The sequence below is a fragment of the Zingiber officinale genome, chromosome 9A, assembly GCF_018446385.1.
Source record: "Zingiber officinale cultivar Zhangliang chromosome 9A, Zo_v1.1, whole genome shotgun sequence".
In the NCBI taxonomy this organism is placed as follows: domain Eukaryota; kingdom Viridiplantae; phylum Streptophyta; class Magnoliopsida; order Zingiberales; family Zingiberaceae; genus Zingiber; species Zingiber officinale.
This window is the reverse complement of record NC_056002.1, coordinates 34,279,589-34,351,677: the sequence shown is the minus strand read 5'-3', so window position 1 is coordinate 34,351,677 and position 72,089 is coordinate 34,279,589. Positions and strand designations below refer to the sequence as shown.

The 72,089-nt window shown below is 37.4% G+C and overlaps 1 protein-coding gene and 1 non-coding gene across 6 annotated transcripts; both read left to right on the top strand.

Moving 5' to 3' along the window:
- The first annotated feature begins 82 nt into the window (after positions 1 to 82).
- Positions 83 to 188, top strand: LOC122022046. Its single transcript, XR_006122795.1, has one exon. It is a non-coding gene; the product is annotated as a small nucleolar RNA R71 (small nucleolar RNA).
- A 27,927-nt stretch (positions 189 to 28,115) lies between these two features.
- LOC122019746 (protein DA1-related 1-like) lies at positions 28,116 to 66,076 on the top strand. Of its 5 annotated transcripts, none has more exons than XM_042577248.1 (13): positions 28,116 to 28,239; positions 28,525 to 28,615; positions 29,322 to 29,471; positions 31,693 to 31,780; positions 33,284 to 33,413; positions 62,423 to 62,543; positions 62,667 to 62,750; positions 63,314 to 63,433; positions 63,628 to 63,840; positions 63,948 to 64,010; positions 64,135 to 64,253; positions 64,517 to 64,575; positions 65,386 to 66,076. In XM_042577248.1, exons 3-13 carry the CDS (start codon positions 29,358 to 29,360, stop codon positions 65,700 to 65,702), a joined length of 1,428 nt encoding a protein of 475 aa, XP_042433182.1. In that variant the 5' UTR covers positions 28,116 to 28,239; positions 28,525 to 28,615; positions 29,322 to 29,357; the 3' UTR covers positions 65,703 to 66,076. The 5 variants fall into 5 exon arrangements, with proteins under 5 accessions (XP_042433182.1, XP_042433183.1, XP_042433179.1 ...); XM_042577245.1 differs by lacking the exon at positions 28,116 to 28,239 and adding an exon at positions 28,268 to 28,402; XM_042577246.1 differs by lacking the exon at positions 28,116 to 28,239 and adding an exon at positions 28,291 to 28,445.
- Positions 66,077 to 72,089: the final 6,013 nt, after the last annotated feature.

The window sequence follows — 72,089 nt, the reverse complement described above, 5'->3', positions numbered from 1 at the left end:
ACCTCTAGCTGATGAATCTAACAAACACTTATCCGAGAAAAAAATTCCCCTATAGAATATGTGCAGGGTAAGCCATTTTTCCAAACCATGATGAGGGCACTGTCTTTGTAGACTCTTGAATTTGTCCCATGCTTCAAATAATGATTCTCCATATGCTCGAGCAAAATTTGTGATGCAATTTCTTATATAAATTATTCTGCTTAGAGGGAAAAAATGATTCAGAAATTGCTTCTCCAATTGTTCCTAACTTGTGATGCTTTGAGGACGGAGAGAATACAACCAAGTCCTTGCTTTATCCTTGATACTGAAAGGAAATGTCGTCAATCAAATTGCATCCACTGAGATACCCTCACAGTTCACCATATCACAAAAGCTCTAGAAATGTCTCAAGGTGCAGATAAGGACTTTCTGATACGTCTCCTCCAAATTTGTGATCTTGTATCATAAAAATTAACTCTGGATCTAGTTGAAAATTTTCTGCTTCAATATGAGGTTGCACAATGGGAGATAAAAATCTTACAGAAATGGGTGCACAGAAATCTCTTAAGGACCTGCTTGACATGTCAGTGCTCATGGATATCTAAAAAAAATTATGAGAAAAAAATAAAAATGAAGAATTAAAGATAAGAAATAAAATGCTATATGAAAAATAGGAAAGACAATGCAGAATTTAAATTGCAAGAAAGAAGGTGCATAAAGAAAACAAGGAAGAAAAAGCAAAAGGAAAAAGAAAAACTTCTAGAGTAACTCATATGTTAATCAACTAATGTTAATCGAAAATAGTCCCCGGCAACGGTGTCAAAAACTTGTTACGATTCCGTAAGTGCACGGATTCGTCGTCAGTAATATATAAGATTGTCGAACCACAGGGACTGTTGATTAAGCACTAGAGATGTCGCGAAGTAAGTTATCTAGACGGTCGAAAGTTGGCTTTGGCGTTTGCAAACTAACGAGAGTGATTGAAGAGAGAAAGAGAAAGATGAGAGAATCGATCTTGGAGGGATTTGAGCTTTGGGAAGTGGATTCTAGGATTTCAGTTTCATTGTGGTGGAACCTGATGCATCATGTTCTATCTTTTACTCATTGTCAATCAACATACCTTCGCTAGAAGTTAAAGCTACTATCCTTAAGTACTAATCAGAGAAGACCCCTATGAAATCCTGTTACGGTTAACCCCTATCACTAGGGTGCCTCGGTAGATCACAAGAATACAAATCTAATCAGTCTCCTTAGGGATAGAGATAGGAGTTTAGTTTGGTCTCTTACTTCCTTGTGGGGAAGTTGCCTCTCCTTTCAAGGGAATATCCTAGACGCCCGTGAATAGGTTACCCCTGTCACTAGGGTCCCTCGGGTGTACGATCTAAGATCCTCTCTTTACAAAATTAGCAATTCCTACACAATCAATTAACATGACAAGGCAACAAGTCTCATGCATATCAAATAGAAACGAAATAAGAGAAATCATCCAATGAGTAAAGGCACAAACATGAGTCTTACATCAAATCCTATCCAAAACTACTCCCTACATCCATAGAAAAGGAGATCTTCTCCATTGTGAGGGAAGAACAACCCCAAAACATAAAGTAAAGCATACTTACAACCTTGATGTGAGAAGAAGGGGAAGAAGAGATGCTTGCTGAGGTTTCTGATGTCTTGGGGATGCCTCCTTGCTCTGGAGATGGACGGAACATCAAGAGATGGCGGTGGATGAAGCTCTAGGGTTTCCCCTGAAGGGGAGAACCCTTTCCCGATGAGAGGGACGAAATCCTGAACCCAAGATCCCCCAATGAATAGGGTTCTTGACCCTTTTATAGGGTAAGGTACGGGCGCCGCACGGCCCGTGTCACGACCGTGTGAGATCCGCACGGCCATGCGAGTTGACACGACCATGCCTATCTTCTGCACTGGTTAAGTGGCACGGCCGTGCGAGTTGACACGGCCATGTCTATCTTCTGCACTGGTCAAGTGGCACGGTCGTGTGAGTTGACACGGCCATGCCTATCTTCTGCACTGGTCAAGTGGCACGGTCGTGTGAGTTGACACGACCATGCCTTTCCTCCCTTCTGGTTAAGTGGCACGACCATGCGAATCCGCACGGTCGTGTCTTCCTTCAGCTCTGAATACACGGCATGGCCGTGCGAATTGTCACGGTCGTGCATCAAGGGAGTGTGAACTTGTATACCATTTTATCACATGTTAACGTGGTATTCTTGTAACACCCACTAAGCTTTTAAGATAAATATGAGAATGATGAATTTACTTTAGAAAAATATTAGTAGAATGTTGAACCAAAAAGAAATAAAAAAAGAAATAAAATAGGGCGTTGTCAAGAATTGAACCTTGAACCTCTCATGATGTAAATGATAGGATTAATGGGTAATAACCAGTTGGGATAGGAATAATATATTGATAGCAAAGGAGGGAAACTCATGATAAGGGTGAGAGTAAAAGCTAGCCAAAAGAAAACAAGAAAAGAACAAGAGAAAGGCAACTTGCCTTCCTTCTTTTCTCTCCCTCTTCTTCATTCTTGCCGTGACTTAAAGAGAGGAATTAAGGGGATTCATTCCCCCTTGTTTCATCATGAATGATGAGAACAAATAAATAAATAAAAATAAAAAGGAAATGAAAAAAAAAGGCAAAGGGAGAAGGAAAGCAAAAACCGATTTTGCTACCTCTTCCCCCTTAACATAAAAGAGAGTATGTAAAGAGGAGATTTTATTTTTTCTCTCATTTCTCTCATCCTCCCTCTCCCTCACCGAACCCTCAGTCCCCTCTCCTCCATCTTCGGCCCAAGCCAAGGTTTTCTCCTAAGAAGGCCTAAGGTACAAGGAGGACTTAGCAAGGAATCAAGGGAAGGGAACTAGAAGAAGAGGCTACTTCTTCCATCACCACACCTTAGATCCACAAGCGAAAAGGAAGTAAGCTTCCCCTCAACTGTGGTACAAGGCGTTTTATGTGCTTTTCGGATTTTATGAGGATTAGAAAACCTAGAATAGAATTTAAGAAAAATTCGGCCAAAGAAGAGTTTTCAAATCTAGGAAGGTTTAAACAAGTCCTCATTTCATGATATATTTCTATGCTATGTAGGAAGGTTTTCCTTCATGTTTTTATACCTATTTGATGCTTGGTCAGAGGAGTACCTAACCCTAGAATTTCGACCAAAAATATTTTAAAGAGGTTAGGGAAATCATTGTTTAACCAAACTAGTACAAGATTCCCTCCATGAATTACTAAGGGTCTTTTGTTGGTTTTTCTTGCTTAAAAGTTACTTAGAACCAAAAGAAATCCACTCATATGTTTCGGCCAAGAAAAGAGCTTAGGGTTAGGAAGACCTTTAAATTTAAGTAACCATGTTTATATGATAGAATATAGATCTAGTTCTCTTAAAGAATTGCATGTTGAATATTGCTAGAAATTCATGAAGTCTTCATTAAGATTTTCGGCCATGATAAGATGGATAGCTTAGAAAAGCTTAAACAAAATTTTAACATGCTCAAGACCTCTGTGATATTAAGATATGAAAGTTGTTTAATGCTCTCATGTTTAATTAGGGTATAGAGAATTTAGTTACATGATATATGACATGTAAGATCACAAGGGTCCTAGCTTGTTTATGAACCAAATTTGTATATGATGTTCTTAGTAATTTTTGCCATGAAACTTACTTAGGTTTTCCATGCTTTAGTCCACTTAAAACCTAGTTTAGAGATTGGTAGGTTTCGGCCATGAGGAAAAATAAAAGAAAAAGGAAAGAAACCTAGGAAGCCTAAGACACAATTCACATGTATGTTTATTATGCTTGTCTTTATACATGCTATGAAACTTGTATGACTTCCTATGCTTTTAGGCTATTTGAAGCAAATTTAAACACTGATGAGTCTCGGCCAAGTAGGGTTTAAATGACCTAGAGGCCTTAGAATTGAAACCAATTGTGTTAAAAATGCTTCTTATGGAAATATGATAATATGTTGATTGAGTCACATGCTTGTATAATTTTTCCATGACCTAAATGGACCATTGTATGTTTCGGCAATGAAGGGATAGATGCCCTAGAAACCCTAGAATAAAAATTAAATATGCTCATGTCACTCTACATGAAATATGATAAGTAGAAAGCCAAAGTTCTCATGCTATATGTTGTTTAATGACCTAAAATGAGGCTAGGGTAAGTTTCGGCCATACCCATTGTATGATGCCTTATTATGAATTTATACATGATGTTAGTTCAAGTTCACATGCTTGTATGCTTGCTTTTAGCCCTAATGAATACTTGTTAAATTTCGGCCATGACATATGTTAAGGGCTTGAAGAACTTAGGAACTAGCTCAAATATGCTTACTATGTTACTTGGAAAAAAAATGCTATAAATATGGTTTAAGGTTTCCATGCTTTCATGACATTTGGGACCTTGTTTCACACCTGATAGGGTTTGGCCACACGAAGTTTAGGGACTTAAAGAACTTAGAAACCAAGTTAATCATGCTTATAATGCTTCCTATGAAATTGATGTGATGATAATTTAGGTTCCACATGCTTGGAGGTTGTTTTTTACCTAAATTGAGATCTAAGGGGGGGGTTCGGCCATGATAAGAACCCAAGGGATTAGGAAGCTTAGAACCCAAGCTAACTATGTTACCATGTTTCTTATGATAGTATAAACACATGATACACCCTTATGCTTAAACATGTATGCTTGTGATTTATACTTTCCACGATATGATATGTGCTTAGAAATATGCATGCTTTGATGATATGCTATGTGCTTAAAATATGCATGCTTTCATGATATGCTATGTGGATAGAAATATGCATGCTTTGATGATATGCTATGTGCTTAAAATATGCATGCTTTCATGATATGCTATGTGGATAGAAATATGCATGCTTTGATGATATGCTATGTGCTTAAAATATGCATGCTTTCATGATTTGCTAGGTGGATAGAAATATGCATGCTTGGATGATATGCTATGTGCTTAAAATATGCATGCTTTCATGATATGCTATGTGGATAGAAATATGCATGCTTTGATGATATGCTATGTGCCTAAAATATGCATGCTCTCATGATATGCTATGTGGTGAAAATATGCATGCTTTTATGACATGATGTATGCCTAAGTGATGCATACTTTTTATGACATGATGTATGCCTAAGTGATGCATACTTTTTATGACATGATGTATGCCTAAGTGATGCATACTATTTATGATATGATGTATGCCTAAGTGATGCATACTTTTATGACATAACGTATGCCTAAGTGATGCATACTTCTATGATATGATATGTGACTAAATGATGCATTTTTATACATGCTACTTTACTTTGTAAGGCTTGTACCAAGGGTGGGCTCCTAATCAGCCCCTAGGCCTTTGGCTGTGTGATCCAGGCTAGTAAAAACAAAGGGATGGGCTCCTTAGTACGCCCCTAGGTCTATGGCTGTGTGATCCGGACCTAGTTCCTAGTATGATTCAAGACTTGCTACCTTGGATATACTTAGGAAGCGCGCATATCTACGTGATTTATCTATGTGTGGTACAAGCCGGGGCCCTGATTATGTTGATATTATGTTCAAGTATATATGTAAGAAGAAATGGTTTTAAAGATCATGAGATATACACATGTTTTTCGGATACATGTTTTCAAAATCATATTGCATATACCTTATGATCATGTTGTGATGATGCTATGATTTATGATATGTCATGATTAGATACGATTATGTTATGTTTCATGCTATGCTTTAAGAGCTTGATATGCCATGCCACCTTATGATGATACTATGATATGTCATGATTAGATATGATTATGTTATGTTTCATGCTATGCTTTAAGAAATGATATGTCATGACTAGTTATGATTTTGTTATGTTGCATGATATGCTTAAAGAGTATGATATGTTATGCCATGATTAGTTGAGATCATGTTACGTTGAGACATTCTTTGATCACGTGATGATTTTCGGTTTTAGTGAGTAGGAAAGGAACTTACTGAGCCATGAGCGCTCATAGCTTACTTTCCTTGTACCACAAATAAAGGAAAAAGCTGGATGAGCTAAAGGAGCAGCAGGAGAGGCAAGGAGATGTGTGTGGCAGTGGCTAGGCAACCAAATAAGAACCTGCTTTAAAAACTTTTAAAGAACTATGCTTTGGTATCATGAACTGTAGTACCGTATGTGTGACTTGATGTTATGTTTCTACTAATTTTGATATCATGTTATTGATGCCATGATAGTGTACTTCAGATTTGATGAAAAGAAAAACAAAAGAAAAGTTTTTATTAAACTAAGAAAATTATTTTAAGTCTTCCGCTGTTTTAAAAAAAAAAAGAAAAATTTGTACATGGAGTATCGTAGCCCCGTCCCTTAGGGTTAGCAGGGAGGGCGGGTGTTACAGGTTGGTATCAGAGCCAAAGTTTTTGCCAGCTCACTACACACACATCAAGCCTCCGACCTGCGGCTCCAAGTAAGAATGTTTATGCTTAATTTTATATGCTCATGCTTATTTTCTTGTGTTATATTATTTGCTTGATTTATTCTTTGAATTTCTTATATTGCTTACGCTTAAATTTCTTGTTATATACTTATGCTTTATTTGCTTTATTGCTTGTGTCACATTATTTACTTGCTATTTATTTCTTTGCTTTATTATATTGCTTATGCTTTATTTATGATGCATGGTTGCTACCTTATTCTTTATTTTTAGTCATAGTCTTAGACTAGGATTGCATCTTGGTAGGTTAGGAATAATACCAGAACAATCTCACAAATGGATAGAAACAAACAAAACAGTACGTTAGATTGGTTAAAAAAAAATGATAACCACTTACACTAGTCTATTTGTCATTATTTAGATCAACATGGTTAGGACACGCAATGCCCAAACCGAGGGGACAGTGACTCCACCAAACCTGACACAGGTAGTCGCAGACCTCCAGCATCAGATCACAGAACAACAGCAGCTGATCACTACCTTAATGGGTCAGCAAGGCAACCCGGTTACCCCACCGGCAAATCAGAATACACTACCGGTTATACCTACAGCCGCACCAGTACCCCCGGCAGCCCCTATTCCGATGGTCCGACAAGAGGCCTATCTGATTCAGTGGCAAAGGCTTAAGCCGGAAGCATTCTCGGGAAACTGCGAACCATGGGATGCACAATCCTGGCTTAAGACCGTGGAGAGCATAATGGAACTACTGGACTGGCCTGAACACGAGAAGGTCAAATGCACGTCGTTCTGCCTTACCGGAGATGCCCGGATGTGGTGGGACCGAGTAAAGACGAAAAGACAAATAAACCAGATGCAGTGGACAGATTTTGAGACAGAGTTCTTAGAAGAATTCTTCCATATGCAAGTGACCAACAAGCACTATGATGAGTTCACTGAGTTCCGCCAAGGTGATCTGTCAGTTAACGAAGCCGTCAAAAAGTTCAACCGCCTAACACGTCTGTGCCCAGAACTGATCCGTACCGAAAAAGAAAGGGTCCGGTTAATGTTAAAGATGCTCCGACCCGAGATAGCTCTGAACGTAGCCGGCAGAGTTAATAGACCGCAGACTGCAGAAGAGCTAGTCAGTAGTGCCCTGATTACCGAGCACTACCAGAAAGCAATGAACGAGGGAAAGAACCAAACACTGACCGGAGGACAAAAATCGCACAATACCAGAACCGGCTGGAAAGGAAACTCAGGTGGAAAGAGGAAACAGTGGAACAACACAAAAGGTGGTCCGGCCAATAAGCAAACCAAGTACCCTCAGTGTGCCACATGTGGAAAGATGCATTCTGGAGTATGTCTCCTAAGCACCAGAAAGTGCTACAACTGCGGAAAGGAAGGACATTTGGTAAGAGATTGCCCTACTCAGTCTCAGGCACTACCTCCGCAGAACTTTCAGAACAGGAGTGCCCCTGCACAACTGCACCAGATGCATACTGCCATAGAAGGGACTTCAATCAGCCAAGGAAGATTGGAGGCCCCTCCCACTATGACGAACGCCAGAGTCTACTCTCTTACCAAGGAAGACGTGGCGAATGTCTCTACTGTTGTCACAGGTCAGCTACTTATTTACAATCAGTATGCTGTAGTATTATTTGATACCGGGGCAACACACTCGTTCGTCTCAATACCTTTTATGAAGAAGCTAGATATACCACTCTGAACTCTCGAGGACACATTCTTAACAACCTTACCATCCGGGGAGATTATGCCATCGGACCATATGCTGCAAGCAGTACTCATTCAGATCGCAAACAGAGAACTCTACTGCAATCTGATAGTACTTGATATGCAGGATTATGACATAATACTGGGCATGGATTTCCCGTACTTCAATCGAGTGCCGCAAAAGGAAAGTGATTTTCCGACCCGAAACTGAACCAGAGTTTGAGTTTTACAGGGAAACGAAAGGAACGGAGAAGTTATTGTCATCTATTAAAGCACAAAGGATGTTAGATAAAGGATGTATGGGGTTTCTAGCGCACGTGGTTAATACCAATCAAGTCAAAGACCCGAAGCTAGAAGATGTCAGGGTAGTATGCAACTATCCAAAAGTATTTCCTGATGAACTACCAGGATTGGCTCCTAACAGAGAGATAGAATTTGGGATCGAATTGATTCCTGGTACTCAGCCGATCTCAAAAGCACCTTATCGTATGGCTCCGGCTGAATTAAAGGAGCTTCAGGAACAGTTATCCGAATTACTCGACAAGGGACTTATTCGTCCTAGTCACTCTCCATGGGGAGCTCCAGTGCTGTTCGTAAAGAAGAAGGATGGGTCTATACGAATGTGTATAGACTACCGAGCGCTGAATAATGTGACGATCAAGAATCGGTACCCACTCCCACGGATCGATGACCTGTTCGATCAACTGAAGGGTGCAACCGTTTTCTCAAAGATAGACCTACGATCCGGTTATCATCAAGTGAAAGTGAAACCAGATGATATACCAAAAACAGCATTTCGAACCAGATATGGACACTATGAGTTCATAGTTATGTCTTTCGGAGTAACCAACGCTCCTGCAGTATTTATGGATCTGATGAATCGGATATTTACGGCATATCTTGATAAATTTGTAATCGTTTTTATTGACGATATACTTATCTACTCGAGAACCCCAGAAGAACATGCTGAACACCTGAATACTGTACTACAGATCCTTCAAGAGAAACAACTATATGCAAAATTCTCCAAATGCGAGTTTTGGCTTGACCGGGTAATATTCTTAGGTCATGTCATCTCCAAAGATGGAGTTATGGTGGATCCAAGCAAAATCGAAGCTGTAAACAACTGGAACAGACCAAGAAATGCCAGCGAAGTCAGGAGTTTTCTCGGGCTAGCAGGCTATTACAGGAAATTCGTAGAGAATTTCTCCAAAATCGCAGCCCCTATGACAACCCTCACCAAGAAAAATACAAAGTATGAATGGACAGAAGCTTGCGAGAAGAGTTTCGCGGAATTAAAAAGGAGACTAAACAGTGCTCCGATTCTTACTCTCCCGGAAACCAACAGAGGCTTCGATATGTACAGCGATGCTTCCATCACAGAACTTGGAGCTGTACTCATGCAAGATGGCAAAGTCATTGCCTACGTTTCTAGACAACTTAAAGAGCATGAGAAGAATTATCCCATTCATGACTTAGAACTAGCAGTCGTGGTCTTCGCTCTCAAAATATGGAGACACTATTTATATGGAGCTCAGTGTAAGATTTATACCGACCATCAGAGTCTGAAATATTTCTTCACGCAAAAAGACCTGAATATGAGGCAACGCCGATGGCTCGAACTAGTTAAAGATTACGACTGTGAGATTCTTTATCACCCAGGAAAGGCGAACAAAGTGGCCGATGCACTCAGCCGGAAGTTCAGTGCCTCCTGATGTAACTATTTTAAAGTTCGAGGACGAACGTTTTATGAGGTACGAGGTACTGTAACACCCACTAAGCTTTTAAGATAAATATGAGAATGATGAATTTACCTTAGAAAAATATTAGTAGAATGTTGAACCAAAAAGAAATAAAAAAAGAAATAAAATAGGGAGTTGTCAAGGATTGAACCTTGAACCTCTCATGATGTAAATGATAGGATTAATGGGTAATAACCAGTTGGGATAGGAATAATATATTGATAGCAAAGGAGGGAAACTCATGATAAGGGTGAGAGTAAAAGCTAGCCAAAAGAAAACAAGAAAAGAACAAGAGAAAGGCAACTTGCCTTCCTTCTTTTTTCTCCCTCTTCTTCATTCTTGCCGTGACTTAAAGAGAGGAATTAAGGGGATTCATTCCCCCTTGTTTCATCATGAATGATGAGAACAAATAAATAAATAAAAATAAAAAGGAAATGAAAAAAAAAGGGCTAAGGGAGAAGGTAAGCAAAAACCGATTTTGCTACCTCTTCCCCCTTAACATAAAAGAGAGTATGTAAAGAGGAGATTTTATTTTTTCTCTCATTTCTCTCATCCTCCCTCTCCCTCACCGAACCCTCAGTCCCCTCTCCTCCATCTTCGGCCCAAGCCAAGGTTTTCTCCTAAGAAAGCCTAAGGTACAAGGAGGACTTAGCAAGGAATCAAGGGAAGGGAACTAGAAGAAGAGGCTACTTCTTCCATCACCACACCTTAGATCCACAAGCGAAAAGGAAGTAAGCTTCCCCTCACCTGTGGTACAAGGCGTTTTATGTGCTTTTCGGATTTTATGAGGATTAGAAAACCTAGAATAGAATTTAAGAAAAATTCGGCCAAAGAAGAGTTTTCAAATCTAGGAAGGTTTAAACAAGTCCTCATTTCATGATATTTTTCTATGCTATGTAGGAAGGTTTTCCTTCATGTTTTTATACCTATATGATGCTTGGTCAAAGGAGTACCTAACCCTAGAATTTCGACCAAAAATATTTTAAAGAGGTTAGGGAAATCATTGTTTAAACAAACTAGTACAAGATTCCCTCCATGAATTACTAAGGGTCTTTTGTTGGTTTTTCTTGCTTAAAAGTTACTTGGAACCAAAAGAAATCCACTCATATGTTTCGGCCAAGAAAAGAGCTTAGGGTTAGGAAGACCTTTAAATTTAAGTAACCATGTTTATATGATAGAATATAGAGTTCTCTTAAAGAATTGCATGTTGAATATTGCTAGAAATTCATGAAGTCTTCATTAAGATTTTCGGCCATGATAAGATGGATAGCTTAGAAAAGCTTAAACAAAATTTTAACATGCTCAAGACCTCTGTGATATTAAGATATGAAAGTTGTTTAATGCTCTCATGCTTAATTAGGGTATAGAGAATTTAGTTACATGATATATGACATGTAAGATCACAAGGGTCCTAGCTTGTTTATGAACCAAATTTGTATATAATGTTCTTAGTAATTTTTGCCATGAAACTTACTTAGGTTTTCGATGCTTTAGGCCACTTAAAACCTAGTTTAGAGATTGGTAGGTTTCGGCCATGAGGAAAAATAAAAGAAAAAGGAAAGAAACCTAGGAAGCCTAAGACACAATTCACATGTATGTTTATTATGCTTGTCTTTATACATGCTATGAAACTTGTATGACTTCCTATGCTTTTAGGCTATTTGAAGCAAATTTAAACACTGATGAGTCTCGGCCAAGTAGGGTTTAAATGACCTAGAGGCCTTAGAATTGAAACCAATTGTGTTAAAAATGCTTCTTATGGAAATATGATAATATGTTGATTGAGTCACATGCTTGTATAATTTTTCCATGACCTAAATGGACCATTGTATGTTTTGGCCATGAAGGAATAGATGCCCTAGAAACCCTAGAACAAAAATTAAATATGCTCATGTCACTCTACATGAAATATGATAAGTAGAAAGCCAAAGTTCTCATGCTATATATTGTTTAATGACCTAAAATGAGGCTAGGGTAAGTTTCGGCCATACCCATTGTATGATGCCTTATTATGAATTTATACATGATGTTAGTTCAAGTTCACATGCTTGTATGCTTGCTTTTAGCCCTAATGAATACTTGTTAAATTTCGGCCATGACATATGTTAAGGGCTTGAAGAACTTAGGAACTAGCTCAAATATGCTTACTATGTTACTTGGAAAAAAAAATGCTATAAATATGGTTTAAGGTTTCCATGCTTTCATGACATTTGGGACCTTGTTTCACACCTGATAGGGTTCGGCCACATGAAGTTTAGGGACTTGGAGAACTTAGAAACCAAGTTAATCATGCTTATAATGCTTCCTATGAAATTGATGTGATGATAATTTAGGTTCCACATGCTTGGAGGTTGTTTTTTACCTAAATTGAGATCTAAGGGGTTCGCCATGATAAGAACCCAAGGGATTAGGAAGCTTAGAACCCAAGCTAACTATGTTACCATGTTTCTTATGATAGTATAATCACATGATACACCCTTATGCTTAAACATGTATGCTTGTGATTTATACTTTCCATGATATGATTTGTGCTTAGAAATATGCATGCTTTGATGATATGCTATGTGCTTAAAATATGCATGCTTTCATGATATGCTATGTGGATAGAAATATGCATGCTTTGATGATATGCTATGTGCTTAAAATATGCATGCTTTCATGATATCCTAGGTGGATAGAAATATGCATGCTTGGATGATATGCTATGTGCTTAAAATATGCATGCTTTCATGATATGCTATGTGGATAGAAATATGCATGCTTTGATGATATGCTATGTGCCTAAAATATGCATGCTCTCAAGATATGCTATGTGGTGAAAATATGCATGCTTTTATGACATGATGTATGTCTAAGTGATGCATACTTTTTATGACATGATGTATGCTTAAGTGATGCATACTTTTTATGACATGATGTATGCCTAAGTGATGCATACTATTTATGATATGATGTATGCCTAAGTGATGCATACTTTTATGACATAACGTATGCCTAAGTGATGCATACTTCTATGATATGCTATGTGACTAAATGATGCATTTTTATACATGCTACTTTACTTTGTAAGGCTTGTACCAAGGGTGGGCTCCTAATCAGCCCCTAGGCCTTTGGCTGTGTGATCCAGGCTAGTAAAAACAAAGGGATGGGCTCCTTAGTACGCCCCTAGGTCTATGGCTGTGTGATCCGGACATAGTTCCTAGTATGATTCAAGACTTGCTACCTTGGATATACTTAGGAAGCGCGCATATCTACGTGATTTATCTATGTGTGGTACAAGTCGGGGCCCTGATTATGTTGATATTATGTTCAAGTATATATGTAAGAAGAAATGGTTTTAAAGATCATGAGACATACACATGTTTTTCGGATACATGTTTTCAAAATCATATTGCATATACCTTATGATCATGTTGTGATGATGCTATGATTTATGATATGTCATGATTAGATACGATTATGTTATGTTTCATGCTATGCTTTAAGAGCTTGATATGCCATGCCACCTTATGATGATACTATGATATGCCATGATTAGATATGATTATGTTATGTTTCATACTATGCTTTAAGAAATGATATGCCATAACTAGTTATGATTTTGTTATGTTGCATGATATGCTTAAAGAGTATGATATGTTATGTCATGATTAGTTGAGATCATGTTATGTTGAGACATTCTTTGATCATGTGATGATTTTCGGTTTTAGTGAGTAGGAAAGGAACTTACTGAGCCATGAGTGCTCATAGCTTACTTTCCTTGTACCACAGATAAAGGAAAAAGCTGGATGAGCTAAAGGAGCAGCAGGAGAGGAAAGGAGATGTGTGTGGCAGTGGCTAGGCAACCAAATAAGAACCTGCTTTAAAAACTTTTAAAGAACTATGCTTTGGTTTCATGAATTGTAGTACCGTATGTGTGACTTGATGTTATGTTTCTACTAATTTTGATATCATGTTATTGATGCCATGATAGTGTAGTTCAGATTTGATGAAAAGAAAAACAAAAGAAAAGTTTTTATTAAACTAAGAAAATTATTTTAAGTCTTCCGCTGTTTTTAAAAAAAAATAAATATTTATACATGGAGTATCGTAGCCCCGTCCCTTAGGGTTAGCAGGGAGGGCGGGCGTTACAATTCTTGGGTTTGGGTCTTCATCAAAGTTGTAGGTATTGAAGTTAGCTACAATTTGGTATAACGAACAGCCTAAAACTCCAGCGGACCATAAAGTTATGCACGTTTTACTCTTCATGTGCAGTGCAGAATTTGACACGACCGTGTGCCAAGGCCGTGTCTCATAGAAACGAACTTTAGACCTTCAAGACTTGGTTTTATCTGGTTGAAGTCTTCATAAGAGTTATAGATCTTGGAGTTATCTACATTTTGATATCTTGAACGACTCATAACTCCAACTGAGCAAAGAGTTATGATCATTTTACTTTTGGTCTGCAATGCTGAAAATTCTACACAGCCTTCACACGGCCGTGTGACATTAACACGGCCTTCACACGGCCGTGTGACATTAACACGGCCTTCACACGGCCGTGCATGGTCTCCACACGGCTAGAACTTGGAAGAAACTTAGTTTTCGCATGCCCGTGACACTCTGGAAGCTCTGGACTTCATTTAAGCTCCGTTTTTGCTCCAAATCACGTCCTGTCAACAAGAAAACACATAAAGAACAGATCTCCGAACAAAAGAGTATTTATGCTGAATATATACTAAGAGAGGTGGACATACATAGAATATACGTGAATAAAGTAAGTGAATGTGCGTCAAAACATGTATAATTGATCATAAGATATACACACATCAGTTCATCAGCCTAAAACTAATTTTACCAATGTAATCCTCATCAGGTGAAGTGAATCTCTATTGTGCTCAAAAACTCAAGGGTAAGGCGGGGATATGTTGGTTGATGCGAATACATCATATCATTCTAGTCAAAGGCATTGATTAACTAGTCTACATCCTTCTTAATTCCTAACACTTCCATAGTAATAGGGTCCAAGTATCTAGTGCAAACCAATCTTTGGATAACAAGAGAATCAAATCTAGATTTTTGCTCATTGTTTCTAAAAACAATGTCATATTCATTGTTGTTACCTTCATCACATGAAATTCATTTGCCTTTACCTTTGGAAATAGCCTTCCCTTTTCCTTTGTCCTTCTTCAGATCATTTCCTCCACTAGATCTACCACTCCCACGTCAGATCCTTTTCAAAAGGTTAGACATAGTTAAAAAAACAAGTGAGGGAGAGTGATTATTGAAAAGAAAAGGGGGTGTTCTTAAAGAAAAGAAGATCTTGAGGTGGAGAGGAAAGGATCTTGGAGGAGAAGAAGCTTGAGAGAGAAGAAGGAGGAGAGAGCTCCTAGATCTAGATCTAGATCTAGGTCTTAAGGAAAAGAGATATGAAAATCTTAGAGGGAAAATTTTGAGATGGAGATGAAGGGGGAGAAGAGGATTGTTTAGGCTTGAGGAGAGAAGAAAGCAGTGGTGTGAAAAGGGAAGAAAGAATTGAGAAGAGGAAAGAAGAGAGGGGAAGTGGTGGTGGACACATCTATACCCACGACCGTGCCTTATAGACATCACTGAGTTAGCACGGCTGTGTCGAAATAACATAGTCGTGCCATGCTTTAGTTTTTTTTTCATGGTCATGGCTTGAATTCATACTGCCAAAGTCACACGGCTGTGTCAATGACACGACCTCACCTTGATTACCCTCGGCCAAATTGGTATGACTGTGTCAAATGACATGGCCATGGCTTGAATACCTTCGACTAGCTTCACATAGTCATGTCAAATGACACAGACATGCTCTTCTTCTCTTATGGAGGGTAGACACGACAGTGTCTAAGAGACACAGTTGGGGCTTAAGGTGTGTGAGTCATTAAATTCTTCCATGGTCATCCTCCTTTCTGTCTTCACAGGTGCCTCCACGCCCATGGGAGGATCATGACTAGCTTGTGGAGGGCACAATAGACCTGAAAATAAAATTAAAGATGAATTAGATAAATTGACAAAGAAAGTAAAATGTAAGCAAATGAAAAAAAAAATCTTAGCTTGCCTCTCAAGCAATGCTTGTTTTTGGTTTTTAGCTTGACCCCATCTCATATCAAGTTAGAATTACATCCATGGAGGGACGACTTTTCCCTCCTAAGGTTCGTGTTTCTTGTTCTTCCTTTATTTGTGCTTTTGCAGGGAAGATGTATCTTTCATTTTTAATTGAGGGTCTTCTCCCAATGCTTGTCAAATCATGTACATCATCTGACAGCCTCCCATGAGGATGGAACTTCCATTCCTCAATTTGATGTGAATCTGTCCTACTATAGTCACTTTAAAAAAGAGAGACATGGTTAAGAGATTTAGATAAATCAAATTTCAACCTTTCCTTACCTGGCTTATTACCAGAGATAGCTTATGATTTTTAACATCGATAATAGTTTCAACGGTGGAAAGGAAGGGTCTTCCCAAAATTATTAGGATCTTAGGATCCTCCTCAATGTCTAGCATAACAAAATCGATAGGTATGATACAACCATCTATCTCTACTGGCACATCCTTAATGATACCCATAGGATACCTACATGATGATCCGCTAGTTGTACTGTCATAGTAGTAAGTTTAAAGTTTTTGAGACATAATTTATTACAAATTGAATAGGAAGTAAGACTAACACTTGCCCCCAAATAACAAAAGTTTTTGTCGATAATTGCAGTTCCTATGGTGCAAGGAATCGAGAAGCTTCTTGGATATTGAAGCTTCAAGGGTATAGTGTTCAAAAATAAAATACTGCACTCCTCTGTTAATGTCACTATCTCGTAGCCTCCTTTTTTTTTCCTTCTATTGGACATAATCTCTCTCAAAAATTTGGCAAACTTTAGCATTTTATATAATGCATCAATTAGCAGAACTTTAATCCAAAGTTATTTGACCTTCTTTAAGAATTTGTTGAATTCTTCATCCTTTTTAGTGATGGCTAATCTTTGGGGGAAAGGAATTGTTTGACTTTGGATTTCTAGTGGAGGAATCTCTTCAACCTTTTCGGTATTCTCCTCCTTTTCTTGTGTGCCACTTAGATGTGATGAAGAAGGAGAGGGTTCTCCAAGAATATCAATTCCCTTATTGGGAGAAATTACTTGGGGATCTCCCAAGGTCCATCCACTTCGAAGATCAATTTTGTTGTAGTGCTTAACAGGGTTTACATTGGATTTCCCTAGAAAGACTCCTGGTGCTCTTGAGGAAGATGATGCTAACTGTGTTATTTGGCCATCAAGAACATTCAGGTGTTTTTCAGAATTTTCCATGCATTGAGTGAGTTGCTTGATTTCATTTTTCATCTCCAATTGTGTTGCATGGACTTCCTCAAGTAATTTTTGAATTTGGAATTATTGATAGCCTTGTTGTTATTGCGAATAGCTATGTTGTTGCCTTGGTTGTAGCTCTACCTTTGACCCATAAGTTGCCCTTGGTCTTGATTCGAGTGGTTCCTTCAGCCCGAATTATATGTGTTGGAGTACAAATTATTTTACCTTGGGTTGAAACTGGCTATGGTATCACATTGCTCAAATTGTTCAAGTTGAAAAGAAAGAACCCCAAGGGGGCAAGTTTCTTGCGCATATTCCATACTTTTATAAGAATCGCATATTACTACTATGGCATTTATCATACTGGTCCCCATTTATTCAAACTTCTTATTAAGGCATCTATCTTTACTGGCATTAGTGTTACCACATCAACATCAAATTTACCCGATGTCTTCATGGGGTTTCACGGGAAAGAGTTTCTGCTTCGCTTAGATGCCCACTGGTGGTGGTTAAGAGCCACACTTTCGATGAATTCTTTGACTTCATCTATACTTTTGTTCATTAGTGCCCCTTCAACTACAAAGTCTAAAGATGCCTCAGTGTAATAGTGCCCCTTCAACTTGGTCCTATATCTCAAAGAGAACTTGAATCGCATTAATCTCACTGCCTTTGCAGGAACTCTATTCATCTTCATGGTCCAACATATCTCATAAAATACTTCCAAATGTCAGTTCGGATCTTCATGTAGTCTGCCCCCAAATTGATGTTGTTGTACCATTGTGATTACCGCAAACTTTATCCCCAAATTATTGGGTTCAATAGTTAGTTTGGTGATACTACACCGAAGCTCACGTGCATAAGGCACTATGTAATCCTTAAGAGATTTGTTCACCACTTGAGATGTTGCTTGTTCTTCTTCTTGTCCCTGTAGGTTTCTTTTTCTTTGAAAGATTCTATCTCAAAATCAGGTAGCAATAAATCCTCTATAAGATTAGATCTTCACATATAAGAACAAGATTACTAGAAATCAAACTCGCAAAAATTTAGAAACGTAAAAATTAAGTTATAGAAAAATAGAGTATTTAAATGGAAAATAAAAATCAAAGTGCGGAATTAAAATACAAAAAAGAAATTACAGAAATATAGGTAAGAAAATGCAAGATATATGAAAAATAGAAGTGTAGAAATATCTATAAGATAGAAAACAAAACAATGTTTAGTCTAATTCAAGTGGTTGTCAACTAATGTTATATGCACAATCCTCGGAAACAACGCTAAAAACTTGATATATACAATCCATAAGTGCATGATTATTGTCAAATAATAAAATATATCAAACCCATAAGAACTAATTATAAGCACTAGAGATCAATCACAACGAATTAGCTAAATGATCGATACTTGAGAATCTATGCACTAAAGAAAAAAAAGTAAGATTAGGAGAAAGAGAGAGAGAGAGAGAGAGAGAGAGTTGAGGACTTTGGTTGAAGGAAACATTCTAGAAGTTCGGATTCATTGTGATGCTAATTAATGTACTAAAGATCACCAATCACTCATCCTCTATCCCTATGCATATGTAGGAAGTTGAATTTATTACCTACACTTCCCCGCGATGGTCATGTCGGAGTGTCATCTCTATTAACATCCAATGTTGTCTAATGAAAATGATTTCTATGAAGTCCGATTCAAGGGATACCCTTGTCACTAGAGTCCTTCGATCATACATCCATAAGAATACACAACACACTTGATAATATGAACATAAAAATAACCCAATAAGTCTAATTCTACACTTCCTTGTGGAGAATTACCTTCCCTTTCAAGGTGATGCTTTAGATGTTTGGTTAAAAGGTTATCCTTATTACCAGGGTTCCTCAGTCATACGATCTAGGACATCCTCTCTATAGGGTTAGAAAAACCATATAATCATTCAACTATGCATGAGATTTAAGTACAAACACATCACACACACATAAGATTGAATGAATACAAGGCATAAGCAATATCATATAGATTAGCAAATTCAAGAGTATACATCAATCATATATTATAGCTACTCCCTTAATTTTAGAATAATAAGATCCACTCCATAAAAAAAAGGGAATAAAACCAAAGATATTGAAATCATAAGCTTAAAACTCAATCTAAGGAGAAGAGGGGGAAAGAAGCTTATCTGAGACGTTGAATGATTTTCAGATCCAATCCTATTCTTCTAGAGTTGAAGAAGATGGTGAAAATGACTCCGGATCTTCGATTGGAGTGCGGAGAGGGAGTAGATCTGAACCAAGATAGATCTCTCAAAGGGGAGAACCTTCCTCTTAAAGAAGGGGAAGAACTCTTCTTTATAGAGTAGGGCACGACCCAAGGCATGACCCGTGTCATGGCAGTGCCCTTTGGCACGGCCTGAGTTTGAAGCCGCTATGAGAGTGACACGGTCATACCTTTAGGCATGGTTGTGGTGTGATTCCTCTTAGCTAGAAATAGCATGACCAAGGCTTGATATGATTCTGAATGATTGGCACAACCCTAGCTTGATTAAGTTCTGGTGAGCTGGTATGGCCATGTGAAACCACACGGCCAGAGATTGACCCTTCTTTGGATGAGTGGCACGCCCATGCTCTTTGGCACGACCATGTGCTGCTTGTCCATAGATAAAGGGTCATAGCCATGTGAAACCACACGACCAAAGCTTTTCTCTTCTTCTTTTGTCTCTCTGAAACATGTTTCAACATTTATTTCGCTCCAAAAATGCATCCTGTTAACAGAAAACTAAACAAAAGTATATATTCGACAAAGAAAGTACTTATGCTAAAAATATGATAAAGAGAAGTAAAAATACATTGAATATACATAAATAAGGCAAGTGAATGTGTGTTAAAACATGCATAAAAGAATATATACTTATTAGTACCCTGAGGTAGTTTTGATATGGTCAACTGAGTTAAGTTAGGTCCTTTGTTTATTTGATGCCTTGTGTCTAAGTGTGCAGGAACTTAGGAGCAAAGAAAGTCGAGCGAAAAACACAGCTAGCGAGAAGAACAATATGGGAGAGAGTCAACAGGCTGGTGCATCTGAGGGACGAGGTGTTACGGAAGAGTACGCTGGTGGTCGAGAAGGAAGTGCACAACATTTTCGAGGAACGAGAAGCTGGACCAGAAGCTTGCTCTAGGAAAAGGCTGGGGAAATGAGTTCAGGTATGTCCTATTCTGAATGGCTGAAATTATCCAATTGAATGGAGCCAGAATGGGGAGAAATCATATAGTTAACAAGATGTTGACTATCCGTGGTGCCTGGACCAAGTCCAAGCGCTAGGATGGCTCGAGCACTCGGATCCCCTAGGCGCTCCCAAGGGTGCCTCGTCCATGAGGACCATATCGACACGGTCTGAACGGCCAAACTAGAAAATTCTATCTTCACCCATTGCATTTCGTTGTGACGTGGATAAAGTTTTATCCACATCTAGACATCTGAAACCTTTTCAGGCGCCCAGAGCAAGACTATAAATACAACCCTGATTTCAGTAATTCAAAATCACTTGTATACGAATCCATTTACTGTTCTACTACTTTGTTTGTGAGTTGTCATCGTTGTAAGAGGCTACTCTGCCCAAAGGAGATCTTCATAGTAAATTTTTCATAGTCTTGGATTAATAATCTTCTAATTACAAACTAAGTAAACTATTGTGCCTCTTTTCATTTATTAATTAGTTTATCAAACATTTTTTATACAAGTGTTCTATTATTTCAAAAGATCGAGAAAGGCCTATTTTCTTTTTTTTCAAGGCAATTCACCCCTTTTGTCGGCCGCCAGGGGACTAACAATATTCTATTCACATTAAATAACATCGTAAGAATTGGAGTAGAAGGAAAAAAATCTCCCAATCCTTGTTATTTTAAAAAAAATGTAACCGTGTGAATAAATTTTACCTTGTTTAAAGGATAAAAAAAGAAGGCTTAAAAATAGAAATGGAAGGAAAATGTTTGTAATTTCTCTAATAATAAAAGAGAATCTCTCATAATTGCCAAGGTACATATAGACATACGCCGCTCTACATACAAAACATCATAGTAGCTATTGTTGACAGTATCACATAAGCTAATATAATAACCTCACCATTCCTTGATATTTTATGAAACTCAAAAACTTCATTTAAAGAAAAACCTACAAATACCAATAACTTTGTTAAATCCATCTGTAATAATTAATAACCGCGTACCAAGAGTTTAGTAAACCTAGCTTCATAACTCAAAGGGCATATTGTTAGAACTTACAAAAGAAAATGAAACTTTGATAGTACCAGCTATAGATGTCAAATCTTCTTCATATAATTTGTCATTATTGGTATGATGATTCTCTATAGGAGTTGATCTAGCAATCGACACATTTTCATATTTACTAGTATTTAATAAAAAATCATTGATTTAGAAATGCATAATTAATGGACGCATACCCTTGCTTCAAAACTATATAGTTGCGCTTGTCGTGTGAGACACCTCGATGACCCTTAATAAAAGGATCTTGAACAATAATTCGATTGTATATACAGTAACATCTCTTTTGATGATTCCAATCTCTTCCCACACCCTTTTACCCTTACTAAAGAAGGATCAATGATAGAGGGAGTCTTATCCATTAATTTCTTCCTTTGACTTTTATTGTCACATGTTATACTAATGTTCATCTCCTAAATTTTACTATATATACAATCAAATTATTCATTCAAGAAGTTTATCCCCACATTAGCCAAATATGCATCATCAATTACTACTAAAGCTTTATAGGATAATCTCGAGTGTCTTGACATTAAATTTCTATTTGGATTATCGATGAAAGTTTGCTCACCCAAAGCATATATTGCTCTAATCTTTGCATTTATTGTCCATCGTTTGAGTATATACTTATCAGGCAGTAGAAACACTTGGTTAATATAGAAAAAAGATAACATATGCCTATATGGAATGCCCTTGAATTCAAATTTCCTATAGCTACAGGATATGTACTCTGTATGTTTGTTATGCGTGAACACCTTTGGTTTTGCTGAAGAACAACTTTGAAAACTCATGACATGATAAACCATTATTCCAACGCCTATAGATGCTTGTTGCACATAATAACCATGACTCACACTCATTTTACTTTAAAAATCCAACCATTTCTTTTTTATGTACAACTTAACCATTTGAGTTTTCATAGGCCAGTTTGTTTTAATTTTGGGATACTAATTTATATCAATATGGTCGGCAACTAACTCATTATGTCTTTGATATCGCAATGCCCTATTGAAACGGGTGATAAAATTCCTTAATGAGTTCTTATTTGAGACATACTTCTTGGAAAATGAATGAGAGCTTTCAGATCATCGACTACTTGACATTCCAGCAGAAAATACATAGCTAAAATATAATGGGGCATACCTTTGTCATAATTCATACATCAATGACAACTAATCATTTTTCTCCAAGCTAAAACACTTGATAACTTTTTCCCATGACTTCTCAAATTCATTAGGTGTTGAGGAGTTCACAATAACAATCTTTATGGTTTGATAGTAGTTGTGAAAAGTCAAAGGAGATAATTTATCTAGAAATTTATTGAGTATGTACCACAAATAATATTGACGCACTGTTTAAGGAAAAATTTATGCAATAGCCTTCATCAACACTAGATCTTTATCAGTAATGATCATAGTTGGTGTACATTTCTTTAGGTATAGCTTCTATGAACTTCTTAAGGAACCAAACAAAAGACTCAGTTTTCTCATCACTTAGAAAGTTACAGCTAAACATAATGGTCTGATGATGATGATTAATTCCTACAAAGGGAGCAAAAATCAACCTATATTTGTTGTTGTTACATGTCGTATCAAATATAACTACATCACCAAAGACATTATACGCCCTCCTTGATATATGATCCACCCAAAAATACCTAATAAATCTATCAGTTGAATCAGTCTCATAATCAAAGAAAAAGGTTGAATTCTTCTCTTTCTTAGTTGCAAAAACTCAATCAATATTTCAGCATCAATACTCTTTTGTTCATCCCTTATATCTTTCTCAAAATTTCTAATATATATTTTTGTGCAACTCAGGTGCTCAGGTGCTCCATAATCGATCTCCAATAATCAAATTTGTTGATAAGTTGTCATATTAGCCTCCGAAAACTGTTGATTTAATACATTTTTTTGTTGAAGAAACATGACGATGTGAGAGTAGCAAATGCACCTTTGAAGGAGTGGAGAGTGGATGATTATAACTTTCTATGAAGTTCATGACAATCCAGTTTGACCTGGCTTATTCTTTAACAAGTAAAATTTTTTTACTTACATCTAGTCTGAACTTCGCCACGTGCTCTTTCCTTTTTTACTTTGAATTTGTGCTTCTTTCTTCCGTTTATCATTTGTATGTCCTTCTTTAAAATATACAAATTATTTTTATCAAACTTCATTTGTCATCTTATTTTTTTTATCGATGCCTATTCTAGTACTAAATCTGGCTTCTCGTATATATTGGTTATAAAAAAAAAATGTCACCTCTATTCATGCAAATTTCATTCCAATTCTTAGTTTTCGATCTTCAGCAACTTGGGAAATGTATAGCTGATTATTAAAATAGGTTTCTTCCATTGATAGAGAATGACATATTTAGTTCAAAATATATTAAAATTTTCAATGGTACAAGAAGAATAATAAGGAGAAAATATAATATAAAGAAAATTTTTAAATTCTCGTAGAAGTAACTATGCTATTCTAGAAGCCGATTCAAAACCATAAAAAACCTAAAACTCTAAACCCTAATTATTGAGTGAAGAGTCAAATTAAAATAACTTACGACTGGGACAAAAATTCAAAGGTGAAAACTAGGGGTCGCAGTGAGGTTGATAGACAAAGCGATAATCATAACTCGCGAACAAGTAGGATAACCAAGTAGGAATGTAGAATGGTTCGAAATGTTTCTCTTAGTATGGGTTAGTGGTGGTCGTGGAAACATGGGCAGAAGAGTAATTAGTCTCGCTTTCACGTTGTAGCAATTACTCGAGAGTAGCTGCTACACGGTGTAGCAATAACTACTGACTAGCTGTTACAACATGTAGTAATAGCTGTTACATGTTATAGTAGCTACTCCCAATTAGCTGCTACACGTTGTAGTAGCTAGTCGGCAGTTGATGCTACATCGTGCACTAGATAATTTGACAATATATTTACATGTGTTATAAAATGGATTAAATCAACTTTTACAACAGTTTTATAATACATTTAGACTAACTTGAAAAAAAATTATCAATAAGAATACATTTCGATTACAACATCTATTTTATGTTGTAACAACATCTGTTAATCTGTAGAGTATTTATCCCTTGCAGTAGCTACTCCCGATAAATTGCTACACTTTATAGTAGCTACTACTAATTAGCTCTATAATGTGCATATAGTAGCTGCAACAACATTAGCAATAGTTGCTACATACTGTAGCAGCTACTCCCGAGTAGTTGCTACACGATATAGCAGCTACTCGAGAGTAGCTGTTACACCATGTAGCAGCTTGACAATATATTTATAGCAGTTTTACAAAATATTTACACCATTTTGGCAAAATGATGTGGTAAATTAAATTGACATCAATTTCACAATAAATTTACATTAGCTTTTCAATAATCCAGTATTTGCTAGTAAAAATTTTATGACCAACATGAAAATTAAATTCTCTCATCCCAGTTTGTCCAAAATTTATTGGTCTTCAGTATATTAAACTCTCGGTGTACCGCATAATAAAAAATGTACAATCTAACCTGAAAGATATAGTTTTTTAGAATTGTTAATAATCTAATTGCAAACAGGAATATGGAGATGTATAGTAGTTTCTAGCTAGGGCTGTAAACGAGTCGAGCCGAGCCGAGCGTTGGGGTGTTCAAGCTTGTTTGATAAGACAACCGAGCCGAGCCGAGCCGAGCTTAAAATGAACCAAGCTTTTGAAATAAGTGTTCAAGCTTGGCTTGGTTTATTTTTTATGAGCTTGAGCTTGTTTGAAGCTTGGCTTGAGCTTGGTTCGTTTAGATGTTATCAAGCTCTCAATTCAAGCTTGGCTTGAGCTTGGCTTGGGCTTGGCTTGAGCTTGATTTGAGCTTGGTCCGTTTAGATATTATCAAGCTCTCAATTCAAGCTTGTTTGATTGTTTGAAACTTTTAATTGTTTGATTAATTATTAAGATTGATAATTTAAATTTATTTATTTTATTTTATTATTTATTTAGCATATTGAAAGAGTTTTATTAATAAATATAGTTTGTGAACATTGTTCACGAACGTTGTTCACGAACATTGTTCATGAACGTTGTTCACGAACGTTAACGAGCTGAACACTTATGTGTTCAAACTTGTTTGTTTAGCTTAACGAGCTGTTCAAGCTTGTTTGTTTAATTAATTTTATGTATATTGAACGAACATAAACAAGCTCTTACCAAGCCGAACACCAAGTTTGTTCACGAACGCTTGGTTCATTTACAGCCTTATTTCTAGCTACTACAACATGATTAGTAGTTGCTATAATATGACAACTGATCACGTTGTAGTAGTTACGGTCAAGTAGCTGCTACAATAATGAGAAGCCAGTAGGGATGGTAGAGTTTAACCATGTTATAGTAGTCATTAGGGTTTAACTATGTTGTAGCACCTACTGTCGAGTAACTACTACAATGTTATAATCTTTTTTTAAAACCTTTATTCCCTAAAAGTAAATCTTTAATTCAAAGACCTATAATCATTCAACACTATTGTAGAAGCTAGAAGAAGAATCAAAATCCTAAAAAAAAAAAAAAAAATCAAAACCCTAAAGAAGAGAAGAAGAATCAAAACACTAAAGCCTAACAAAATACTTACAATTGAGGCAAAGCTTCGGAGGAGATCACGAGTCGTCGCGGTGAGGTTGATAAACAAAGACACCGTGGGCCACCAATCTACTTTCAATGAGAATCTTTCGAAATATTTATCGCATGACTGGTTTAGTGGTTAAAACTTTGGTCGGAACCATGAGGGCAAAATGGTAATTGTATAATATAATTTCGCTTTCATGGCGTGCATGATAATATATATTACGGTTAGAGGAAATTACTATTTAAATTGAAATGACTTACCATCGAATAAATTATGGAAAATGATGTTTGACAAGTTTTCTATAAATTATATAACCAAAAAATGGTAAGAAAAGGTTGATTGGAGTGTCCAATTAGCTGCTACAATGTGTAGCAGCTAATTATCGAAGTAGTTGCTACAATGTGTGGTAGCTAGTTGTCGAAGTAGCTGCTACAGCTTGTAGCAGCTAGTTGTCGAAAATTATATAACTAAAAAAATGGTAAAAAAAAAAAAGGTTGTTTGAATGTCCAAGTAGCTGCTACAACGTTGTAGCAGCTAACCATCCAAGTAGCTACTACAACATTGTAGCAGCTAACCGTCTAAGTAGTTGCTATAATGTTGTAACAACTAACTATCCAATTAGTTGTTATAATGTTATAACAGTTAACTGTCCAGATAACTACTACAAGTTGTAGCAGCTAGTGCAGGGAATTTATGTTGTAGCATAAATCCTAATAATATATTAGGATTAGAGAGAATTACAATTTAAATTGAAACGACCTACTATCGAATGAAATATGAAAAATTGAAACTACTTAAATTAGCAAGTTTGTTGTAAATTATATAACAAAAAAAAATAAATTTTATCAAAAAAATATTATTAATATTGTAAGATAATACGTTGTATGCTTCAAAAGCTCTTATTACATCCTATTTACTCTCAAAGGACCAGTGTATAGTACCCTTGAAACAATTAACTTATATAGATGTTTCTATTCAGATGTCATAAACATCCAGCTGACGTCCAATAAATACAATATATATTTTTCTCTATATTAATTAAATATATCATTTAGAATCATGTATAAATCATATATTAGGATTAGAGAGAATTATAACTTAAAATAAAACAACTTACCAAGTAGTTGTACATGTTGTAGCAGCTACTTGGACAATTAATTATTATAATGTGTAGCAGTTAATTGTCCAAGTAACTGTATTATTTCTATAGCAGTTAATGTCTAAGTGACTGCTATACGTTGTAACAACTAAATGTCTAAGTAATTAGTACATGTTGTAGTATGCATCGACCTTGTACATTGTAGCATAAATTTTTCTAATATATATTAGAATTAGAGAAAATTACAATTTAAAATGAAACGACTTACTATTGGTTATGAAATATGGGAAATGATGTTTGGTAAATTATCTGTAAATTATATAATAAAAAAATAATAAAAAATAGCTAGATTTGTATATTGTAGGATATATCAGAACTAAAAAATATTGTATAGAACTACAAAATATACGATTGTAAATTGTGCTTAGCTTATAATACCTTTGTTTTCCTTGCTCGTTGATAGGAGCGAATTGTGATGGATGATTTGTATATTGTAGGATATATCAGAACTAAAAAATATTATATAGAACTACAAAATATACGATTGTAAATTGTGCTTAACTTATAATACCTTTGTTTTCCTTGCTCGTTGATAGGAGCGAATTGCGATGGATGATTATGACGAAGGAAGCAACGAGAGCGAGAGAGAAAAATCGAGAAAATTTATTTATTTTTTTTTAAATGAACCATCACAACATTATTAAAGCACTCCTGTAGGGGCGCTTATTTAATTCTTCTCTTACCGAGAGAATCAGGTGGCCTCGAGCCATAAATTAATTAATCATTGGATGGGATAAGGTGTTTACTCCGGAGCTATCACTGTATCCGATTGCTTTGTGTGCAGTGGTGGATGCTGGGAGGTTACCGCCTCCGACCTAGCTCCAAATCCGCGACAGCGACGGCACACCCTCCCCTTTTTCCCACTCGAGAGCTCCAATTTTTATTTTTGCCCCATTTTGCTAACCCGGAACACTACCCTACTTGGAAGTTAAAGTCGAAGTCAACGAGCAAGCGAGGGCTTCGAAGGCGGATCCCACTGTCTCCACGTTGGCGGGGCAGGTAAGGGGCTAGGTGAGATCATGGAGTAGAAAAGGTTTGTTCTTTAAACTCATGGGCACTCTGCCCAACGTCGGCTTCCCCGATCGAAATCTGATTTCTGGCGTGAGTTTTGATGCTCATGCGAGCGATCGAGAGGGTGGGAGAAAACAACATTAAACGAATGGTTTCTCCAGCACTATGGTTTTCTTTTTCACTTTTGGTTTGAGGTTCTGGAACTTTTGAGGTTTGAGGTTCTGGAACTTCCTTATCTCGAATAACTGTAAAAGCTCGTTTTTTTTGTGGCAGTGACGACTGGAGAGGGTAATAATATGGTCAATTGCATCTGATTAAAGCCTCAATCTGATCTCTTTTTTTTGCTAATCGCCATCTTCCATAGGTAGGGATTCAAAACTCTGTTTGTGCTTGTCTGCCGGCTCGATTTTGCATGTGTTTTCCCTTTCCATTTGCTTTTTGTGCCTTGTAAACTATGAGATCGTTTTCGTATCATAACCTTACGCATTTAAGTTATCTATCCGATCAGTCACGTGCTTCCACCCTTCTGATTTTTAAGTAAAATGTTGTTGATTGGGATGCGCATTGATTTGAGAGATTGACAAAGTCTGTAGGTCATATGTTTTTGTCATCAGGTTTAGCTCTCCTTTGTCGGAATTCTTATTGCATGCTAATCAATAACGAGCCTACTTCTGAGATTTGAGAAGCTTATTTCGCACAAAAGCAATGAGCTATACTCAATTTTGGAATTATGTTGAAAATGTTTTATTATTTATCAACATCAATATTAGTAGGCAAAACCATAATTACTACAAGCTTGGACTACTTAATTTTTTTTTAAATTTGAGATGTTTAAAATTTCACGGTAGTCAGCTCTTCATGACATGTGCAGTAAGAATCAGTCATTACAAGATTTTAGTGTTCACTTGAAACTCAGAATATCTCTAGTCCTTTTCTGTTCTTGATTTTGTGAATTTCTTAGAAGCAGCAAGCATGGACATCCCATATTATTCAACATATCAAAATTATGAATTATCTATTATTGTGTGGCTCTTGGGTTGGGTTTCTAAATCAGACATGCCATTGTGCAGGCAAAAATTGTGAGGGATACACAATCAAACATTGGCATGATGGTTTGGTTAGACGAAATTGTTGAAGGATCAAAACTTATCATTTCAGCTGGTCAATCCCTTGGACGGCACTCAATTGAAAGCTTTTGGCATGGACCCTCAACTTCATTGGTACTCCCTTTTCCTTTGTACTTTTATCTTTTATCTTTTCTGAAATTTATGGTGTTATCTATACAGGAATACATATCTTGCTTGTTTTTGAAAATCAATTCCTGACTTGAAAATGCACACTATGACAGTCTTTTCATGATGCAATTAATAAGACAACGGCCTTTTTACAATGCAATAAATAAGTATCCTCTACAGAGGAAGTAGGGAGTGTTTGGTCAGTACTTGGAAATAATTGATTTGAACCATGATTTACAATGCTATGCACTTGATGCTATAATCATACATAGGATATAATGTCTGTCCAAATCTTGCTAATTCCATAGCCATGTCTCATGGACCTAGTTTTGCTACCAACTCAGCAGATTCAACAAGCAATCTAGTGGTCAGAATCAAACAAATGGAGAAATTGCATCTCTGTAACATTGAGTTGTCTCTTTGACAAGCTCCCAACACTTAAAGGTATCATAGGAAAGAAGCAAGGAAGGACTAACAAATGTTACAGGATCTCAATAGGAGATTCTACTAAGATATCATCTGAAAACTCCTCCCTTGCATAATATAAGTTGTGCACTTGATTGCTAGCTTATGAACTGACGGTTTGGTATGAGAGCTCTTGTGACAATTACTTGAAGCTTCTCATATACCATGCTAATACGGAGTCTGTGATATGTTGGAGCAAGAATTTTTGAGGGTGCTACAACAAAAACGTTCAATTTAAAATGTACCTCTGACCAAAGAAGTCTTGCAAGGAGTGCAGCAAGTAGAAAAAGGTAACCACTCTAAACGCAGTAGAGATTAGTCAAAGGACTGGTTTAGACTAGAAGCCACTGCAATAGGAGAAATTGTACCTCATTTCTCCATTTTGGATTTCCCTCTCTCAATCAAGGATCCCCTGGTTGGTTCAATTGCATCAATGTCTATGTTGTCTTCAGTTCATTCTTGATATCAAGCAGGTGGAACTAGCAATTTCAGCAGATGCTCAAATGAGATGATTGTCTCAACTATTTGGGACTATCTACATTAATCTTATGTCTATTTAGCTCTATGAAGGCTACATTACTGTGATTTGTCAAAGTTGAATTGAAATGAATTTAAAGATCACATCAAATTGGGTCCATTGGTGATTATTGCAATTTTGATATGCTTTTTTGGTTAAAAAAAACTTGCAACTGCATTGTCCCCAAACTAATATGTCTTAGCAGTCTTCCTACAGCATTATGATTGAGGTGGAAGCCCATTGATTGACATATCTGACTGAGGCCATGACACTAGCCCACTGAACAGGCTTTTACATCAACGCATGTGTATGGACTCTGGTGGATGTACTTTTTAATGGATTTGATGAAATTATTACATGCTGGATAAAAATACTGGATGTATATAAAAGATGCATTAGTTATGTTGGATGGAGTAGATTATGTAATAGATGCAGTGATTGCTCTGTAATTAGAGCAGATCATATAGAAAAGTAGTGAATCATGTTTTATCTCGTGAACACTGACTGTTTTAGACCAACGAATTCTCTCATTACAATCACCAGGCATAGCAAAGAAGAAGAACATAAGCATGATTAAAATCTCGTAGCTTCTGAGTCTTCATCTTGAGACTCTAGTTCCATCAGCAGCACTCTTGACCAGTTGACTTGATTACAATCTTGCAATGACAGTTCCATGTATCTGGATCATAGATTCCATGATTTTCAGTCAAATTTATTGTTAACTGAAATTTCTCAGTGACTAAGCTCTTCATTCTTTTACTTTTAGATACTGACAGTCAAAGCTGTTAAATCTACATCCTGAAAGCTTACAGTTACTGATTGATACTACAGCTGACATAAATCATCTACTATATAAGCACAGCTGCTCTAATACATTGATTATTTTACAGATATAAGATGTTTTTATTTTCACATTTGTATCAGCTATGTATTTTTTTTTTGTCAATATCCATACTTTATTGGTCATTGGACTGCTTTGCAAACTGACAAATTGCATGTTCTTGTTGCCTTGCTGGTTCATGACTTGATGATGCCAAATATTGCTAGGATTCCTAGAGTTAGGATCCTTGAATTTCTTTAAAATCCACAGCACCCTTTATCTAATATGTTAAATCTATGACTGTTGCATGCCTTCATCACTGCTTCATATATAAAAGGTCCAAGTATGAAAGTTTTCTAACAACCTTTCTTGCTGAACTCATTTAATGAAATTGTGGGTGCAAGGATGTTCACCATCGTGAAGATGAAGACATTGATCATGCCATTGCGCTTTCACTAGCGGAAGAAGAGCAGAACAAGGGCAAGGCTGTTGGTTAGTATTCTACTGATGCTATATCAACTATTCCTTTGTGGTCATCATAAAGAATCAACATTGTAGTAATGATGTGCATCTAAGAGGATCAACATTCTGCTGGACTATTTGTTTCTTCTAGAAGAATTATCAATTGTTTTTTCATTGACAATGATTTGACCTTACATCTGTGAACCTATAGCAGTAACATTGGTCTTGTTTCTTCATTATCATATCTGTGACTAGACTAGGCTGCGTATAATGGATCCTTCTCCGGTACCCCGCATGGCGAGAGTTTCGTACACCGGGCTATTTTTTTTTTAAAATAAAATCTGAAAGTTGGAGAGAGAAATACAATAAATATTTACAATTGTTTTTTTACATATTTGAATATATCACAGGTGAAAGATTGACATAAATATATATTTTTTTTCAATATTATCCTTATTTTATTTTTATAATTGCAAACTAAAAAAAATCCAGAACCAAACTAATAGGTTTGGCAATGTTATTCACTTGAGCAGAGAGTAATGTGTTGATTTACCCTATGAAGTTCATGAGTTTATGACTCAGAAAATGGCTGTGCAAGATCCAAGTCAATGATCTTTTTGACTTTGACTCACTTTCCATTAAGTTGAGTCATAAACTCACATGAGTCTACGAGTCAACTACCACATTTCCCAACCTTGCATGAGCACGGCTATTGAGTTTTGGGCGATTAGGAAACAACATATAAAAAATTAATTTAACAGAGATGTATCTAATATAGATGTTTATTCACTAGGATGGATATCTAAGACTATTAGAAATAGTAAAATAAGAATACTAATACATGGGAGAAACTTGGTGTAATTTCAATAATGATAAATGAAATCCCCACGTAGAGGGCTGCTCTGTTGGCCGAATGGCTCCCGTGATTTATCTCCCTTCCAATGCGTGTGGGGCAGTCTTGGAGGGGCCTCAGGGTGAGGGTTATCATCTTTTGCTGTGGAATAATGATAAATGGGAAAATATTTAAGATATAGACTTGTTGAAATGATGGATGGTTCTATAAACTAGTTTGAAATGATTAAAGTCGAAGATGTGAGGTAGAAATTTCTAATAAAATTCTGGTGGTATAGCCTTTAGATACGTTGACGGTGGATAAGATCTATGTGGCCACCTGCCCCAAATAGTTTGGATTTGCAACTTCTTGTTTGCTCTCCAAAAAGTGGTGTTTCTTGCCAAATTGCCTCTAAATTAAGTAGTAGGTCGGATGTATCAAAATCGGTGTCTATTTAACCATGGCCAACTACACAGTTAAGCTGGGCATACCCTCACCTCTAGAATACAAAATCTTCAGTTCCATATTTCCTTCATTCCTAAATTATGGACTACGAAGCAATTTCCTAACTTTATACCTGTAGGAGAAATAAGTTTACTTCTTTCTTAGTTATTTTAGTTGGACAATCAATTAGTCAGATTGTGTTTCATTTATCTTATGGAATGAGTTCATTATATGCTCTCTTGTCTTTCCTTTTTCAGACAATAAAGCTAACCTAGAGGATGATGAACAACTTGCCAGGGCTATGCAAGAAAGTTTGAATATCAAGTCTCCTCCCCGTCAAAATGGGCGAATTAATCAACCATTACCAAATTTCTTTCCTCCAGTTAGGTACTTGTCCTATGCTGTCTACTTGTGATATCACTTTGTTTAGTTAATACAACAAGAATTCTCCTAGCAGTTATAAAAATAAGTAACATAGAGCAAGTGATTATAAAAATGTCTGATACTAATTCTCTTATCACTTCAAGTTCATCTGGAAGTTTGATTTGCTTGTGGATAGTCCATATTATATATGTGATCACATTTCCTCAAAGCTTTAGCTTATTGATGTGAGTAGATTTTCGAAAAAAATGCATTAAATTCTCAAGCACTGCTTATTCATCTAAAAAATCTTAAGCTGCTAGGAAAAGACGCAAACCTATACATTGGGAATAATTGCCAAATTGATATCCTATGATGATTGAATGCATGGTTCTAGTTCAGGTGTTGTGATTTGGATCTTCTATGCACCTCACCTAAATGCAATTGACACAGTATTTAAGAGCAATTTTATGTTGCTCCAATTGTTCTTGTCAATGTTGGATCCCAGGGAAAGATCGAATCACATTGGGTCTATTGTACGTAACCTTATCTTGTATTGCAAGAGGTTATTTTAGTGACTCAAACCTGTCTACCAGATCACATGACAACAATTTTATTGTTGTGCCAAAGCTCCCCTTCTATATAGCTCCAATAGTATATAAGGAAAAATAAATTGAGACAATATGAACATTTTGAGAGATGACCATAAGATTCTATAGTTAGAGGAGTTTTAGGTTGAAGATATAAAGGGTAGAGAAGAGCAGTTCAGTGGACAAAACTCTCGCCAATACGGGGTCTCGGGGAAAGATCTATAGTCTGCATTGCAAAAGGTTATTTGTGTGACTTGAACCCATGATCTTCATGTCACACGGCAAAGGGTAGAGAGAATAAAGAAAGTATTAGTTAATGAAATAAAAAATAATTTTAATAATTTAAATATTACTAGTGATATACCTTGCATAGTGTCCAATAGAGGAATAGTGTTTAACCCTAAAGAGTTGGGACAACCATAACTTTGACATGATCATGATGGCGATGTTGCACAATTCAAAGATATATCTTATTATCCAGGGCTTGTTAGGCAAAGTGATAAGGATATGTGCCATGGATTGCCACACTATTTGTTTCTATGACATACCTGTATACACTCACATAAAAGGGTAGCCCGGTGCACGAAGCTCCCGCCATGCGGGGTCCCGGGGAAGGATCCATCGTACGCAACCTTACCCTGCTTTTTGCAAGAGGCTGTTTCTAGACTTGTATACACTCACATGCGGTTCACAATGTAATTGTCATGCCTCGGAGGTGTACTTGTTCGACGAAACGCACGGTACCCCTTTTGACAACGTTTGATACAACATGATATAAATTCACAAATCAAGAATAAATACATAGCGAAAGATATAAGACAACCAACTACACAATAGAGAGATTTGCTCAATTCACTCAAAATATGGAAAACATAAGATGATTGCGTGCCGACATGACTTAACACATAACAAATACCATAATCGAATAAAAGAGTATCACAAGTTAAAATCCATAATCAAGACAATTATTACACAACCAAGTCCAAAAACCAAAGTGTAAGTAAAGCAATAGGAAATAGCATGGAAACATGATCTCAAATGTGACGTGGGATTGACAGACAGGATTCTCCAAGCGACTCAATATATATATTATCTACCTGCTACCTGAAGAAAGTAAGTGCAATAGGATAGTGAGTCTAAATGACTCGTAATAGATAAGAGATAGTGCATGGTTAAATGTATAAGGAGATCAAAATATACAGTCTCATAGATAGAAAATATATACTTAACCATAAATGACATAATAAATGTGCATGCTAAAACGGGTCTAACAAATAAGGTATAATGATCAGTAATCGTTGGGGATGTGCAACAAATCTACTCGTACAACATGAGCAACATATGATGACATAAATATGTATGATAAATAAACATATATGAAAATGTCAGGCATATACAACATTCATATATTAAGCAAATACAACATATCACAGGCATATACAATAAGTATCTCCAAGATATGCAGCGTGCATCATCTACATATGTATATGTATGTGTCACTCCTACACATTACTCCAACTACCACGACATCTGTGTGGTTGAGTGGGTAGGATTGTGATAACTGCTCATGACTCTAACTATCACTATATCTGAGTGGCCAACAGGATGCAAGAGTAGCTATCTAGCTATATAACAAGGAGGTCATTATCTGCACGCAACTCTGCTACCACTACACCGAATGGCCGAGTGGGCACAACATGATAAACTGCATGCAATTTTAGCTACCACTACCCCTGGGTGCCCACTCTACCCCTGGGTGACCGAGTGGGCAGATAATATGGCTGACGACTCTTAACCACAAAGGGAGACTTAGTTGCCAACATGTATACAATACAATGATGTACAAGTTGCTAATATTCATGACTTAAACACGATCATCATCAATGTAACAGTATGCATCCAGAAGCATAATCTTTCTCTCTCTCTCTCTCTCTCTCTCTCTCTCTCTATGAAAGAGTCCAACAAGTGTCTATTAAACATTATCTATAGTTAAATAGAAACACGTATAGTACACGCCACACTTGTGCGTACACTACGCAGTCAAATATGATAACTCTTATAGTTCACATACACGTGTGCATGACTACTACATAAGAATAATCATAATGATAACTCCTATTATACACACCATATACGTGTGTACTCTATAGAGTAAGAATAGCCAAACATAAAACTATATATACAATAAATAGATCATCTCTAAGATCAAGCACGCCACGTGTGCATGACTACTGCATAAGAATAATCATAATGATAACTCCTATTATACACACCATATACGTGTGTACTCTATAGAGTAAGAATAGCCAAACATAAAACTATATATACAATAAATAGATCATCTCTAAGATCAAATATGCAAGTATCAAGCTCAACTAAATATGAGTAGAGTCAAAGTAAAATAAACTAATCCGTAAATTAAATCCATGCACTAAGGTCAATGGATTATAAAGGTCAAGGAAGAAATACCTGCCTCAAATGTAGATTGTTCTGAACTATCTCCGTGTTGGAACGTTTGTCTCATATCCTACAACATAGAATATAATCAAAACCTAGATCTACTGTAGATCAAGTACTGAAACCTAATACTAAACTGATTAGGAGCTTTGATTAATTTTAACTTAATGATCCAGTCATTCTTTCATTGTAGCATAGTGATGTCACAGCGATGCAATAGGAAGACTGGTTGCTCTCGCTCCGGCATAGTGGAGTCACTGCGGTGCCCGCGGAGGAAAAAAGGGCAACAGGTGGTTCATGCGGCGACGACCTCATTGTGGCAGCAATAGCAGTTGCTTGCGGATGCAGGCGTGAGGAAGAGCGGCATTGTGCCATTGCTTGGACCTGGCGACGGAGTTGGGGAAGGAGGTCGCGGCAAGGAGGTGGCGCCTAGGAGATGGGTGGCGATCCTAGGATCAGGAGGGAAGAAGAGAGGAAGGGCACGGGAGAGGGCTCGGTGGTAGAGTCGGGTTTGAGCCGGACTTGTGGTGGGGAGAAGGCCACACGACGTTGATAGTGGGGCTTGTGATAGTTGGCGCGGTGACCGTGGCAGCCGGCGACGACGACGGTAGCATTGGCAATGCCTGTGAAGGGGGAAAAAGCGACGATGAAGAGAGGAAGAGGAGCGATCAGGAGAAATAAGGAGAGAAAAACACAACTTAGGTTTTCTCTTTATATACTTAGGTTAACTAATTACAACCTTAGGTTGATTAAATCGATCAACTCCTAATTTAAATAATATTCTAAACGAGCTTCCTCTAAGCTTAATAGATTTACCCCCTTAAACATGTCATACAAACTCCGTTTAAATCCTTAAAAATTCCTAAAAATTTCTATAAGGTATTTCTTTAATTAACACTTATTATTTTGTATTATTATTATTTATTTGCCATGTCTTACATTCTCCCCACTAAGAAAAATTGTCTCCAAATTTCCTACTTAAGTGCAATAAATAAACAATATCATGTTTAATCAGTTCATGTACTGAATAAACTACATGCACCTTATGTAAACAGGTGTGGGTATTGAGCTTGGATCTTTTCTTCAAGCTCTTAGGTTGCTTCCTCATTAGTATGATGTTGTTATCCGACCTTAACGAGTCGGATTGTTTTGTTTCTGAACTAGCACTCCTTGTAGCCTAAATTTCACTCCGAAACTTCTTTATAGGTTGCATCAGATCAACATATCCTTCTGAATGTGAGTAGGATGCGACACATACTTTTTCAGCATGAATACATGGAACATATTATGTATATCGGCAAATGTTAGTGGTAGCGCCAAACGATAGGTTACCTCACCTATCCTCTCCAATATCTGAATGGGCCCAATGTAGCGAGGGGATAACTTACCTTTTAGTTCAAACCTCTTGACCCCTTTAGCGGGAGAAATACGCAAAAATAGTCATCCATCGAAAACTCCAAAGGTCTCTATCTCCTATCTGCATAACTCTGTGTCATGCTGAGTGCTCGGTGGTCCCAAAATTTATTGTTCTCCAACTTCTTCCCATAAGATAGGGGATCGACATGCCCGCTATATAAAGTCTCAAAAGGTGTCATCTAAATAGCAAAATACTAGCTGTTGTTGTAGGCAAATTCCACTAAATGTAAATGATCTTCCCAATTGCCTCTGAAATCCATTACACATGCTCTCAACTAATCCTCCAATGTCTGTATAGTGCGCTCTGACTGCCCATCTATCTATGGATGAAAAATTGTACTGGAATGGAGCTCTGTACCCATGGCTTGTTGGAGACTGCCAGAATTATGAGGTGAATCACGGATCTCTATCCGATATGATACCTGGAGGTATACCATGAAGTCTGGTAATCTGCAGTATAACTCTGCTAAGCTATCCAATGGTTCTGTTCTACAGATCGGTAAAAAGTGAGTAGATTTGATTAACCGGTCAATGATTACCCAAATTGCATCATGCCCTTTCTATGTTATGGGTAACCCCACAATAAAATCCATCGTGATATGCTCTCATTTTCATTCTGGTATCTGAATCTTCTGAAGTAATGTTGCGGGTCTGATGTGCAACCTTCACTTGCTGATATATTAGACATTAAGCCACAAAATCCGCAATGTCTTTTTTCATGTCATTCCATCATTAGAAACATTTCACGTCTCTATACATTTGGGTACCACCCAGGTGTATCACAAATCTAGATTGATATGCTTCGATAGTAAGTCTTCTTTGATAGGGTATGTCTCAGAAATACACAATCTTCCCCAAAATATAGGATTATGTTCTCATCGCATGAGAATTCTTTCTGCTGTCTTGAACCCCTTGGAATGATGCATTTGTGTAGAGAACGAATTCGTCTTCACTAGAGGGAAGCACTAAGATAAGTGCAGTTATCAGTCTTTGTTTGAGCTCTTGAAAATTCGCCTCGCAATCTTTGTCCAAGTAAATTTCATTCCCTTCTTGTTAGTCAAGTCAACGATGTAGCAATGTTAGAAAAAACCCTCTATAAATTTTCCGGTAATATCCAACCAAACCCAAGAAACTATGAACTTCCTGTACTGATAACATCCTTTATTTTTTGATATACTTTTATCGGAGATAATGCCTGAGGAACCCACAGAAGTTGACTAAAATTCGCATTTACTGAACTTTGCATAGAGATGCATCTCCAGAACTATGCGAAGATGTTATTTGTGTTCCTCCTCAGATATATCAGAATATCATCAATGACGATAATGATAAACTGATCAAAATACTCTAGGAATACCGGTTCACCAAGTCTATGCAAGCAGCTGGAGCATTGGTAAATAATATCTATATTGAGTTCGAAACGCTATTTTATGTATATCAACATCCTTTACTCTTAGCTGATGATAGCTTGAGCGCAAATCAATCTTAAGAGTATATACAGATATTCTTGAGTTGATCAAATAAATCTTTTATTCATGATAGAGAGTATTTGTTCTTAATGGTCACTGGCAGAGAGAGTTTGTTCGTAATGGTCATTGACACCAAGATTAAAATCTGATTACTAACTGAAATCATCAAATCTATAAACATCACCCATATGCAACTCCTCATGTTGCTATTAACAACTTTTTAATAACAAAACCATAAAATCATATATCTACTAATAGACCATCAGAAAGTAACATATAACAAAAATCCATTTTCACAATATCCACTAATTTATATCATCCTTACCATAAATCAAACTTGATAGCTTTAAAGGAAGTCATCCACCCTTTAATACCCACTGTCAACAAATTTAAAGATATCCACCATAGATCAACATTGTACCAACTAAAGGGAAGGGATTATACCTTATGGGGAAGTTTGTTAATGTGCTCACAAATCTAACTTCCTAGTGACCAACTCCCATTATTGGGTACTGTTATCAAAATGTAGAACTATACACACGATGATAGAGAAACTCTATCACTAAACATCTTATTGAAATAACTATCAATCGACACTCTGTCATTCGAAAATCATCTTCTGTAATTTCCACTCAGTTACGGTTGGATCTCATAGGTGTTAAGCAACTAACACCACATTCTACGCATCCTTGTGGATCATATATCTCACATATACCACCGAGGTTATCTAACTATGACGACATGTCTATGAGTCAGAATCTCCCATAGAATAACATTAGGCGAGCTGACTAATTATCACTCTGTAAACCATTATGCTATGGTTACCCTACTTAAGGTTTAGAAATTCCTAACGACGAGCTATACAACATGTGGTAGAGAAGTACTATTTCTCAAAACATCTCAAAATAATCACCAAGTGATTCTTGGTTTCCCAAATATCGTCTTCCACCAAATAACGGCCTGATCTCGTAGATGGTATGCAACTAATTCATCCTTTTTTATGTCAGTGCAAGTTATGTACTCAAATGTGCCTTCCATGTTATCTAACTAAGTACAAGCAACCCAAGGGTCGGAATCTCAACGAAACTGAGTAAATCGATCTTTTACTGACCGGGCCAATAATGATATACGGGCTCTGTCCATTACCCTGTTAGTAGTAGTAAGGGTTGGTACGGTTGATGTTATTCCTTGAGACTGTAACTCATGATTTTCGATAGGGGCTTAATGGGCCAGACCTCTGCTATCTGACTTGGTATCAATCATATTTCTAGACCAACAGGTTTGGGTCCTATCAACACAACAAGTAGTTTATGTGGTTGATTTGGACCACGACCGTGAATAGCGGCTAATTCACTACATGTTATTTCTGTTACATACAACTAGATAAGTACCGACAAAAGTATATAATAACAATTATACAACCTTACTTCCTATAACATGAAGATGTCCTGCCGTTGTCTAGTTCCAAAACTCAAAAAATTACATCGTGAAGGCAAACCGCAAAATCCGAAACACGAAAATAGGCTCCTTAACCTGTGGCTTTGATACCAATAAATTATCACGTCTCAGAGGTGTACTTGTCCGATGAAATGGGCAGTACCGCCTCGTGATAATGTTTAATACAACATGATATAAGTCCACGAATTAGGAATAAATATACAACAGAAGATACAAGACAACCAACTACACAATAGAGGGGTTCACTCAATCCGCTCAAAAACATGGAAAACATAAGATGATTGCGTGCTAGCACGACTTAACACATAACAAAAACCATAACCGAATAAAAGAGTACCACAAGGTTAAAATCCATAACGAAGGCAATTATTACACAACCAAGTTCGAATACCAAAGTGCAAGTAAAGCAATGAGAAATAGCCTGGAAACACGATTTCAAATGTGATATAGGATTGACAAATAGGATCCTCCAAGTGACTCTATATATAATCTGCTTGTCACTTGAAGAAAGTAATTACAATAGGGTTGTGAGTTCAAATAACTCCACAGGTAATATATAAGAGATAGTGCATGGTTAAATGTGTAAGGAGATCAAAGTATATCTCACAGGTAGGAAATATGTACTCAACCATAAATGACATAATAAATGTATATAGAACTGGTCTAACAAGTAAGGTATAATGATCAGTAATCACTGAGGATCTATAACAGATCTGTTCGTACAATATGAGTAATATATGATGACATAAACATGCATGATAAATAAACATGTATGATAATGTCAGAAATATACAACATCCATATCTCAAGCAAATGTAACATATCACAGGCATATGCAATAAGTATCTCCAAGATATGCAACACGCATCATCTACATATGTATATGTATGTGTCACTTTTACATATCACTCCAACTACCATGATATCTGTGTGATCGAGTGGGCAGGATTGTGACAACTGCTCATGACTCTGGCTACCACTACATTTGAGTGGCCGGTCGAACAAGATGCAAGAGTAGTTATCTAACTATATAATAAGGTCATTGCTTGCACATAACTCCTCTACCACTGCCCCGAATGACTGAGTGGGCACGACATGACAAGTTGCACGTAACTCTGGTTACCATTATCCCAGAGTGGTCGAGTGGACAGATAATATGACTGATGACTCTCTCAACCACATAGGAAGGCTTAGCTATCAACATGCATACAATGTAATGATGTTCAAGATGCTAATACTGTAGGACCGTTGGCATGTCAGAGAGGGGTGAATCACGTGTGTTTAAAAACTTTGTTATTTTTCACTTTTAAAACTAATCACGAGTGCAAAGTACGCAGCGGAAAGAAAGAAAATGAAAGAACAAACACACAAAGACAAGGTCGGTTACTTGGTTCTGTAAGGGATTTTATGCATAAAACAACACATAACATAGCGGAAAAAGGATCCCTCTAGAGATCCTTGCGAATACTGGATACTATGTTTTCCTATTCTATCAGATAGAATTGCTACCTTTGTTGCATGAACTAGTACTCCCGACAACAACTTTGATTCGAATGCAGATCTCAGCGCGATTAGCACATTCGCGACTCTACGGTATCCACACGAATATGTTCTCCATCCATCTCACGAACTCAACTTGGAGAAGAAACAACCTTTGTCGTGCTAACGACTATCCAAGGTTGTTTCTTTGGCCAAGAGAAGAAGAGGAAGAAGAAGCAAAAAAACCAAATGGATGACCATCGCCCAAAAGGTGACTTCACCTCTATAATGTACTTCACAAAAAGATTATTTTACCAAAAAGATTACTTCACTAAAAGGTTACTTTACCAAAAAGGTTACCTCACCTAAAAGTTATTTTTACAAATGACTTTTGTACTTATCCAATAAATACAAAAGGTTTATACCTTTTGGTTTCCATTTTCATGAATACTCCATTAATCTCTATTAATGGACATTAATCTTCATTAATGGGTTGGATGTTAATTTATTGGATTAACCATTAACCCTATAAGTCATTAACCCAATTAGCCAATGAGTCTAGTCCAAATTCATTTGAGTCTAACTCAATAAGTCAAATTCGGATTAATCTTAAGATGAACTCTTGGACTCATTTGATTTTGAATTATATGAGACATGCGAATCTTGTTTTCAAGGTAAGATGACTAAGATTCCTTTTAATAGACATAGCGAAAGAGCTAATAATTTGTTAGGACTCATACATAGTGATGTTTGTGATCCTTTAATATAGCAGCTAGAGGAGGCTATCAATATTTCATTACGTTTACTGATTATTTCAGTAGATATGACTATGTGTATCTCATAAAACACAAGTCTGAATTCTTTGAAAAGTTCAAAGAATTCAAGAATGATGTACAAAACCAACTTGATAAACGTATTAAGATGCTTCGATTAGATCGAAGTGGGGAATACCTTAGCTAAGAGTTTCATGACCATCTTGTTGAGTTTGGGATCATATTCAAATCACTCCACCTGGAACACCACGAATGGTATATTCGAAAGGAGAAATTGTACTTTATTAGATATGGTACGATCAATGATGAGTTATACAGATCTTCCTACTTCCTTCTAGGGATATGTTCTAGTGACAGCTACTTTCACACTTAACCGTGTTCCGTCTAAGGCAGTCATAAAGATACTATATACAATATAGACCGGGAAGAGCCCTAAGATGTCTTTTATGAAGATTTGGGATTGTGAGACTTACGGTTGACATCAAGTTTTAGATAAACTAGGACTCAAATATGATAAGTTCTATTTTGTAGGATATCCCAAGGAAACAAAGGGATATTACTTTTATTATTCCACACAAGGCAAAGTGTTTGTTGTCAGAAACGATATTTTTCTAGAAAGATTTTATTTCTAGAAGAGCTAGTGGAAGTAAAGTCGATCTTAAAGAACTTCAAGATACACAAATTATCATTAAGGCCTTGATGGAAATTGAACAAACACTACAAAGTGTTGTGGGTCATGAATCTGTTATATCGCAAGAAGTTGTGGAGCAACAATCTGTTTGAGTAGACTAAGCTCTATGCAGATCTGATACAATACGTCATCCTGAGAGATATTCTTTTCTTTTGTTGGACAATGATAATGTAATGCTTGTTGATCTCAACGAGCTTACATTCTATCAATAAACTGTAATGAGTCCAGATTCTGAGAAATGACTAGAGGCCATGAGATCCGAAATGGAATCCATATACATTAACCAAGTTTAGACTTTGGTTGATCCACTGAAAGGATCAAACCCTTTGGGTGTAAGTGAGTCTTTAAGAGGAAGACTGACATAGATAGTCATATGCATACCTATAAGGGGTGATTGGTAGCTAAAAGATTCAAGTTGATTCGTAGTATAGATTATGATGAAATATTTTCACTAGTTGAAATGATTAAGTCTATTCAGCTCATGCTTGGTATTGTAATTTACCATAATTATGAGATTTGGCAAATAGATGTCAAAACTGTATTTTTGAATGGAAATTTACTCAAGGATGTGTACATGACGCAACCTGAAGGTTTTATAAATCCAAAGGATGTTGGAAAGGCATGTAAGCTACAAAAGTTCATTTATTGTTTAAAGCAAGTTCTAGAAGTTGGAATCTTCGATTCGATGATGCGATCAAATTGTTTGATTTCATTAAGAATAAAGATGAACCTTGTGTCTACAAAAGGATTAGTGGGAGCACAATCATCTTTCTCATCTTATATGTAGATGACATACTTCTCATTGAAAATGATATCCCTACACTATAGTTTGTGAAGACTTGACTAGGGAATTGTTTCTCAATGAAGGACTTAGGTGAAGCAACTTACATTTTAAGTATCAAGATCTATAGAGATAAATCTAAGAGATTGCTTGGTTTAAGTACATATATTGACAAAGTGCTTAATCGTTTTGCCATGTAAAATTCCAAGAAGGGATTCATGTTAATGCCACATGGTGTGAGTCTTTCGAAGACTCAATGCCCCTCTTATAAGGAAGAAAGAGACCGTATGGATCAAATTCCTTATGCTTATGCTATAGGGTCTATTATATATGTCATGCTATATACTTACCTTGATGTGTCGTATGCATTAAGCATGATGAGTAGATACCAGTCAGATTCAGGTGAAGATCACTAGATAGTAGTCAAGAATATTCTTAAGTACTTGAGAAGAACAAAACATAGTTCTTGATATTTGGAGGTGATGAGGAGCTCGTTGTAAAGGGTTATAGCGATGCAAGCTTCCAAACTGACAAGGATGGTTCCAGATCATAGTCAGGGTATATATTTTGCTTAAATGATTGTGCTATGAGCTGGAAAAGTTCGAAACAAGATACAATAATTGATTCTACTACGAAGGTCGAGTATATTGCTGCTTTAGATGCAGCAAAAGAGGCTGTTTGGATCCGAAAATTTATTTCAGAGCTTGGTGTCGTTTCTAGTATAGCGGATCCAATAGACCTTTATTGTGATAATAATAGAGCTATTACACAGACTAAGGAACCTCACTCTCATCAGCAATCCAAACACATTCTACGTCAGTTTCATCTCATTCGAAAGATCATCGATAGAGGAGGTGTGAGAATATGCAAAGTACTGATTGATGCTAATATTACGGATCCTTTGACCAAGACTTTGGCATAGAGGAAGCATGATGGCCACACTTAGGTCTATGGTTATTAGATATCTCAGTGAGTGACTCTAGTGCTAGTGGGAGATTGTTAGTGTAAGCCCTAAGAGCCAATCAAAAGTTGATTGACTTAGGATATATTTTATCATATTTCATTAATAAAAGACAATGATTATTATATTTATTTTAGATCCGTGTTAGATAAATAAGTATAATAATGTCCTATGGTAGCAAGTTATAGTCTACAACATATCAATTGGTTAAATTGATAATGGGAGCTTGTTGATATATATAGACATTACTCTTAACTATTCCTAGTCAACCATTAATATATAAGGATAATATTAATGCGTTGAGACTAGCATGCAGGCCAATTGATGACTTAATCTCAAAAGTCATGGATATGAGATATCAAATTGACACATGAATATATATTAGAGAATATGTATTGAATTGACTCGCCATGAGATGATTCATGGATTGTTATATGTGTCATAAACATTCTCATAGTGACTATTAGTATGAATAGTCCTTAAATATGAAATCACTACGTTTTCCTACATAAGGAGTTGTGTACTTTGGTATTCCCAAACGTCACATGTAAAAAGGTGGACTATAAAGTCGATATGCAATAAGTTATGCAGAGGGATGTGAGTGATATAGATGAGATCTATTATTTCCATATGACGGAACTGCTATCTTTGGACCCCTTGATTAAGTAGGACATAAGAATCATGACCATGCTCAAATTAGTCAATATGAGATATTAAGCTTATTTGATTGAGTGTGTCTACTTATGAATCAAGAATATGCGACTCTCATTTATGTTACCCAAGCGACAATGCTAGAGATATGTTTGGTTCAAATCATTAGACTTGAACCGTTTGGTGTTTATGTTATAAATTGAATTTTCAAAGTATAAAACATAGAGTCCATTCATAAGAGGTGCATTGCAATAAAACATATCACTTAAATAAATTGAACAATATTTGTCCTTTATTATAACTGAAAAGTCTTTATTGTCTAAACAAGAAATAGAGATATTGTTCTTAGTTAAAATATGCACATAGAAGCACTCTTCAAGTTATAAAATAAGCCCTGGGTAAAGATAAGGAATATGTTCCTACAGCGATAGCAGCAACCCTTGTGTCATTGCCTACTCGTAGGTCCACTTCGCCTTTCGTTAATGAGTAGGTCCACTTCGCCTTTCGTCATCTACTATTTCGCAGCCCCTGCACATTCGTACAAATATGAGATGCACAGTTGGTATCTAATACCCACGAAGAAGAAATAGACAGATTGACTTCTATAACATATATACTTGTGGCAGAAGTCTCACTTCTCTTCCCTTTTACTTCCTCGAGGTATAGCTTGCAGTTCCTCTTCCATGTCCGGTCTCACCACAGTGGAAGTAGGTTTCTTCCTTAGCCACCTCACCTTTCGGTTTCAATGCATAAGACTTGCCCTTGCCTTTGGTTCGAGTCCTACTCTTAACTTTGGGCTTCCATTTGTCTTTTCTCTTTTGCACCATTAAAATGTTACTAGGCTTCGCCTTCTTAAGGTTGAGTTTAGCTGTTCTCAACATACTTAATATCTCAGGTAATGGTTTGTTAATTTCATTCATGTTTTAGTTCATAACAAATTGATTGTAGCCTTCTGGCAACGATTGCAGAACAAGGTCAGCCAATTCTTAGCCTAATGGAAATCCTAGTCTTTCAAAAGTTCTCAACATATCCAATCATTTTGAGTACATGAGTTCATATGAGATTTCCTTCTTGCATCTTGCATTGAAACAAGGCTTTGGATACCTCAAACCTCTCGTGCTTTGCTTGTCTCTGTTACAGTTGTTTAAGATGTGCAACTATATCATAAGTATCCATGTTCTCATGTTGCTTCTGAAGCTCAGAGTTCATGGTAGCAAACATAAGGCATGACACATCTAATGTATCATCTTGATGCTTCTTATAAGCATCCTTATCAGCTCGAGTGGCAGTGGTATGAGTGGTTCAGGAATAGCTTGCTCTAGGACGTTCAATTTTCTTTCTTGCTTGAGGATAATTCTCAAGTTTCTATACCAGTCTAAGAAATTAACTCTATTGAACTTGTCCTTATCAAGGACAAATCGCAGAGATAGTATTCGACATACTAGACGACATGGTTATCTATAACTAGAAATGCAGAAATAAGTATCATATTTCAATCATTTAATTAGACCTTTAATTAAATGATTCTCCCACTGAATTGTAAAGCTTGGTAGGATCAAGTCATGAATGTGTTTTACCCACACTATTAGTTCCAAATCCAAAAGCAATGAGATTTAAGTGGGACAAGATGCATATTATACCTCATCTTGAGTTAGTTTTGGCTAATTGCCTAAGACTTGTATAAATTAGGTATGCAACGTTTACCAATTACATCATATGTAACTTTTGTTTAGTGAGGTAAACAAGACTATCTGTTCGTGTGCCCATCGTATGAAATCCATATTATAACTCATCTTAAGTTAACTTTGGCTAATCGCTCAGACTAGTATAATTTGAATGACATCATATGAGATATGCTATAAGTTCTTAATCCAATTGAGGTGACTTAGTTAAGTCGCACCCAAAGTTTAATAGTCTGACATCATAATTGTCCTATTGTACTTTATCAAGATAAATTGAGTCACTTTTCTTTAGCAAAATCGGACTACAATTGATCGATGTAGTAGTGAGTACCGAACTTTGGTAGGGAGGCATATTAAAAGGACTAAACTATGATTAAAATACACATGCATTGCATACAATCATGGAATATCATAGCATACATCAACATATATGCTAAATAGAATATGACATGATTATGACTCCATTTACTACGATCTCTTCAGGCTAATGAGAAGATCGAAAGGTCAACTTAGGTAAAAATATCTTCTCTAAGTGCTTCCTTTGGTTGTCTTGTGTTATTATCCTCCTCCCTTTTCACCATCGTCTAGTAGACTAGCTCTTTTAAAATTTGTATATTACAAAATCTAAAGAAATCTCGAGTTACATTCGAGGATAGTCTAATTTTACAACTAGAAGGATAAAGGTGAAAGACACGACTCGCAAATTGTATTATGAATTACAACATGCACACACACATAATCATCTAATCATATTAGGTAAGGGGCCATAACTATGCACCATGGCATATTAAACACATGTTTTTTTATCTATATCACATATAAAACAGAACTAAAACTATGTATATGCATTCACAAGTGGCTTTGACACCACTGTAGGGATCTTATGCATAAAACAACACATAACGTAGCTGAAAAAGGATCCCTTCAGAGATCTTTACGAATACTGTATACTGCGTTTTCATATTCTATCAGATAAAATAGTTACCTTTGTTATGTGAACTGGTACTTCCAACAACAACTTTGATTCGGATGTGGATCTCAGTGCGATCAACACGTTCGCATCTCAACGGTATCCACATGAACACGTTCTTCGCTCGTCTCACAAACTCACAACTTGGAGAAGAAACAACCTTTATTGTGCTAGCGACTACCCAAGGTTGTTTCTTTGGCCAAGAGAAGACGAGGAAGAAGAAGAAAAAAATCCAAATGGATAACCATCACCCAAAAGGTTACTTCACCTATATAAGGATACTTTATAAAAAGATTACTTCAACAAAAAATTATTTTATCAAAAAGGTTACTTGTACTTTTACAAATGACTTTTGTACTCATCCAATGAATACAAAAGGTTTATAACCTTTTGGTCTCCCATTTTATGAATACTCCATTAATCTCTATTAATGGACATTAATCTTCTTTAGTGGGTTGGATGTTAATATATTGGATTAACCATTAACCTAATAAGCCAACGAGTCTAGTCCACATTCATTTGAGTCTAACTCAATGAATCAAATTTGGATTAAACTTAACCCTATAATCCATTTCCAAATCAACATATTCTTTGTGTGTAACCTAATAGGCTCTCATAATGTTGGCAATATATCTAAAACCATTTTAGATACATAAGTAATGTGTGATATCTAGCAATGCATAATTATTACCAAAGTGACGAGAATGTCGCGATCCGACCTAACCTTTCTATTATTATTATTTTGTATGACTTAGTCTTTCTATCCTTGATTTTTAGATTGATCTATGAGGCATAAACCGTGTCATCCTCTTATCAATTTTTGTATTTCTTGATGCCTAAGTAGACACGTTTAATCAAATAAGTTTAATATTTCATATTGACTAATTTGAGCATGACCATGTATTCTTGTGTCCTACTCCAAAGATATCACTTCCGTCATATGGAAGGAATAAATTCTATTTACATCACTCACATCTCTGAGCATAACTTATTACATACTCAGTGATCGACTTTATAGTTCACCTTGTTACAGGTGATGTTTGACGATACTAAAGTACACAACTCCTTATGTAGGAAATCGTAGTGACTTCAGGTCTAAGAACTATTCATACCAATAGTCACTATGAGAATGTTTATGACACTCATATAACGATCCATGAAACATTTCATGGCGTGTCAATTCAGTACATATTCTCTAATATATACCCATATATTAATTTGATATCTCATATTCATGACTAGTGAGATTAAATCATTAATTTACCTACATGCTAGTCTCAACGTATTAATATTATTCTTGCATATTAATGTTTGACTAGGAATAGTTATGAGTAGTGCCTATATATTTCTACAAGCTACCACTATCAATTCAACCAATTGATATGCCGTAGACTAGAACCTACTACCCTAGGACATTATTATACTTATTCATCTAGCACATATCTGAAGTAAATATAATAACCATTGCCTTTTATTAATGAAATATGATACAATACGTCCTAAGTCAATTAACTCTTGATTTGCTCTTAGAGCTTGCACTAATAGGTTCGAAGCCTTCAGTGACTTTTACTCTAAGACTCGCAGCCCTCCGGGTCGTATCTTTGGGCAATCCACTAAAGACCTCTTTTGGAACTGTCGGAAGAGTGATTCGAGCACAGGAATACAAAATAAGGACAGTGTAAGCGATTGCCTTAGCAATAAATTAAATAGATTTAAGTAAATTGTTACCAATCATAAAGTAAGTCGATGTGGGATGCTTGTGTGTTGGTGTTGGTCTGCCTGTAGCAGACGGATGTCCGGAGCAGTAGTGCAAAAGTAGAGCGTAGTCGAAGCAGTAGAAGAGTCGTCTAGCTCGTATTGAAGTTTTGTGTATTCTGCTAGCCGAACAGCTCTTTTATTGAGCGTTGAGGGAGCCTCCAAGCTCATTCGAGGTGCCTCCAACCTCAAGTATGATCCCTTAAGCTTCGGTTGTGATAAGTCGCGCGGACTGTGGCATTTATTCACTCGAGGGTGCCTTCCAAGCGCTCCGAGGTGCCTCCGTGCAACTCTGAGGCGCCTCTAGCAGCGCACTCCAAGGTGCCTTCCTGTCGTGAGAACTTTAAGTTCATCTAGGTGAGAGCGCCTTCTTTGGATCCAGGGTTCCTCCGCGCATCTCCGAGGCGCCTCCGCGCAGCTCTGAGGCGCCTCCTTGACCCTCCGAGGTGCTTCGAATACGGTTCATCCGAGGCTTTACTTTGTTTTACTCCTACGAAAGCCCATTAGTCTTACATAAAGATATTTAACCTGCAAAACAGAGTTAGCACAATTTAATAAGATTATTAAGTATATCCTGTGAGCAGAAAATAAGAGTTGCAGAGATGAGGATGTTAAGGTGGATGTGTGGACATACGAAGATGGACAAAATAAGAAACGAGAACATTAGAGAGAAAGTCGGAGTTGCATCTAATGAGGAAAAACTCCGAGAGACACGTTTAAGGTGGTACGGACATGTACTTAGACGACTAATAAATGCTCCAGTTAGGCGATGTGAAACTATGATAAACATACATATCAAACGAGGAAGAGGAAGACCAAAAAAGACTTGGTTAGCAACAATAAAACAAGATAAAATTTATTTAAATATAGATGATAATATAATAGGAGATAGAGCTCAATGGCGTAAAAGGATTCATACAGCCGACCCCACCTAGTGGAAAAGGCTTGATTGTTGTTGTTGTTGTTATTATTAAGTATATCCTGTCTTTCCGAGACCAGGATTTAGTCATGGCCTCATCTTAGACTTTCAAAATGGATCTAAGCTGACTAGCGCCTAAAGTCCCTAACTGGGATTCATCCTCATTGGATTACTTTTCTCTAATGACTTACGTTACTATGCAGAATCGCTTGACTCTTCTTTGACCCACCAAGTCTTCCTGCCACTAGACTTTGGCTAACTATCAGGTCCCGTAAATCCAACGTCCTCCAGACCTATCTAAGCTTTCCACTAGCTATCTGGTCAACCTAACTGGATTTTAGCCTAGTGTTAAGTTCTCCAGACCTATCAAGTTCTACACACTAGGTGAGAACATTAGATCACACAAAATCTAACTTTAACCATTTGTCATTTATCAAAACCTAAGTTTGATCATTGATGCTTACTACACCAACAAATACTCATGACTCAACATGATTATCATCAATGCAACAGTATGATAAGTGTAAGTATATCCAGAAGTGTGTGTGCATATATATATATATATATATATATATATATATATATATATATATATATATATATAAAAGAGTCCGATAGGTGTCTATTACATATCATGTATAATCTAATAAAATACCTAGATCTACCGTAGATTAAGTAATGAAATCTAATAATCCTAAACTGATTAGAAGTACTGATTAATTTTAACCTAATGATCCAACCATTCTTTCATAGCCAATACCTTCACCGTCATTGGCATAGTTATGTCATAGCAGCGCAACAGGAAGATCGACGGCTCTCACTCCAGCATAGTGGAGTCGCTACTGTGGTTTGGAGGAAAAAGGGCAGCGGGTGGTTCAAGCGGCGATGACCGCAGTAGCAACTGCTTGCGGCTACATGCGTGAGGGAGAGTGGCATCGTGTTGCTGCTTGGACTTGGCGACGGAGTCGGGAAGGAGGCTGTGGCAAGGAGGTGGTGCCTAGGAGATGGGTGGCGATAGGATCGGGAGGGAAGAAGAGAGGTAGGGCACAGGAGAGGGCTCGGCGGTTGAGTCGAGGACGTACCCGAGGCGGGGAGAAGGCCACGCGGCGCCGGCAGTGGGGCTCGTGGCTACTGGCGCAGCGACGACAACAGCGTTGCCAATGCGTGTGAAGGGGGAAAAGCAGCGATGAAGAGGAGGGATCAGGAGAAATAAGGAGAGAAAAACACAACTTAGGTTTTGATGTGTGGGAATCACAAGTGTATGGTTGTGTCGTCAAGTAATAAAAGATTGAATTTACAGGGACTGTGATTAAGTACTAGCTTATTATCCAAATTTGATAGTCTAAACTAATTGTGGGTGTAGTGTCGTAAACGAGAAATGGCGAAGAGAAGAGAGTGAAAGGGAGTGAACGTTGGGTCAAGAAGATAGTAGAATGACAGAAGAAAGGTAGTAGAAGGCAGTCAGAGAAAACAATTCTAGGATGTCGGTTTCACCACATTGCTAGTAAACACTTGATCTTTGTTTGAATTCCTATTCTTAATGGTGATTTGTGTAGGTAGACTAACCTTTGTATCCAATGTAAACTTTTAGAATTACACCGGTGTAACGATGAATTAGAGTTGATCCATTAAACTCTATGTCAGCCTAGGGTTCCTTGCGACATACCGATCTATTCTCGTAGCCGACTCTCCGCGTCTCGGTTGTATATGGGTAAGATGATTGGGTTATCCTGTCAATCCATCCCTGAATCCCCGTGGGATACAAATCTCATGTTTTTGATATTGAGATCATGTTTACATAGTAAATTCGGACCACTAATTAACAAATCATAGAAATAGAAGGATCAAATATGCATAGATTATTCAGAATAGTGTTTACATCACAAAGGGCTAATCCCTAATCCTAGAATCAAGAGTTTACCTCATAAAGACGGGGTTACATCCACAAAACATGTTCAAATTGATTACAATTCAAATCCAGTTCAAAAATTCAGAGAAGAAGAGAAAAACTTAGGTTCGACGTGATGAATCCTCCAAATTTTCCGATCTTCCTTCCTCGTGCAAATGACGTTGGATAGACTCTAGAACTCCTCCTAAAGCTTCCTTGGGGCCCTTGGACGGTTTCAGGTCGAGATCCCCAATCAAAGAGGTGTGATCGACTTATATAGGCCAAGGAGTGATTATTCGACACGAGTTGTGTCGGGTGGCACGGGCGCTTGTGTCGGGCATGGGGCCCTTGCGCAGACAGGGCCGTGCACCAGGTCTTGCCACGAGTGCCGGTGCAGCTGGCCAGCCGTGTTCTGATCGGCGCATTCAACCGGAGGGCCCATGCCCGCCGACAAGAGTACCCGTGTCAGGGTAAGAAGCCTTCAAACCTGATCTTCAAAATATCGTGAAACGAGAGCATCATTCTAAAATAGGAAAATAAAGAAACGAAATATAAGGATATAATATCGTGAAATATATGTGATCCGGCGGTAAGAATGGGGGATCCACTTCCTGAAGGGTCTCAGCTTGAGGACAGATGGAGGGCTGACTAAGCGGTTAATGGCCGCGCCGAGCAGCTGAGTAGGTCCGAGCGGAACCAAAGATTACCCAGCCAGGCTTGGGTTTCCGACGCCAAGGCAGGAGGATTGAATGGCCGAGCGGGGCGTCTGCTCGGCTAGAACCGAGGGGCCGAGCGGGTTGTCCGTTCGGCCAGGATAAGGGCGAGGATACAAAGGTTAGCCGAGCGGCCTATTCGTTCTGCTCGAGATATGGGATGTCAGCAGAGGCATGTCTAATGATTATGCCGTACACAGAATTTCACGATAGAAGATCTTGCCGTCACATCATGGAGAGGTTGATACAGTAGCGGTATGGCCTCAGGGATGCCCTTCTGACAGACCCATACCTGGGCATGGTCGAAAGCAGGAGATTGCTTCGATTGGCGCGCCCAGGCTTCTTGGAGAGGTCTATATAAGGTCTCCATTTCTTCACCGGAGGTACGCGATTCTTCATTCTGCAGCCACCTTCTTCATCCATTCCTCGCCTGACTTGAGCGTCGGAGGGCCGTCGCCGGGACACCCCCCCCGGCTCGGTTTTGTTGCAGGTTCGCCGGAGCACTCGAGGATCCAGCAGGGAGCGCCACGTCCCCAGCGTTCGTTGACCCCTAGTTCGGACAGGATCAATATGCATGTAAAGTATGCGTCAAATCGTGTAAAAAATCCTATATAAAATATACACATCCAAATCCCCCCAATCAATCCTTTGCTTGTTCTCAAGCAAATATTTAAAATGCATGCGAATAATCCTCTCCCAAACTTCAATAAACTCATCTAATTCTATCAAATAATATCATCTTAAAGCGTAGACATTCAATCAGTTTCAACAAACCTACAAGCTAGTTATGTGCATTGCATGGTTTGTTCCTAAGGTGTCAAATTCCTTCTCAGTCAAATCGTCATTCTATCATATTCTCAAGGTTTCCCGTGCTAGACACTTAGTTGCCATACGTGAGGTTCATCCTCACTTCCCAACACAAAGTCTCAAAGGCATGTTCGGTATTGAGAGAAATGGATAAATGTTTTCTCGGTAATCTAACTCGGTCTCAAAAGAGCATTTTATCTTTTCCACCCACGACAACTGTTTTCTATCCCATTATTGTCTAATGGGCTAACACAACCCGAGTATAGTCCAGTAATTAAAATGTTGAGAAGAGGATCACCTATGGTCATCAAGGTACTAGTTTAATACAATGAATCATGACTATCGTACTAAATTCACTTTTCAAAAATAAACCATAAGTGAAGTGTAAATGTTGAACTATTAAGTAGACTTACGATGAAACCAAATTAACACTCAACAACGCTATTATAAAATTCTATTATAAGATAAGAAGAAATGAATCACCAAAATTTGGAAAAGTTCATTCACATGGCATGATCAAACTCTAATCATGTAAAGCATGCTTCAAAGGATAATAACATGCATAATATGCTTTGTCTCAATTCCGAAAAATCAACAAGCCTAAACAATTATGATGCAAAACAAAAAACAAAATCTCACTGAATAAAGGAAATGTCTAAAGCAAGCGTCACCAAACCATATTTACAAAAGAAAGGCTCACCATAAATCTCAAAGTGGAGGTGAAGGAGGAAAAGGGGGAAAGGGAGCCCCTTGGCCATGTTGGAGTTTTGGTAGTTCTATTGTCGGTGTCAAAGGTATACATGCTTAGTCTGAGCCGCTTCCTTTTCACGGTGGCCTTGTTTCCATTGCCATTACTCCCTTTATTTGCTCATGAATTGCCTTATTTTGCCCTAAAATTATCTTTGATCTTCTCACTCAACTGCCTTAAATATGATTCTGCCTCATGATAATGTCTCAGGCCTCTAGAAATGTCCCACAAGGTCTCCAAGTCCATTGGTCTAGGTCCCACTTTGTTGTTCAAAATATTGCCTCATTACAACCTGTTCTGCATGAATACTATCAAGACTAGAGCGGAAATTAGAAAAATCGTATACATGAGGTCCCGTGTAGTGCTCAGAGTGAGGAAAAGGATCAAAGACTCAGCGTGTGGTTCTCTATCCATAAGAGATCCCTCTCTATTTGGGTGAATCATAGGGGCATATGGTCTCTCAGAAGGGGCTTATATGGATCTCTAGACTGAGGGATTGGTGACACCCGTGATAGCTTTCAATTTCTGGGTTGGTTATGGTAGTGCACTCAATGTTAGGTAGTGTAAAGAGTGCTTGATCTTTAAGTACAAATCCAAATGTGTTCTCATCATGGACAATCATCCTAGAGGATAGGCACGCCCCAATGCCAATACTTGAGTGCCCCTCTATAGCCTCCAACCCACTCAAATCATATCCAAGGCCTTGGGTAATATGGGTAATGTACCGACCAACCATGATAGTCCCAGTAGTTGCCTTCCCAACCTTGAGCAAGTGTCTAACAAAATGAGATCCATGATCTATAATCCCTCCATGCAACATAGTCCACAAACACAAAAGTTCACTAAGCCTCACGACTCCTTCATTGTCACCTCTTCCAAAAATGCTATTATAACTCTATGTAAGTAACAGATTGTAGGATTTTGAAGGTGTGAGACTTTAGCGCTTGAGGGTTCATATCCATCTTCCCCCATTAATTCCCTCTAAAAGATGTGATATTAAAATTCCTATGTATTCTTCTCTCCTCCCTTAGGTAACCCAAACTGATAATTATTTTGTTTCAAAGTCCATCTATACTCATCATCAAACAATCTAAATTTTATCAATCCCTCTATACAATTCCTCCCCATTAGGACCTCGGTATCGTGAACTCAAGAATTCAAGTGTGGTCCTAGCGTAAGTGGGACATCATATACTCATCAACCCTTTCCAACTCACTTTACTTATCAACCAATCTATATCATCTTCAATGCCTAGGGCCTTCTTCAATGCCTAGGGCCTCCATCACATGATCATCTATATATCTAGTAGGTGTAATCCTTCGCTTAACAAGTATATTAAAATGTGCTTTTTGAACTTCATCTCAAAAATTAATATCATAAGGATTGTTACCCTTGTCGCATGCCCTTTCCTCCACTTTCTCCTTTCCTTTCCCCTTTGAGGTCGAAACTTCTCCTTTCCTTGATCTTTTCATTCTTGCGTTGAGCTTGGTTGAGGAAATGGAGATCTAGGACAATATCAAGGTGTGATCTTGAGAGGAAATCAGTGGAGAAGAGGATTTAAGGCTTGAGGAAGAGGATCTGAGGAAGGAAATGAAGAATTTTGAGGGTTGTAGGTGATCACAGGGCATGGACGACTAGGGCACGATCGTGGAGTTTAAATAAGGTTAACGCAACACAGCCCGTGCGGGTAGGCATGGGAGCCCATGTCGCGTTCGCCGAATTTAGCTTCTCTCCAACATGACCCATGTTGGAGAACACGGGTGTCGTGCTGCATTCAGTGAGCTCAGCAAGGGCCGTGGTGGTAAGCACGACTGCCCGTGTCAACCTCGAAAACTAGTTTTTCACTCCAATGTCTGGTTGGTGACCTGCAAAATGAAATGAATGGATCAAAAATACTTCAAAAAGAAGTTTACGAATGAAAAAGGTAAAAATCTAAAAAATGAAAAGTTTGAGTTGCCTTTCAAGAAGCACTTGTTTAAGATTATTAGTTCTGCCCCTTTTTAGAATCTCAACTTGGAGCCTTAGCTTTGGGGGGTTCCTCTTCCCTCCAAGTGTTCCAAAGTTGAAAGTTTCTTCTCTTGATGGAGCTCCAGTTGGAATAATGTACTTGTTGTGATTTGGAGGTTCTATATTTAGCTTCGTATCTGAAGGCCTTTCAAAATATCCCTCCAAATGATATGAGTCTCCTTTCTCCTCTTTGCATTCTCCGTGGAGATCGCTTAATAGTTTGTAATTGAATTCTAGCTTGTTGCTTCCACCGCAAATGAGAGTTTGTGATTCTTTACTTCAATAGTCACTCTAGTGATGACTAGGAAAGGTCTCCCAAGAATGATCAGAATGTGAGGGTCCTCCATTTCTAGTACCACAAAATCGATTGGGGCTTTGCAAAAAAACTCAAGAGGGTGAATAGACCCACCAGAAAGGTCTATCTAGGCCGTAGCAAATTGCTCATGGTAAAGACACGTCAAATCTGTTTATAGCTGGTCACTTGCTAAAAGTGATTCCGAGAGAGCATTGGAGACACGATAAGACACGAGGATGCTAATCACAAACATGGAGCAGATGGAGGTTTGATGACACCACCCACATGTGGGACGGGTGGAGATGATGGTACGCTACATGTGAGCTAGACATAGATGATGTTGGGACACACGTGAGGGGAGGCAACTATAGAAGGAGATGCTTCTACTAGGATCTTGATACCATGCTGTAGTCGATACCTCATCTTTTAATTCTCATGTGGGAGAATGGAAGATAGGTAGGTAACTGACACATGATGCATTAAGAGATTTGTGATACCCAAGTGAGCACATGTATGTTATAATCATGGCTTCCCTTCCAGATTTGACATTTCGTTGGACATGACAAAAGGGGATCCATGATTGCCTTTGTATGTTTGTGCACCGTTTGATAATATGCATTTTTACCTTTCATATAAAAATACAAAATCAGTTGGCACGACTATTCCTCCTATTTGCACCGGGACATCCTCCAAAATCCCTAGAGGGCGCTGGCAAGAGTGGCCTACGAACTGTAATGTCATGGTGGTGGCAGACCTAAACTTTTGCACATGGAGAATGACATTAAATTGACGCTTGCTCCTAAGTCATATAAAGATTTACTTATCTTCTTGTCTTTGATCAAGTATGGAATGGAGAAGCTTCCTGTATCTTTCAATTTCGGAGGATGCTCGATTTGGATTATAGAACTACATTCTTCTGTAGTGCAATGGTTTCATGATTCTTCTTTCTCCTCTTTTGGGATATGATCTCTTTCCTAAACTTGGCGAATTGTGACATTTAGTGCATAGCTTCTAGTAGTGGTACCTTCATGCAAATCTTTTTTATCATTTCCAAGAACTTGCCAAACTCCTCAACGTGTTTTTTTTTGCCCACCTTTGTGGGAATGGGATTGGGGGTTGGTAGGTTTGAACCGGAGGCTTTAGCAAAGAATCTTCTTTTGGTTCCTTAGGCTTGCTTAATTCTTCCTCCACCACCTTAGGTGTTTCTAATGGATCATCTTCTTTAGCAAGACTTTTTTGGTTCATCTATCACCTTTCCCATTAAGTCTTGCAACACCTTCCCACTCCTTAAGTTCACCGCATTGCAATGCTCAATCGGATTTATTTCCGGTTGTCTTGAAAATTTCAAGGGTTCTCGAAACTGAACTTGCCGCTTGAGCCACGTGATTCTCCAACATTTTGTGTGATTTGTCAAAATATCAATTGAAGTCGTCAATTCTTTGATAATTCCTTCATGATTGGAATGTTGTTGGCGAAACTTCTCGTTAACTTCAGATTGAGTTACAATAAATTGTTCCATCATCTTTTCCAAACTTGATTTTTGTAGCTGAGTTTTTGAATTTTGCCCATAGCCCCCTTGATTTGGGAATTACCCTTGATTTGTGCGATAAGAAAAATTTAGATGGTTCCTCTATTCAGGATTGTAGGTATTAGAGTAGGGATTGTTTGGCCTTGTTTTGAAGTTGTGGATTACATCACTTGCTTCACTTGATTTCCTTACATGGATGCCAACACTAAACAATTCTCCCTCACATGTCCAAAATTTCCACATATTTCACAAGAAGCAACGAGAACATTAGTAGGGTTGATACTCAATGTGTCTAGGCGCTTACTCATCACTTCCAATTTTGCCGCCATAAAGTCCACTTGATTCACTGAATGTTTCCCTGGGGATTGCATGGGGTAGTCCTCTCATTGGCCCATTGATGATGATTGAATGCAATGCTCTCAATAATCTCCTCATCTTCTTTAAGTGTTTGGTTAATTATAGCCATCTCTAAAGTCCATGATGTGGGCACTGCTAAAGGGTACTTTTGTATCTATCCCAAGACTCAAATAATGACTCTCCATCCTTTTGTATGAAATTTGTAATAAGGTGCCTCATGTGAGCCGTCTTGCTTGGAGGTAATATTTGCTCAGGAATCTCAGTTCACATTGATCCCATGTTGATATGCATTTCGGGGAAGTGATGATAGCCACAACTTGGCTTTGTCCCTCAGTGAGAATGGGAATAACATAAGTCATATGGCATCATTGGAAGCCCCATTTTGCTTTAGGGTACTACATATTTCCAAAAAAAATTTCAAGTATAGATTCGGTTTTTCCATCAGTACTCTATTGAATTGATATTGTTGTACCATGCGAATCAAAGTCGGCTTGAGCTCAATATTATTTGCCTCTATTGTAGGTTGAGCAATGCTTGATTTGAATCCTCTCACACTTGGTGATTCAAGTGGCCTGTTGTTGTTTGCCATAAATAGGTTAGGGATATTGTGATTTTGATTATGTTCCATTGCTTGATGTTCTCTCAATCTTTGATGATATGCACGATCAATTTCTAGATCAAAAGGATAGCAATTCTCCTTCCCTTGTGGTTTTTACACATATACTAGAGTGATTCCTTAAAAAGGAAAAAAAAAACAAAGTAAAGACAGAAGTAAACAAATGAAAAAAATTGAAAACTAGGTAAAGAAATAGTCTAATCCAGCTAATCTAAATTTCAGCTAATATCAATCAAAACCAATCCCCGGCAACGATGCCAAAACTTGATGTGTGCAAATCGTAAGTGCACGGATGTGTTGTCATTGTCAAGTAATAAAAGATCGAATCCATATAGATTGATGATCAAGTACTAGCCTATTATCCAAATTTGACCGTCTAGACTAATTGTGGGTGTAGAGTGTCGTAAACGAGAAATGGCAAGAAAAAAGAGTGAAAGGGAGAGAATACTCGGTTAAGAAGACAGTAGGAAGGCAATATAAAGGCAGTCAGAGAAAATAATTTTAGGATGCTGGTTTTACCACATTGTTAGCAAACACTTGACCTTTGTTTGAATTTCTATACTCAACGGTGATTCATGTAGGTAGACTAATCTTTGTATCCGATGTAAACTTTTAGAACTACACCGGCATATAAATTCCAATTGTCGCCTACTTTCAAAGCGGTTGAAATTAGGGATTGCTTTCCTAAGGAGACTGCCACGAGATCCCACGAACCCCAAATAACCCTTTTACCGTGTGATGATGAATAAGATTGATTCATTAAACTCTATGTTAGCCTAGAGTTCCTTGCGGTATACTGATCTACTCTCGTAGCCAATTCTTCGAGTCTCGATTGTCTACGGGTCGGAAGATTGGGTTCTCCTGTCAATCCATCCCCGAATCCCCCGTGGGATACGAATCTCGTGCTTTTGGCATTGAGATCATGTTTACATAGTAAATCCAGACCACTAATCAACAAATCATAGAAATAGAAGGATTTACATGTATAGATCATTCAAAATAGTGTTTACATCACAAAAGGATAATCCCTAATCCTAGAATCAAGAGTTTACCCCATGAAGATAGGGTTACATCCACAAAACATGTTCAGATTGATTATAATTCGAATCAAGTTCAGAAATTTAGAGAAGAAGAGAAAAGCTTAGGCTCGATGTGATGAATCCTCTTCCAAGCTACTCTCAATCTTCCTTCCTCGTGCAAATGATGTTGGATCGACTCTAGAACTCCTCCTGAAGCTTTCTTGGGGCCCTTGGACGGCCCAGGTCAAGATCCCCAATCAAAGAGGCGTGATCGACTTATATAGGCCAAGGAGCGATTGCCTGACACGGGATGTGCCGCCCCGTGCCAGGCGGCACGGGCGCCCTTGTCGGGCATGGTGGCTTCAAAGCGAGGGCTACCACGGGCCATGTCCACGAGCACGGGCTCCTGTGGCCGGTTCGGTCCCGTGCCAACTTACACGGGCCCTCTAGTTGAATGCACCAATCAGCTCGTGCCGACTGGCATGGCCATCCAATGAATTCCCAACTTAAATGATATTTCAAACAAGCTTCCTCTAAGACTAATAAATTTATCCCCTTAATAATGTCATATGAACTCCGTTTAAATCTCAATTTTTTAAAAAAAAAATCCTAGAGAATTCTATAAGGTATTTCCTTAAGTAGCATTTATTATTTTATTATTATTTATTTGTCGTATCTTACAACAATTGTTATATTTAGGAAATTCCAAAGTCATTCTATCATTATATTGGCCAGCCTTCAACAAATTATATTCAGGTTTTTATGGAAAGTATTTATTCAGTTTTGAGGAGACAATTTCTCCTTTATATATTAAAGTCATGGTGGTAAATCAATTTGATTCTGCAATGACCTGGTGGCTAAGCAACAACAGAATAATTCTCAGACCCTGTCCAGTCAGGGTTGAGGATCGATTGGTTATGATCGTATGGTAGAATAATTCTCAATGTTTCAATATCTACAGAGACTTTTAAATCTTATTTTCATAAGCATTCCTCTTGATTTTTAGGAGATGTGCGGGATGCAACAGAGAGATTGGCCATGGTCGTTATTTGGGTGCTGCTGGTTCTTTTTGGCATCCAGAATGTTTTCGTTGTCATGAGTGCAATCGACCAATAACTGACTATGAGGTGAAAATTTGAGAGCTTCACTGCTGTCCTCTTTGTATTAGGTTACATCTAAATGACTTGTTGTTATTATTATTATTATTATTATTATTATTATTATTATTATTATTTTATTTTTTTTGGCAGTTCTCTATGCATGAGAATAGTCGTTACCACAAGGCTTGCCACAAAAACCTCTATCATCCAAAGTGCGATGTTTGCAAAGATTTTGTAAGTATTTTTCTTTCATATATTGTTTTTTTAGACTTGATGATCCAAATTTTGTTGGGCTTAATGTGAAAAGCTCATGGTGCGACATATATAGTACAACTTTAATTATGAGATGCTTTTTTGGGGATCTATGGTGGTAGCAGAGGGATTGTCTCAGTACCATTGATCCTATTAGGGGTGCAGCCTTGCAGGGGCGGCAGCCCTGCTTTATGGACTTTTCTTATTAATTTTGCATAAATATAAGTTGATTGTGGGTTTGTGGTTATGTGATGTAAGCCACAATTCTCTTGTACTAATTCTCAATATGGTGAATATTTCTCCTCTGCTGTGGTTTTTCCATATAAGGTTTTCCACATAAGCTCATACTCATGCTCTACATTTTTTAACATCAGTAATATTGTTCGAGCTGGGCTGTTTACTTCAAGATACCATTGTTCATTCACATCAAGCACTTCATCCGATCTTGAAGCTTTTTTCATGCAATTGATATTTGTTTTTCTGATGCAATCTGGTTCTGGATATGCCATTATTTTTTTACTTTTTTTAAAATATTGTTTTGGCAGATTCCACAAATTACAGATGGCCGTATTGAATATCGAACTCATCCTTTTTGGGAACAGAAGTATTGTCCAATACATGAGCGTGATGGCACTCCAAGGTGTTGTAGCTGTGAAAGAATGGAGGTTGGTATACACAAAAATCATGACAAGTCAACTCTTCATTTCACTTATTATTACTCATCCTGACCTAGAAGTATGTAGTAAATATGCAACGTCACTGCATTCCGTTTACTTTGCTTCATTAACCTTACCATATGTTCATCTTTGTTGCTTTGATCAGTAAGTGTAGTTGCTTTCTTTTTTAATGCTTTGTTCAGTCAAGAGATGCAAAATATGTTACTTTAGATGATGGCCGTAAGCTTTGTCTCGAGTGTCTCAATTTTTCAATAATGGATACAACTGAGTGCCAGCCTCTTTACCTGGATATACAAGAATTTTATGAAGGTTTGAATATGAAAGTGGAACAACCAATTCCATTGCTTCTAGTTGAGAGGCAAGCTTTGAATGAGGCTATGGAAGGTGAAAAGAATGTAAGACAAAGAACAATCCTTCTAGTAAAATAATGTGTCCATTAAGGCACATATTTTTGTTTTCGAAAAGTCTTGCAATAACAATTTTTATTTACTCCTGAGAGCAGGGAACACATCACCTCCCTGAAACTAGAGGTCTCTGTCTTTCCGAAGAGCAGATCATTAGAACAGTAAGAATTCACCTCGTCATTTTTGGGTTCCATTGTCCTTTTTTACTCTTTTTGAAGAGCCAACCGCAAATAGTTTAGGCTCACAACTTGTTTAATAATCACTGATGAGAAAATTGCTATTCAGGTATTGAAGAGGCCAATAATGGGGCCTGGAAACAGACTCATAGATTTGAAAACTGGGCCACATAGACTTGTCCGGCGGTGTGAAGTGACGGCAATTCTCATATTGTATGGTTTACCCAGGTATTTTTCTATTTCATCAATCTCTCTTGCTATCTTGAATACCTTGCTAGAGCTTTTCTGCAGTGCCATCACACTTCTAGCTAAATAACCCAGCTGCATTTGACTCTAAATGGTTTCTTTTTCTGCAATGTGAGGAAGTTCATATCTATTTTTCGAAAATATGATGTAAATTTCATCTGCAAAGTTGCACCAACAAAACTACTGACGCTGGAATATCCTTTTTGAAGTTCTTATCTGATATTTATTTCCTTCTGCGCTTGCAGATTGCTAACGGGATCTATATTGGCTCATGAAATGATGCACGCATGGTTACGCCTGAAAGGTCTCTCTCTCTCTCTCTCTCTCTCTTCTGTGTTCACAGTTGTGTTTCTTTCCTTGCATAGTTCTAAGTAAATAGTCTGTGGAATTCAAATTTGACAAACCCCAAAATTCATCCTCAGTTCGGATTGCTGCTAGATTGGCATGTGAGTGCTGGGTCGGCCCTAAACTTAGTTGAGGCTTTCTTCGCCTTAAATAAACTTCTATAGTTTATCCTCTGGAAATAAAACCAAATGATCTATCGAGTGTTTATTAATTAAGTAGTTTTATAAGTTAGCAAGTGGCTATTACATATTATCTGACATGTTATGGTTTGAATCATGAAGAGTAATAGTTAACCTATAGTAGTTCTCCACTGTAATCAGCCAGTCATGGCCGTTACATACTTATCGGATCTCTTATGGTCCGATGACTTGAATCTCGAACAATAATAGTTAATCAGGAGTAATAAACTGCGGTATTAAGATGATCACCATTGTATTGATTTCAGTTATGTTTATGTAAAATTCCTTTTTGGTCCTTCTTTAACTAAAGGAGGAAGCTGGGTTCATGGCATAACTCTGCATCATTCTGTCAGTTTCTATCTGATTTCTTGCTTGTCATCTGAGCATTGGAAAAACAATAGCGATATGGAACGCTCCAAGCTTATTCTAGTTTTGTATTTCCTTGCGTTCTTCACTGGTAATTAACCTTAAGAAGCTAAAACGAGTATTACAGCTCAATATAGAGCCAAATAGTTTAGACTTTTTGTTCATACTGTGAAAAAGCTATCAGAATTGTAAGACATGAGATATCCTTATCTTTCGGTTTGCAGGATATCGTTCTCTTAACCCTGAAGTTGAAGAAGGCATCTGCCAGGTGCTCGGTCATATGTGGTTGGATTCAGAGATCATATCAGGCGCCAGCACCAGTATCGCCTCCAGTTCATCTTCTTCACCAACTGGGTCAGCGAAAAAAGGCCCTCAAACTGTGACAGAAAGAAAGCTTGGGGATTTTTTCAAGCATCAAATAGAATCAGATTCCTCTCCTGCATATGGAGATGGTTTTAGAGCAGCTAATAGGGCTGTCGATCAGCATGGTCTCCGGCGTACTCTCGATCATATGCGGTTGACGGGCGCCTTCCCACATTGAAAAGCCAGATTTTGACTATGCTCTAATTATCTCTCTTCCCGCTGCAACTTATACGAATTATTGAGCCTACATGTCGTAAAAAGGAAAGAGCACAATCATCAAACATAATGAAAATAATGATTTACAAAGGTATACAGTGCACTACATTCCAATGTTGCATTGAACCCTAATTGGGCAAGGACTTTGCCACCAAGGTTCATTACTCGGTTTTGAGTTATATCGAATGCAAAGATTATCCAACTGTTGTAAACTTGAGCTTGTTTCTTTTCGAGGACTAGCAATAGTTCTCAACTTTGGATGGAACTGAGAATGATTGTATGATAACTAAAAGAGTGATTTATCATGGTTTATTTTAAGTTTTCATTTTCAAGAAATTTGAAAACCTACTTAACATTATGATGTGTCTTCAATTAACTCATCATTTATTTTTTTAATTAGTTTTAATCTCAAGCTATCACATAAGTAATTATAATTAGTCACCCTTGCCTCCGAAATACGGACTGTCAAAAGCATTAACAAGAGAAATAACGAAATACTGACTATAAAGAAAAGAAGATGAAGGAAATTTTTATTAGTCATAAAATATAAATTATAAAATATACTATTTAGTCATAAAATATATTTGAATCCTTATAAATATATTGATCAATGAGTGGTAAAGCACTCGCAGGTTTGAATCCCAAATGAGATATATTGAAGGTCAACTTTTAAGTGTGTATAGGTTTGTTAGGACCGATGCAAGTTAAAGGGAGGAATGAGTAACTTGTATTGCTTCGTCTTGATTATATGTTCATCATTTGAATACATAGTGGAAAATTTGAATCAACCTTAGACGCCATATATGTACAACACCGAGATTTTAACTTGGTGTTCACCTCTTAAGATGACTAATCCAAGGTTTAGTTCTAACAATCTACTATCACTAAATCTTCTCCTTTTCGGATACCTTCCGAAATTGGAGAAGCTTCTTACAATATATTTGTAGAAATTAAGAAAAGAAAAAAAAACTAGCTATATTATTGAATCCAAAATTGATGATTGAAAATATAGAGTATAAGGTCTTTATATAGTTTAGTTAAGAAACCTTAAACTCTAAATATAAAAGGAAAAAAGATCAAATTACCCTAAAAATTATAAACAAATAAATATATATAATCTAACAACCCCCCTTAAACTCATGATGTTACAGCTAGAAACATTGAGAATTTGTCAGATAAGAAATGAAAGTATAAAGCAGAATATGACTTGGTAAACATATCAGCAATCTGTAGTTTTGAAGGAACAAAAGACAATATGATGGTGTCAATCTGAAGATGGTGACAAGTAACGTGACAATCAATTTTAATATGTTTCGTCTGCTCATGAAAAACTAAATTACATGTAATTTGAATAGTACTTTAATTATCACATTATAACGGAGTAGGTTGATGAAGAGAAATACCCATATCCGTAAGCGACCAACGCAACCAAATTATCTCACAAGTAGTTGAGGCCATGACATGATACTCAACTTTTGTGGAAAATCTAGAAATAACATCTTGCTTCTTACTCTTCCAATAAATGAGAGAATCACCAAGACAAATGCAGAAACCAATGGTAGATTTACGATTCGTAGGTTCACCAGCCCAATCCGCATTAGAGTATGCATGCAGTTTAAGAGATGAAGTAGAAGGAAATAAAAGGCTTTGAAATTGAGTGCCCCGAAGATACTTGAGAATACGAAGCATAACAACCCAATAAATTGTAATTGGTGCAATGATAAATTGACTAACCACATGAACAACATACGCAATATCTGGACGAGTCACAATGAGATAAACCAAGCTTTCAACAATAGTTCAGTACAAACTAGAATCTGATAAAGGTGAGCCATCAGATAGAGAATATCAAGCATTAGTCTCAATAGGAGTATCAACGACTCTATTATTAGTAAGACAAGCATGTTCAAACAGATCAGATATATACTTTGACTGGGATAAAAGATAATCTTTTGGGGAATAAGCAACCTCAATGCCTAGAAAGTAGCGTAGTATACCCAAGTCTTTCATAGCAAAACGAAGAATCAACTCAGACTTTAGGAAAGTAATTCTATGAGAATCATCACCAGTAATAATCATGTTATCAACATATAATGATAAAAGAATACGACATGCACTCATACATCTAACAAACAATGCTGAATCATGATTACTAGGATGAAAACTAAGTGAAGTAATCACTGTAGAGAACTTCTCACACCAAGAACAAGATGCTTGTTTGAGATCATAAAACACTTTACGAAGCCTGCAAATTTCACCAGATTGGTGTGAAATACCAGGAGGAGATGTCATATAAACTTTTTCATGAAGATCACCATTTAGAAATGCATTCTTGACATCCATCTAAGATATTCTCCATTGATGAACATAAACAATAGCAATCAGAGTACGAACAGTCTTCATTTTTATAGCAAGAGCAAATGTTTCCTCATAATCTATGTCATACTCCTGAGAATAACTTTTAGCAACAAGACAAGCTTTGTATCCCTCGATAAATCCATCAGATTTTGTTTTGATCTTATATACCCAATGAGAACCAATAGTGTATTTTCCTGGTGGTAACGGAATCAAATCACATGTATGAGTCTGATGCAAAGCAGTTACTTCCTCAGTCATAACACTCTGCCAAAGTGGGTTACAAACAACTTCTCTATAGGTTACAGGCTCAGAAAAACAATGAATAGATGCAAGAAATGAAGCAAAAGAATGAGAATAACAAGAGTAAGCAAAATCTGGCAGTTTAGTAGATTTATAAACACGAGTGGATTGACGATGGTGGAGAGAAGGATCATCCGCAATCTCAAGAGATGATTGGGTACTGCAGAAGGAGGAGCATGTGGAGCGGATGTCTCAGGAACCAAAGTACCAGATTCAATTGAGCTACCAATGGAGATGTGGGTGAAACTTCCTCAGTATCGGTATTGAAAGGATCAATACAAAGTAGGTCTAACTTTGTTATGTTATGCGAACTAGTTGGAATAGAAAAGAATATAATATGCTCAAGAAACACAACATGACGAGAGACATGCAATTTTTAACTAATGGGATCAAAGCAACGATATCCTTTTTGAATAACACTATAACCCAAAAAGACACAAAGAACAAATTGAGAGGCTAATTTATTACGCTCGACATGTGGACAAAGGACAAAGTAAGTATAACAAAAAAACACGCAAAGAGGAATGGAGAGAAGCATGTCCATACAATTTTTCAAAAGATGAAAAGCCTAAATTGTGTGAGGTTGGAATTCTATTAATCATATGAGAAGCGGTAAAGATTGCTTCCCCCCAAAAGGTACTAGGAACACTGACAGACAATAAAAATGAATGAGCTATTTCAACAAGATGCTTATTTTTTCGTTCAGTCACATCATTCTGTTCAGGAGTATATGCACAAGAGGTTTGATGAATAGTATTATCATAAGCAAATAATTGTGAAAAATGATTCGAAATGTATTCCCCCCCCCCCCCCCCCCCAATCATAATGAAAATACTTTATGACACTAGAATGTTGAGTTTTCACAAGAACTCTGAAGTTGTTAAAAATGGTAAGATAATCAGACCTGCGTTTCATAAGATAGATTCAAGTGTAACGAGTGCAATCATCAATAATAAGATCAAATGTTTCAACAAGTGTATTCACCCCTCCCCCCTTTTGTAGGAATAGGAAAGGGTCCTCACACATCAGAATAGATAAGATCAAATGGAGCAGAAGAAAAATAAAGACTTTTAGAAAATGGTAAGGTAGAAAATTTGACAAGTTTACAACCACTACAATCAAAAATATCAAAACTTTTTAAAGGTCCTAATACTCTTGTAGAAGTTAAAAACTACAAACGAGATGTTGAAACATGACCTAAACGAGAGTGCTATAAATAAAAATTAAAAGATGAATGATTTAAATGAAAAGATGATAAATTCATACTCGAAGTTACAACTTCTGGGACTTTGAGTTGATCTAAAACATAGAGTCCTCCTTACCTACAACCTGTCCCAATCAGCCTTTGAGATTGCGGATCTTGAATATAACAATTAGATGAAGAAAAAGAGACTAGGTATCCAGACTCACATAATTGACTAACAGAAACAAGATTTAAAGTAAGACTCGGAATATAATAAACATCAATAAAAAATAAACAAGATATAACAATTGAACTGATACTTACTAATGGCATATGAGTACCATCAGCAGTTACAATAGATATAGATGAATGGAAAGAAAAAAAAATGATAAATAAGATGACATATGTTGGGAGGCACCAGAGTCCAAAATCCATAATGATCAAGATATACCTGAAATACAGATGATGACAAATCTATATGAGAGGAAGTTGACATGGCAGAGAGTTGTGAAGCAAGGAACTATTGAAACTTCGCCAACATATACGGATCAGATTTTCATGAAACATCTGTTGGTGCGGGAAGCATCCGATGATCGAACCTAGGTTTTGATAATGACAAAGGGATTCAAAGTTAAGATTCCTTGTTATCTAATGTGCTTAAATGAGGTTTCAGGAAAGTCCTAACTGCGGTTAGGCAGGTGGAAAATCCTAAGGGGCGGTAACTTTAGGTCCTAGGGGGTGGTAATCCTAGGTGAAGGAAAACCCTAGGGGGTGGTAACCCTAGGTGGAGGAAAACCCTAAGGGGCGACAATCTTAGGTCCTAGGGGGCGGTAACCCTAGGTGGAGGAAAAATCCTAGGGGGGGGGGGGGTAATCTTATGTCCTAGGGGGTGGTAACCCTAGGTGGAGAAAAATCCTAGGGGGTGGTAACCCTAGGTGGAAAGTCCAGTCGGTCTAGCGAACCGGACTGGCAACAGGTATGATCTTCCGAGAGGAGTAGGTGAGGACGCGTTCTCCCGAAGAGGGAACAGTAGACGTCGGTTCAACCTAGGGTTTCCGGTTGGAAATATGAAGTCAAAACCGGACAATCCGATGACTGTCAGACCTTATATTTATAATATTATGAGCTAACTTTGTGCTGTAAGGTATTCTTTGGACTAATGTATCTTGCAGGTACAAAGGAGCAACCTTAAGCCTCGGATGAACAATGTCCGAGGCGTCTCCATGGAGCTTGGAGGCGCCTCGGGTGCAAAGGAGCCGAAGTTTGTGCGGCAGAGCTGGAGGCGCCTTGGACTGAGCTGGAGGCACCTTGGACCGCAAATTGGAGGCACCTTGGACTGGCATGGAGGCGCCTTCAAGTGGATCAGAGGAGAAGTTTTCAGCGCTGATCCACGTGGTTTACTTGGCTCGTTGGAGGCGCCCTTAAGGAGCTTTGAGGCGCCTCCAGCAGGCTTTATAAGGGGTCTCGAACAGCAGCCTTAGAGAATCAAGAAACAAGTAATCTAACCATTGTTTGCTGCCCAAGAGACGCCTAGAAGTGCTGTTACAAGTCCTCGACGACCCGGAGCTTCAGAATCTACTACTTTTGTTGTCGGTATAGTTACTGTTAATTGTACTCCATTTGTAAACATTTTAACGATATTAGTTGTTGCCCAACGTAAACGTTCAACGAGCGTGGGTCTTGGAGTAGGAGTCGCCACAGACTCCGAACCAAGTAAATACCCTGTGTCTCTCTGTGGTTGTCTTTTACTTTATTCCGCTGTGTTTCTTTAATAAAGTTTTAAATCGTAAACGAATAAGCCATGAGCGCTATTCACCCCCCTTCTAGCGCGATCTCGATCCAACAACATCTGCACAACCAAGCATGATGACAAAACGAATAATGCTCAGAATAACCAAACTATGAGGATACACATCTGTACGATCCGTAAAAACTAGTGTCAAGATGATCCGTGGTCTCACAGAGAATTCGAGGCAAAAAAAGATATCAAACGTAGAAATCAGTAGCATAGGACGTCGGTGTTGAAATTAATAGAAAAGGACGTCAATATCAAAATCGGAAACATAGGGCGTCAGCACCGAAATCGACATCAAAGTGCGTTGGCACCGAAATTAGCAATATAGGACGTCGACGTCGAAATCGACAGAAAAGAGAGTCGTTATTGAAATTTGCAGAAAAGAGCGTCGGTGTCAAAATCGGCAAGGTAGGTCGTCAGCGTCAAAATCGACTAGACAGGACGTCGGCATCGAAATCGACAGCAGCAGTAGAAGACAGTAGAGACAGAAAAAATTAAGTCAGAGAAAGAGAACCTTACTATGATATCATATAGAAATTAAGACAAAGGAAAAAAAACTAGATATATTTTTAAATTCAAAATTGATGATTGAAAATAGAATATAAGCTTTTATATAATTTTATGAAGAAATCTTAAACTCTAAATATAAAAGGGAAAAGATTAAATTATTTTAAAAATTATAAATAAATAAATATATATAAACTAATAATATT

Bases quoted from the DNA above. Each gene is read 5' to 3' on its own strand.
- LOC122019746 (XM_042577248.1), top strand. From the start codon at position 29,358: ATGATGGTTTGGTTAGACGAAATTGTTGAAGGATCAAAACTTATCATT. The intron at 62,751-63,313 runs GTAAGTATTTTT...TTGTTTTGGCAG, and splicing joins GCGATGTTTGCAAAGATTTT to ATTCCACAAATTACAGATGG. The intron at 64,576-65,385 runs GTCTCTCTCTCT...TTCGGTTTGCAG, and splicing joins CGCATGGTTACGCCTGAAAG to GATATCGTTCTCTTAACCCT.